General features: G+C 40.0%; 4 protein-coding genes across 6 annotated transcripts in view; 2 read left to right on the forward strand and 2 right to left on the reverse strand.

Moving 5' to 3' along the window:
* Positions 1-1,166: 1,166 nt before the first annotated feature.
* Positions 1,167-19,127, forward strand: slc26a1 (solute carrier family 26 member 1). 3 transcript variants are annotated; one of them, XM_030742802.1, is made up of 8 exons: positions 1,167-1,303; positions 13,457-13,930; positions 14,101-14,307; positions 15,756-16,002; positions 16,101-16,332; positions 16,681-16,864; positions 16,986-17,273; positions 17,355-17,936. In XM_030742802.1, the coding sequence occupies exons 2-8, from the start codon at positions 13,520-13,522 to the stop codon at positions 17,934-17,936; spliced, it is 2,151 nt and encodes a 716-aa protein (XP_030598662.1). In that variant the 5' UTR covers positions 1,167-1,303; positions 13,457-13,519. The 3 variants fall into 3 exon arrangements, with proteins under 3 accessions (XP_030598662.1, XP_030598664.1, XP_030598663.1); XM_030742803.1 differs by lacking the exon at positions 1,167-1,303 and adding an exon at positions 9,667-9,775 and having other exon boundaries at positions 17,355-19,127; XM_030742804.1 differs by lacking the exon at positions 13,457-13,930 and having other exon boundaries at positions 1,193-1,303; positions 17,355-19,127.
* Positions 19,128-21,855: 2,728 nt separating this feature from the next.
* paqr3b (progestin and adipoQ receptor family member IIIb) lies at positions 21,856-30,083 on the reverse strand. Its single transcript, XM_030742614.1, has 7 exons — positions 29,910-30,083; positions 29,323-29,569; positions 28,727-28,889; positions 26,497-26,652; positions 26,122-26,319; positions 25,910-26,000; positions 21,856-23,653 (listed from the first exon to the last, which is right to left on the reverse strand). Exons 1-7 carry the CDS (start codon positions 29,944-29,946, stop codon positions 23,511-23,513), a joined length of 1,035 nt encoding a protein of 344 aa, XP_030598474.1. The 5' UTR covers positions 29,947-30,083; the 3' UTR covers positions 21,856-23,510.
* A 4,192-nt stretch (positions 30,084-34,275) lies between these two features.
* Positions 34,276-47,433, forward strand: LOC115789102 (anthrax toxin receptor 2-like). The gene is made up of 17 exons (XM_030742312.1): positions 34,276-34,571; positions 35,209-35,280; positions 36,725-36,796; positions 36,879-36,960; positions 37,099-37,203; positions 37,787-37,855; positions 38,926-39,006; positions 39,102-39,162; positions 41,467-41,562; positions 42,272-42,341; positions 44,331-44,409; positions 44,637-44,732; positions 44,833-44,883; positions 45,707-45,802; positions 45,891-46,064; positions 46,240-46,320; positions 47,043-47,433. Exons 1-17 carry the CDS (start codon positions 34,447-34,449, stop codon positions 47,079-47,081), a joined length of 1,449 nt encoding a protein of 482 aa, XP_030598172.1. The 5' UTR covers positions 34,276-34,446; the 3' UTR covers positions 47,082-47,433.
* A 171-nt stretch (positions 47,434-47,604) lies between these two features.
* LOC115789101 (ras-GEF domain-containing family member 1B-B-like) overlaps positions 47,605-57,308 on the reverse strand; it is a 12,718-nt gene continuing 3,014 nt past the window's right edge. The window contains exons 2-14 of the mRNA XM_030742311.1: positions 53,839-54,369; positions 53,587-53,709; positions 53,056-53,193; positions 52,714-52,929; positions 52,436-52,510; positions 50,636-50,728; positions 50,343-50,445; positions 50,174-50,253; positions 49,922-50,017; positions 49,736-49,831; positions 49,364-49,487; positions 49,180-49,252; positions 47,605-49,080 (exon numbers count right to left, since the gene is read on the reverse strand). Coding sequence (XP_030598171.1) covers positions 49,047-49,080; positions 49,180-49,252; positions 49,364-49,487; positions 49,736-49,831; positions 49,922-50,017; positions 50,174-50,253; positions 50,343-50,445; positions 50,636-50,728; positions 52,436-52,510; positions 52,714-52,929; positions 53,056-53,193; positions 53,587-53,709; positions 53,839-54,363 — 1,776 coding nt within the window. The 5' untranslated portion in view covers positions 54,364-54,369 and the 3' untranslated portion in view covers positions 47,605-49,046. The remainder of the gene's footprint in view (positions 49,081-49,179; positions 49,253-49,363; positions 49,488-49,735; positions 49,832-49,921; positions 50,018-50,173; positions 50,254-50,342; positions 50,446-50,635; positions 50,729-52,435; positions 52,511-52,713; positions 52,930-53,055; positions 53,194-53,586; positions 53,710-53,838; positions 54,370-57,308) is intronic.

The following is a 57,308-nucleotide window of genomic DNA, read 5'->3' on the forward strand; positions in this document are numbered from 1 at the left end:
CATATTTGACTCTAGAATACTTTGATAAAAAGAGGAGTTCATTGGGCTTGATGACTGCAAGGAACCCATGTCCTGTGGCTGCAAACCACCATGCATGACAGTTGGTATGAGGTGTTTCTGCTGAGATGCTGTGTTTCTCTAAGAACAAACAGTTCTACTTTCATCTCATCTTTCCCAAGAACATCGTTGCAGAAATCTTGTCTTCTGTTCAGATGCAACTTTGCAAACCTAAGCTGTGCTGCCACGTTCTTTTAATAGTGCTTTCATAGAGGTGGTCACACTTGCTGATGACCAGTTAACTGAATTTGATTAGCAGCATCTGGTTGCTGCAAACCCTTTTGATTCCTGTGGAAGCAGTGAGGGAGTACTTAATTTATCCACACAGTGTTTCTGCATTTTGCCTTTTTATTTTGTTAAACAATGACACAGTGTAATATTTCATGTGTTGTTGCTGTTCATCTGAGATTGTTTTTAAATAATTTCAGAACCTGGTGAGGACCATAGGATTTTTAAAAAAAATTGTGTCCTGTTAGAATTGAAAAGGCATGCACTTTCTTTCTCACAGTTGCTGTATATGTGAAATAAGGCCAGTGTAGGTACATGTTGTCCCTGTGAGCCCAGAGCACAAACCACCTGCTGTTCAAACCTACTGTAATTGAGGAACAGCCAATTAGAGAGAAGGGAGCTGGAACAACTTGTTTCACATAGTGAATAAATCAGTGCACTGCACCAAGACCCAGTAAGCAACAAACAGGGATCATTTTTAACTGTGAATCATGCAAAACTATTTTAGCTGAATCCAACATGATTATGAAAGTAAAGGCATATTTTTATCTATTATTTAAGAAGCATCCTTAGTATCATGAAAACCATGAACTGCAATGCACAGTTTCTCTTTGGGAGAGACCTTTGTGCATTAAAAAGATGTGTTTATGATCTGAATATAATTGAATAGTTTGTTACATCGTGATAATCCTAGAATATGAAGAAATTTCATACTGAAAAGACATCATCTGCACACACATCTACACACACACACACACTCCTCCTCTCTTGCTCTCTCCTCTTTTATCTCAATTATGCCCGCCCCCCCTGCCAGGCTGTACTCCACAGACAAGAGGCATAGGGGCTGCTTCTCCCATCATGCTTTGCACTAGGAAGCAGGAAGAAGACAGAGACTTGACAACAAGCACCAGTGGAGAGCGGTACAGAAGAAAACAGGCTGATGGTGAATGAGGAGGCAGCACACAGAGAGTTATGGCCAGTGTTGCCTCCAGGACCCACTCAAGCCCCTTCTCTCTGGGTAAGTCCTCCGTCACTTTGTGTTTAATCACAAAAAAAAAAAAAATCAAGATGAAGCATGCAGACGTTGGAGCAGGGTTGCAGACATGCGGATGCTGCCGGTGGATTTAAAGGGGCAGTGCCGTTATCCTTCCAGATGGAATAAGAAATTTTTTCCTTCTTTTTTTTCTTCTCTTTACTGAAATGAAACAACATATGCTTCAAGAATGGAAGAACCCTCATTCTTCAATGGTTAGTTTTGGAACGGTCGTGGAAAGCAGGAAGTGACACTGCAGTCTTGTCTTTGAGCCCAAAGGAGGCTGAAATGTCAACAGTGCACTAGTGATTGCGTGGAGATAAACAAGTGAATTGCTACATCTCACGCCTACACTGACACACTGCCGTTCAGTCTGTACTGAAGGACACGCCCACATGCTTGTACACACAGAGACTTTACAATGAATTTTTTATTGTCCCTCAGAGAGTCATTTAGAAAACAGATCACAAACAGTGTTTTAAAATGGATACAAGTGGCAACATTTGCATGTGTATCCTTCTGGAGCAGTTAATTTAAACAAAAAAGTCCTATTAGCCACTTTAGATTTTAAAATTTTCCAATTTGGCCATCATTTCCACCACAGAAAACAACTGTTTAACTGTAAAATGTCAACCAGTGGATACATTTCTGAGGTTTTTGTCTTGTTCAAGTAAGTCAAGTTTATAATGATCAAAACTTCTTCAGAGCTCATTTGCTTTGAGTAAAACAAAATAAAATGCTTTGCTTGAGCTCCCTTTTCATTTCTTTATATATTGCATGTTTTACAAGAAGTGTTAAAACACGATGGTACCTCTATACCTCTGTGGTGCCGCTCCTGATGTCCTCTATACATATTGACAAAGATTTGAACCAAAACTTTCAAATCTGTTGCCACTGACTTTCAGGATCAGCTGAAGGACCAAGAAGGAGCATCAGGTCCTGTGTCAGGTCTTTACTGATTCATTGGTCAGTGTTAAGAGGCTTACAAAGAACAAACAACAAAGAAAACATTCCTCTGAAAATGATCAAGGATTGAATGAAAAATAAGTAAAAAGCAGCTAATGTCCGAAGATATTGGCTGTGGTCTATTGGCCGTGCAATTCAATGAATTTCATGTACCCTTGGCTCAGCTCTCATTATTTTATTTAACAGGTTAACACAGAGAGACAGATAACCAGCTCCTGTCACTTTTGCATCACCAGTTAACCTGACAAACATGTCTTTGAACAGGTTCAAACATATAATCTTCATGCTACAAGGTGATGGATGCACGACTATGCTACTTGTCTTTTTTTTAATTGGTTGACTTATGTAACTAATCTATCAAGTTTGTAAAGGCATTTAGTGTTATCTGTATTCTGCCCTGTCCTAGTTTAGTCGATGGTAAAGTGCTTTTACCATGGACTAAACATTATAGTGCTTTTGAGCTTCACACACACTTCCAAACAGGTAAGAACTGGTAAGCCAGTGAGGAGTATATTGTAAGTGGTCCATCCAGGACATGCAGCTGAGATATGATTGAAACAAATAGTATAATTTGCAAATTATTTTTAAAAAAAACAAACTTTTTTGAGTAATTTCAGACTTCTAAAATTCAACTTCTGCATGGTTTAGTGGGTATGAATTGGCACTAAGATTTTTTTTAAGCTGGCAAGTCTAATTTACTTCATCTGAAAAAATCTTTATATATTCTTGCCTTTGTTCACGGCCTCTTGAAAATAACCATGTAATAGTACAGAGAAAACCCCAGCAATGATGACCCCCTATGAGCAACAGTGGGAAGGAAAAACTCCCTTTTAACAGGAAAAAAGAGCCATGCTCAGCAAGGGGCAGAGGTTGGGGGTGATGGGAAGGAAATGGACATACTGTGGAAAAGAGCCAGGGATTAATAATAACTAATGATGAAATGCAGAGTGGTATATAAACACAAAGAGTGAAATGAGGTACTGTACATGAAGAAGAATCACTCATTGCATCGTAGGAAACCCCCCAGCAGCCTAGGCCTATTGCAGCATAACTAAGGGAGGATTCATGGTCACAGCCCTAACTATAAGATTTATCAAAAAGGAAAGTTTTAAGCCTAATTTAAATCTACCTCCCGTTCTACTTTTAAATACCCTAGGAACGTAAACCAGCAGTCTGAGAGCAAAGTGATATATTGGTGTAATATGGTACTATAAAGTCCTTAAGCTAAGAAGGGGCCTGAAAATTCAAGACCTTGTACAGTATGTGAGGAGAAGGATTTTAAATTCAATTCTGGATTTAACAGGAAGTGACTGAAGAGAATCCAGTATGTGAGAAATATTCTCTTTTTCTAGTCCCTGTCAGTACTTTCACTGCAACTGAAGGCTTTTTTAGGGACTTTTCAGGAGAACCTGATAATAGAGAATTACAATAGTCCTACCTAGAAGTAAAAAAAAAAAAAGCTTTAGCTACTGTAGTTTTTCAGCATCACTCTTAGACAGGACTTTTCTAATTTTAGAGATACTACGCAAATACAAGAAAGAAGTCTTTCATATTTGTTTTAAAAATGACCGGGCCAAGGTAATGCCATCCAGAATAAGTATCTGTTTAGACACCATGTTTCTAAAATTTGTAGGGTCAAGTACAATAACTTCAGTTTTATTTGAAAACTTTTAATACTTTTAATATCTATGGCGTGCTCAAATCTCTGAAATAAAATATTATGGTCAGCAGTATTGAAGGCCTATAATTAGCTAAAGCAGCTGGGTCAAGTGATGACTTTTTAAGTAATGATTTAATTGCTGTCATTTAAAGGCTTGTAGTATTGAGGATAGATTGATCATATTTAAGGTTGAAGCATTAATTATTGGTAGGACTTCTTTGAGCAGCCTTTTAGAAATGGGGTCTATGTAATAGACATGTTGATAGCTTGGAGGAAGTACTGATTGAAATTAACTCAGGAGAGAGAATCTAAATAAATAGTGTTGAAAGTAGTGCACATGTGACTTATACCAGAGATTCAAGCACTCCTGATTTGAGGCTTTGTTTTTCAGAGGAACCACAGTATCCAGAGTCTTACGCAATGAGGATGTAAAAGTACTCATGAGATAACTGTCCTCTGTAGGAGTAGAGTTAAGGTAGCTGCTCTGCACTCTGTTGGCATTGACAATAACAGTGGAGGAATTATGTCCTTAAGCTTTGTTACAGCACTTTCAGAAAGACTTCTATTGTAATTACATGTATGACCTACTGCTGTGTAGTCCATTATTCTAATTGTAAATGTTATTAAGAAATGATCAGACAAAACAGGGTTTTCAGAATATCCTGTTAAATGTTCAGTTTCTACGTCATTTGTCAGAACAAGATCTAGAGTGTGATTAAAGTGGTGGGTAGGCTCGTTTACAATTGGAGAGATGCCAATCAAGTCTATTAATAAATTAAATTCAGTGTTGAGTCATTTTTAGCATCTGCATGGCTGTTACTACTACCTACTATATTTATTTTATCTAAAACTTAAAAGACAGGACTTGGAAGAGAGAGACCTCATTTTTAATAATCCATATTTAACAGGTTTACTCTTTGGTGCAGTTGAGGATGCTATAATATTGTTTTCTTTTTGAATTTTAATGCTCAAATATTTTTTTGCTGATTTTTGGTGGTCTGGGATGAGGTTTTGGGGGGATGGCAGGATGAGAGTAGCTGCAGAAAAGCGTGTAATACTGCAACTCTGCTTCCTGGTCTCAACTGTGGGTAGTCACGTTTTTGGGGGTTTCGGAAATGACAATTACACTATTTAAAGTGGGATGGGTGTTGTCTCTCCTAACAAGACAGTTTCCCAACTATCTATGAAGCCCATTTACTTTTTTTGAGCACCACTGAGATAACCAGTAATTTAAGGAAAACATGCACCAAAACATGTCACTCGTGGTCTGATTGGGGAGGGGACCAGAGAAAACTATTGTTTTCCTTGGCAGGTGTAATCATTTTCTTGCAGTATCTTATCTAAATGGTTTTATTAGTAGTATATCATGTTTAGTTTTCTGTTTTGTCTGTCCAATTGTATTGAGGTCTTACAGTCATGTGAAAAAGAGTGTTTTCACAGGAGCTTGTAGAACCACCTTTAGCAGCAATGACTCAAAGTAATCATTTCTGCTGATAAAGTCTGACTTTTAGGAATTTTGGCCCACTCTTCTTTACAACACTGTTTAAGTTCAGTGAGGTTTGTGGGTATTTGTTTAAGTACAGCTCTCTTGATTTCCTGCCACAGCATTTGGCTTAGCCACTGCAACACTTCTGTTGGAGATTTGGAATTGTGCTTATAATCATTGACCTGTTGCATGACCCACTTTCAGCTAACCTTTAGCTTTTGGAGATACAGCCTCATGTTTGACTCTAGAATACTTTGGTATACAGAGGAGGTCATGGTTGACTCAATGACTACAACAGGGATCCTCAAGTCCTGCAGGTTTTAGATGTGTCCCTGATCCAACACACCTGAATCAAATGGCTGAATTACCTCCTCAGTATGCAGTCAAGTTCTCCAGAGTCCTGCTAATGACTTCTATATTTGACTCAGGTGTGTTGAAGCAGAGACACATCTAAAAGTTGCAGGACACCGGCCCTCGAGGCCTGGACTTGAGGATTCCTGGACTACAAGGTGCGCAGGTCCTGTGACTATAAGTCCAAATCATCACCCCTCCACCACTGTGTTTGACAGTTGGTATGAGGTGTTTGTGCTGATATAATGTATTTAATTTTTTTATCTGTCCAAAGGACATTGTTTTAGATGTCTTGTGGTTTGTTATGATGCAGCTTTGCAAACCTAAGCCATGCTGCCATGTTCTTTTTAGAAAGAAAAAGCATTCTCCTGGCAAATTGTCCCAACTTGTCTAGTCTTTAGTCTAGTCTTTTTTTAATTGTACTGTCATGAAATTTAACATGGTAACTGAGGTCTGTAGAGTCTGAGATGTAGTTCTGGGATTTTTTTTGAAGTTTCTTTGAGTGTTGCACGGCCTGACCTTGGGGTGAATTTGTTGGGATGTACACTTCTGGGAAGATTTTGACATCCTGGTTACGCACATCTTAAAAATCTGTGTAGATTCTCAGTAATCTAGGTCATTTCTTAAATGCAAAAATAAAGAAGGAATACATATGATGATGATGATGATGATGATGATACTTTATTGATCCCACAATGGGGAAATTACAGTTAACAGAACACCCATCCAAGAAGACAAACAGAACAAACATGGGGAGATAGGTGAACTGTGGCCATGCTGCCCCCCTATAACCAAAACCAAAAATAAAGCAAAACCATATAACCAAAAATAAAGCATAAAATAAAACACTCTTTACTCTGTCTTCTTGGAAGGCTTTCTTACGTTAGTAGGAAGCATAAAGAGTTCTGACAGTATTGTATCTCCTAGATCAGGTAGATTTGGTGTTTGTTCATGTGTATGTGTTTTTGTGCATGTGTGTATCTGTGTGTTTAAGTGTGCTAGTGAATGAATGAGAATATGTGGTTGTAAGTCTTTAAAAGAGCATGTGGTGGCCACAATGCAGATAAGTGAGCATATCAGTATTCCGAGAACTGAGGTTTGTCCTGTGCTTTGACGCAGCATTTCTGATGGTGTACATATTAAAAGGGAATGTTAATATTAATATTGATAACAATTCAGCACAGGGTCAGTGGCTCAGCATTTTAGTGGCTCCATGAAAAAGAAAAAAAAGGGAGGGGTGGGCTTTTATATTTAAAAAATATTAAGAGAATTTAATTAAGATAATCTATCTATATTTGTTTTAATCTTAAACTGCTAAATAATGTTAATAAAGCCTTGAAATAAATATGGTCTAGTACACCCCATGCCCCCCTTTAGCCTCACACCTCTTCACATCATGTTGATCAGGTGGTTTGACGAAGGACTCCCTCCAGCTTTTTCCCAGTAAAGGTTTTAATGATGTTCACAGGAACTAGTGCTGCCATTTGGGACACTAGAAAAATGTTTTCTTTTCATTCCATCTGAGTTCACCGTTTTGGTAACAGCTCCGCCTCTTTGCTCATCGCCTTCACCACATTAAACTACGACGGCATCGTCACTATTGCTGTTGTGTTGCCAGTCTTTTGTTGAGAATCTGGAGGCTGCTTGGACTTAATGGTGGCATGCTTTTTATTCACATGCATGCTCCTGAATACATTTCTACTGCACGTCTATTTTTAGTTGCAGAAGTGGGCAAAACACTCGCATTTACACAGTGAGCTCTACAGAGTCATGCATTAATTGAAGCATTAAAGCAAACTATTTGAATAAAGGAATTTTTTTGTAATTGAGTTACTCCATCATTTGTTGCAGCCCTAGACAATACCATTATTAATTCCCTACATTCACTTTTTCAATTTCCCAAACTGACAAAAATTGTGCTTTTATAGAGGTGCTCACACTCACTCATAATCAATTAAACATGTGCATTAGGTTAGCAGCACCTGGCTGCTACTTATTCTCTTAATCTTAAAGGAAAAAGCAAGGGTTCTTTTTTTTTTTTTTTTACATGAATATATATAATGCTTTCGTACCCTGACAGCTCAAATCACTTTTCACTACAATCAACTTTCATCCATTCATACAGCACTTCTATGCTTTTAAACACTTTCTGTCACGTTCACATTTCGTATATTGCCCAGAGGCACTTTGAAATGCAGAGTGGAGTAGCCAGTGATCGAACCATTAATTTGATTAGTAGATGACCTTTTCTATCTCCTGAAAACAGCAGCAAGACCAAACAAAACATTGATGACAATGGATATTGTAATTAGCTGATTAAGTCACAAACAGCATGAAAAGGTGGACCAGGGATGGCTTGCAAATGCATGCCACCATTTCGGAGTTGAGTAGCTTAAATGTTGGACCTACTGTAAATGAGATTTACCAGTTGGATGTGTGAAAATCAGGAGAGCCATTAGCTGATGTGGCAAGGCACTGAGATCAGTTACTGTAGTCTAACTGGGTTTGTGATTAAGCTTAATGCTTAATGCCACACTGGCAGACTCTAGACAATCCAAGTTACCACAGTTCCATAAACATCTCACATACAAGAGCTTATTGGAATGAATTGCTAATATAAAACAGTTTAAGCTGAAATATAACAACTGCTGATCCAAACAGCTTTACACTTCACACTGCACTGCCTTGGGTTTGTAGGAGTACATCTACCAAGTATGAAGTAGAACAGCTGCATAGCTGCTCAAAAACACTGGTTCAACCTGTTAAAATACTCTAAGGTCAGTGCAAAAATACCAGGACTGTTTCACTGATCTCTCAGAAAGATTTTAACCAGAATGTAATCTCATTTTAGCCCAGAACAGCTCCTCTAGTCTCCTGTTAGCAGAGATCATCTTTAAAAAGCTACTGATTTAATCAGTAACACTGCTAGTGATTCAGTGTAGGTAGTTCAGTTTGTAAAAGGCTGATGTCTCATAGTTTCTCTGCAATATTCAGTCTTTGTACTAAAAAAGCTTTCAGCATTCATGCATACTGCTGCCAGATGTTATGTTAGCACATTTTGACTGCTGGATTTGTTTTTCTTCCTCCAAGGAGTCTTTGTTTTTGCTTTTACAGCTTTCTTGAAGCGGTTAACGCCTTGCAAAACAATATGTATACCATTATTTTCATCAAGATCTCTGACAAATTTAGGCAATGTTCCCTTCCCTTCTTTAGTGAGGGAGATTCAGAATCACAAGTAGACAGTCCCCATACTAATGAAGCAATTTGAAACCCGCAGCTGCCTGTATGACAACAGAAACAGATATAAAATACTGTACTAATGTGTTTTTATTCAGATGCACTTAATGCAATTACTGAACCTTTTTCCTTAGAAAAAAAGCTGACATAAGATTAGTTGTCATGTCATGTTCATTGCTCAGTTGCAAATTCAATAATGCAGTATTATGCTTTGTTTTTTTTATCCACTCATGTAGAAATAAATCTTTGTGATATACAAGGACTACTTAACTCCCGTCACACAAGTTTATTTCATAGTTTTTCCCAATGACAATTCTCTGCTTATTGCACCTCGGGTACGGCTTATCTTATGTTTGCCTTGTAATCCAGTGTCTACAAGATATATTTAAATACTATGGGCATGTTGACACAGAGTCTGTCTATTTTCACATTGCAAACACACTCACAGGCCGGGCCATCCAGCAGAGCAGATAAACACTGTGATCCAGTAAAAAATTGGCTTGATTTAACCTCCTGCCAGCACACTTTCAGATAAATATAAAGACCCACCCACTCCTAGCAATCTGGCCAGTAGGGAGGGGGAACAAAGGGCTGTTCTTATCTCACTGTATATATTCAGCTCTCACATTGACTGGTCTGACTGCTTGGATGACATCTGAGGCTCGAGCCACAACAGAAAGAGAAACATACACATAGAGTTGACTTAAATATGACAAAGTGAAGATTGCTGTTTGTAGTTTTGCCATCGTCTCTGCAGGTGAGTGTATTATTGAGTTCACTGACTGGAATATTTCTTGGAATTTGGGTATAGACAAAGAGGAAGTTTTGGCTTTCAAAGTTAGTTTGTATTTCACTGGGAAAATTAGAAGAGCATCTGAGAAGAGTTTAAAGATGTTGCTGATACCTGCTGATCATCAAAACCAGGCAGTGAGAGTAGTTCTGATGGTCTGCAGGCAAAAGCTTTCATTTGTATCATACAAACGTTCAGCTCTACCTGTAGCATTTTGTTTCTTTTATTATTTAAGGAGAGAAATTTGTTTTCTTCAGTTCGGCACATTTCAGATTAAAGATGTTTCAGGGGTGTTAATGGTCATTCATAATCTTGTAATTTTCGACGTGGGCCAACTTACACCTACTGAAATACATCAGCATGGAGCAATTGTGTGACACATTTTAGCTTAGTCATTGTGTTTCCATGCTAAATGCTCTCCTTATTATCTTTGACATCATATCATTTTAGAAAAATGCTTGACTGCAGGATGACTTAAACATGCATAATGACTTGCAATTCTACCAGTTCTCTAAGTCAATATTAGCTGCCTGTTGACGGACTGTTGAGTTTCTGACACATCATCAGCTTTACTCCTTGTGTGGAATGCCAAATTTTCTGTTATATTTCTTTTTATTTTAGACCACAATGATACTATTATTTTTCTAAATATGCACATCTCTAATAAACAGAAATTGCTCACTTTGTGATTACACTGTAAATATCATCATAATGGAAGATATTTTGTGACTTTGCTGCTGCAAAGTTCTTTTATCACATGATTAAAGGCAGAGAACATCGATGTGAAATGGCTGGCTGTCACACCTTTAATCAGTTGGTTTCAGTGCTGTTCAGGGCTGACAGTGAAGTAAATGTTATGTGTTTGGGTCCCCTGCATGAGTCCTGTTCGTCAAAGCAGTTAATGTTTACAGATTGTATCTTCTGGCGGGGATGAAATGCCACACAAACGGGAAGACGGCTCTTGTGCTCTTGAATTCTTTTTATGTGTTTTTCCTCAGTGAAAAGGGTCACAATTTATCCCCTGCTACTTCTATCAGTTAGAAACTTCAGGTGAGATTTATAACACCCATATGAGCATTGACTGGGCTCTCTGTTGGGTTTCTTCAAAAGGGTCGTTCCCAAGCAACACCAACACCTTTTGACTGCAGAGCAAATCTACCCAGAGACAGTGAGTTTAAAAAAAAAAAAAAAAAAAGTAAAAACGATCATAAGTAACATATTATCACTTAAAGCTGTAAAACTAATCATAAAACATAAAAGATAAACAAAGAAATAATTCCTCTTGATCCTTTGAGTCCATAAGAGGCAGCGCTGCCGCAGGAAGTCTAAATCACAGCACATACCAGCGTTGTGATGGCAGAGGTAGATTACATTCATTTGGGGTTTTTTTTTTTTTTTTAATAGTTTCTAGGATGTTAGCGTCATTGCTGCTGCTGCTGAAAACAATTAACTTTGTTAAAAAAAACACTCGTCCCCTCTTTACTACTGAGCATCAGGAATGATCAATAACTTAACTAGATGCAACTGTAATTGGTTTTAAAAGCTAGTTGAACATTTGATGTACTTACAAGTGGCAAACCCACTCTGATAATCTCCCTTAGAATACATTATGGCCTTTAAATAAATAAAAAAAGATATTTTTATTTATTCAAAGGCTTAGTTAATTTAACACTTAAGTAAATAGTTTTGAGATTGTATCTCAATAAATGTTAAGACATTTGTAGTCACAACACAGTGACTAAAAATCCTGTGAAACTGTGGAGGCATAATGCTTTCCTCACAGCTCAGAGCTGCAACCCTGCAAGGGGACTGAGGATGGAATTATAGGAGGAAAAAACAGTACATTACACCTGGCTAAAAAAAAATCCTTTCCTCCACCACATACAGCTCTGCAATAGCCTTTAGCATAGTGGTCACCTGCTCAACCTAGCCTAATTTTTTTCTTGGTTTTTATAAAATGTGTTGCTGTAGCCAGGAGCAGTACAAAAGTGTTCTTATCTTGGCTGGTACAAAACACAAGTCTGCATTTATTCATGCAGCACAGTTGTGCAGTGGTTAGCATTATAATCTCACCACAAGAAGGTTCCCAGTGAGAAAAACTGGCTGTGCATATTCTCCGTTAAGGTTTCAGCCACAGTCCAAAGACATGCATATTAGGTTAACTGGTGATTCTAAACTGTGAGGTAGGCAAAGTGCTTGAAGCATATAGAATCTGATTAAAATGTGGCTGTTACATTTAGCCAGAAACTATATATTAGTCAAAATGTTCCAGATTTAACAGGTCATTTTTATTTTTTGAGACATTTTACGCAGCAAATGTCACCAAAATGTGTTAGGATTCATCATCTGGGAACCTCAGATGTTTTGTACATGCTAAGATTTTTCAGTGGAAAAGCTGATAACTCTTAAGATTTAGGGTCTGTCCTCTGAGCAATGTGGATCCCTGAACCAAGTTTCATGGCTGTAGTTTTGAATATATTTAACCAAAAAGCCAAAGGTGCAGCACTAGATCAAAATATGAACTTCACTGCAATCATTAGGCTTCATCTACTGGGTCCAGAAAGGTTTATACAAACTTCATGAAAATCCATCCAATAAACCTACAGATTTCTGATCTGACAAAGTTAACTCAAACACGCACACATTGCCAAAAAAGCCAAACCCCTAAAATGTTGCAGAGTTAGTTTTCTAACCATTTTCTAGCTGTTACTGGGTGAAAGGCATGGCACATACTGGTTACGTTGGTCCATCGCATGTGCATTCCTTTCCATTTATATTTCTTTCTTCCAAAACCAGCAGCAGGGCTCATTTCATAGTGACTGCGGTCATGTTTTGTCCTACTGTCCTTATAAGGACATTGTCAGTGTTTTTCCATCATTTTGGTCTTCAGGGAACTTGTCCCCACTCAACCCCAACATAGCCACAAAAAAACAGTGCAGGGGTATAAATAATAAGTGGAACACTGCTTAACATGACATTTTGACTAAAGGAATGTATTGTCTGAATATTTAAATTTAGATCCTTTTTTTGCCTTTTAAATGTAAATAATCTCAGTTATTTATATTTTATATAAATCAAATTTAACATAATAAGCCACCAAACAGTGAAAATACTTTGTGTGTGTGTGTGTGTGTGTGTGTGTGTGTGTGTGTGTGTGTGTGTGTGTGTGTGTGTGTGTGTGTGTGTGTGTGTGTGTGTGTGTGTGTGAGAGAGAGAGAGATGTGAGGAAGTTTAACTCCACAGTAATGACACATCTTGTCACTGACTAACCGGTTGTTTTTCAAAGGGGCCAATTAACCTTTGCCCAGCTGGCAGTTAATTTGAAGAAAGATGCTGCACAGTTAATTCGCAACCCTGAGAGTTCTGAATCAGCAGTTAAAGGGATGCGGAAGAACACACAAAGAAAAACATTAACAAAATTACACAATGTCATCACAAAAACTGTGGACTCTTACAGAGAGCAGCATTTCATGTCTTGAGATCTGGCGTGAGGAATCCATAAAGGATGGGGAGCATTTGCTGCTTGGTCTGAGCTTAAATTTTAATTGGAAAAGGTTTAAAACATTAACTGGGCCATCTTCTCAAGCTTCAACACATTTCTTGGACCTCGAATTCTAATATAAACTTGTTTTTGTCCCTCTTTCCCAGGAGCACAGCTGACCACTTCGTCTTGTGCTCACACTGTGCTCCTTCGTTTTCCTCTCTGCGACCATGGAGGAAGAAGCCGCCAAAGCAACAGAAACCCCGCAGGCCCTGCCTCCTCTCTTGGAGCGGCGAGTTCGCCAGCGAAAGCCTGCAGTTTCAATCCTCAAATCAAAGCTGATGCAAGGGGTAAAATGCTCCGTGCCCAGAGTCCGATCCACCCTGGCGGGCTTCTTCCCTGTGGTGCGGTGGCTGCCTAAATACAAGCTCAAAGAGTATGTCTGGGGTGATGTGATGTCTGGGATGATTGTGGGTATCATCTTGGTACCACAGGCCATTGCCTACTGCCTGCTGGCAGGAGTGGAGCCCATCTATGGTCTATACACCTCATTTTATGCCAACATCATTTACTTCCTCATGGGGACATCCAAACATGTGTCTGTGGGCATCTTCAGTCTCATGAGCCTCATGGTTGGACAGGTAAAAAAAAAAATGCATAAAATTAAAAATAAAAAATCTGCTGAATCTCCTACATGCATGTTAAGCATGCAGCTGCAATATGAGCTAAAACCTAAATCCAGTGCATCTGTTTTTTGTTCTTTTTCCTAAATGATAAAAGTTTGGAGTTGCTGTTTTCTGCTTTTCTGCAGGTTGTGGATAGGGAGGTGTTCCTGGCAGGTTTTGACCTAAATGAGGACTCAGCAGTGTCTAATCCCGATGCCATTAATGGTACACTAGGCACAAACCTCACACTTGGTAAAGTTCACACTGTGGAGCTCATGGGTATGCAGTGTGGGAAGGAGTGCTACGCCATCAGTGTTGCTGTTACTGTTACATTCTTGGCTGGTATCTACCAGGTAAAACACACAAATGTATTCTGCGTATTCCGTTTTTCATGCAGTTTTGTTAGCAAGATGCACACACAGATATAGTGCTGGGGGTGGGGGGGATATTTGCATGCATATTTGTCACACTTACATGTTTCAGACCATCAAAAAATTTTTAATATTCGACAAAGATAACCTGAGTAAATATAAAATTAAATGCTTTCACTTAAGGTTAAAAAAAAACCTATCCAAACCTACCTACCCTAGCATATCCAGAGATGCTAAAAATGCTCTTATGGTGCAGCTGTAGCCTTTGGACTAGAGCTGATATTTTGACCCATAATCGTAACACCCTCCAGGGGATGGGTTCTCAGTGGTGGGCAAATCACTACTCGCCAACTCCAGGTTTCCAGCCCTTCTCCATTTTATATCAGAGCTAACAAGAGGCTCTTTCTGCTGCTTCCCAATCGTGAGCACAGCTGTCTTCCCTCTACACCCCACTTCTACAAGAAACAGCCATGCTTGCGACCCTGATCGATTGATCTTCCACAAGCACTCATGTGCCTGTTTCTCTGTGCTGGAAATGTTGTTCCTGTCATTACGGGTGTCATCAAACCACTTTCCCAGGCATTTAATGTGGTTATCCTTAATTGAGATCGTTAATTGTCTTCTCCTTGAATTTGGAGCTTGAATGCATCTGTCACCTTCCTTTTCCTTAGCATGATGCTTTGTGACTTCTTGGGCTTAAAAAAAAAACTCAAACTAATATCCCTTGACAACAAGGACTGCAATCAAGCATTTGCATTAACTGGTAATGAATGTTTCACATCATTGTGGAGGAATTTTGCTCCACAGAATTGTTTTAATTCAGTCACACTGAAGGGTGTTTGAGCCTGAGCAGCCTGTTTGTCATACCAAGGCATCTCAATCAGATTTAAGACCGTACATTGACTTGGCCATTTCAGAATCTTCATTTTGTTTTGGGTTTTTTTTTTGCTTTGTTGTGCTGCATAACCCAAGTGAGCTTCAGGACATGAACTGATGGCTGGACATTCTCCTTTAGAATTTACTGATAGAGAGCAGAATTCATGGTTCCATCAATTACGGCAAGTTGTCCAGGTCATGAAGCTGCAAAGCAGCCCCAGATCATCACACTACCACCTCTGTGTTTGACTGCTGGTATGAGTTTCTTTTTTTATGAAACCTTGTGTTAGTTTTATGCCAGATATAATGGGACCTAAATCCTTTTAAACTTAATAAATAAAATCATCATTCAAAAACTACTTTTTTGAATTTAGCTGGTCTATCGTTAATATTTAAATTAGTTTGATGATCTGAAACACGCAAGTGTGACAAATATGCAAAAAACTAAGGAGTCTTTTTTTACAGCACTGCATGTGCCCAAAAGCAGTCTTTCCCTAACCATAACTAGTGTGCAGTGTTTCTGTCTCACCTCTACATCCTGATCTCCTCAACAGGTTTTGATGGCAGTGTTTCGGCTGGGATTTGTTTCGGTTTACCTTTCGGCCCCCATGCTCGATGGCTTTGCCACCGGAGCCTCCTTCACCATCCTGACCGTGCAGGCTAAATACCTGCTGGGTCTAAAGATTCCTCGTCATCAAGGCTATGGCACAGTGGTCGTTACCTGGATCAACATCTTCTCCAACATTCACAAGACCAATCTGTGTGACCTCATCACCAGTGCCATCTGTATCTCAATATTAGGTCTGTCACATTTTGATGTGTCACTGAGTATCATATAACCTGGATCAAATCTTTGTGTTTTCTTCAATATGGAATGACGCAATGTATTTTGACTACAGTGGCAGGGAAAGAGATCCAAGAACGCTATAAAGACCGTCTGAAAATCCCTCTACCCACTGAGCTTGTAGTAGTGGCTGGAGCTACACTGGCCAGTCATTTTGGAGAGCTGAACAGCCGTTACGGCTCTAGTATTTCTGGTCACATCCCCACAGGATTCATCCCTCCCCAGCTGCCCGGCTTTAGTCTGATGTCCCATGTGGTGCTGGATGCCATTCCTTTGGCAGTCATTAGGTAAAGTACAACCAGTTTAACAGCAGGTTTATCTTAGTTATTACAGAAACATGTTAGTAGCCAGATTATTGTCTGGATGGGATGCATGGCTTTGAGTTTTGACTGCACTTTCCTTCCAAAACACACATACCTAGAGATATTTCCACCTTTATTGTTTGCATCTAACCAAAAAAAGGGAAGCAGCACGGCATGCTGCACCACTACGAGTAACTTGGATTCTTCAAACTGCTGAACTTGATTTTGTAAGAAGACCACTCAGTCTGTTAGACCCTAAGGAATTAGAAATGTAGGCTCACCTCAGGTGAGATGAATTTGCAACCTAAACTAAAATATCATTTTGTCTTGCAGTTTTGCCTTCACGGTGTCTCTGTCCGAAATGTTTGCTAAGAAACACGGCTACACCGTCCGTCCCAACCAGGAGATGCTGGCCATTGGCTGCTGTAACATCATCCCCTCCTTCTTCCACTGTTTCACCACCAGTGCAGCACTGGCAAAAACAATGGTGAAGGACTCAACAGGCTGCCAGACACAGGTGAATCCGATGGACTAACCTAACATCACTTTTTTGCAGACCTTGAAGTGGCTGGTGATAGCAAATGAACTCTGTTCATAACCTTAACTGTGAAATCTCTGTCTTTCTCTGTCTCCACCAGGTATCAAGTCTGATCAGCGCCCTGGTAGTCCTCCTTGTGCTCCTCTTTTTCGCACCTTTCTTCCAAGCTCTTCAGAAATGTGTGCTGGCTTGTATCATCATTGTTAGCCTGCGGGGGGCACTGAGAAAGTTCAGGGATGTTCCAGCTAAGTGGCGTGCGAGCCGAAATGACGCCATAGTTTGGATGGTCACCATGTCAGCCACGGCTCTGATCAGTGTGGAGCTGGGCCTCCTTATAGGAGTAATATTTTCCATGATCTGCATCATCTTTAAGACCCAAAACCCAAAGGTAAGTAAAAAAGGTAAGGTTAAATGAAGCTGATGGTCATAATAATTCGATAATGATTCAAATGGTTTTGTTTGATGTCAGGTGTCTCTCCTGGGCCGGGTTGATGATTGTGATTTTTATGAGGACGTGGAAGAATACAAGAACCTTGTGCCCCCACCTCAGGTTCAGGTTTTCCGCTTCCAGGCTCCTTTGTACTACGCCAATAAGGACTCTTTCCTCAAGGCTCTCTACAGAGCTGTCAGAGTCGAACCCTTCTTGGAGCTGACCAAGAGGAGAAAGGCAGAGAAGAAGGCCAAAGAAGCATCCATGAAGGAGGCCAAGGCAAACGGGGAGAAAAACAACAGAGATGTTATAGTAGGGCTGGTCCAAAGAGAACTGGAGTTCCACACAATAGTTTTAGACTGCTCTGCCATGCCTTTCATAGATTCGGCAGGTTTGGCCACTTTTGTAGGGGTGGCCAAGGAATATAAAGAGATTGGAGTGAATGTGCTCCTTGCCTGCTGCAACACCTCAGTCATTGATACCCTGCAGAAGGGAAAATACTTTGGTGAGAATGACAAAGATATGAGCAGCCTTCTGTTTCACACAGTTCACACTGCAGTTCTCCATGCAAACAGTGCAGCTGCAGGAGCAGAGAGCCGGTCAGAGGACTCAGAGGTGTAGGTGAGCCGCAGGAGGGAAAGAAAAGAGAAAATATGCGCTCTGTTCTTCTTTTCTGTGCTTAACATTGTTTAGGCATCAGTTAGGACATTAGTTAGCTCCATGATGCTTTTTTGTAACTTCAAAAACAGTAAGAGTACTGATAGTTTTGAAATTTTGTGCCTGTTAAATTTAATCTGCCCAAAAAGCCTTCTTTAAAGCTAAGCTCTAAAGAGATGGACTCAAGTTGAAATTGAAAAAAGCTAGCCTAAGTAAATGGAAGATTATATCAATTCAGCTAACATATTCACTAATAGTGAGTGAGAAGTAACTTAAAATGTAACATTTTCCATTTTTTTTTAAAGTGGAAAGAACTTGTAAAACCACAAAAATCCAACTGTATTTTTGTATACTTGTAAATCCTTCTAAAAATACTTAATGCTTTTCTTCCAAATTCAGATTAAAAAATTAAAGAAAATAAAGGGATGATTTTTCAAAGCGAGCTGAAATGCAAATGGTCCCCAAAGAGACACTAATTCTGTATTTGGCTTTCTTATTCAGTAGTTGTTACCTGTGTTTTGTTCTGTCCTCCCGGCAGGAAAAGGGAATGAATGGTAAGAGTAGTGAAACAAACGCACCCATAGCTTCTCAGTGCTAATCACTGAGTGTAGCTGTTGTAAATCACTGGTCAGACAAAATGTTTTACATTGTAGAAGATTAAAGCTATCCTGCTAAAGCATTAGTGATAATTATTGATAAGCTGTAATAGCACAGTAAGCACTGATAAACTCTGAATCTGTGTGTGTTTGTGGTGCTTAACTGGACTGATGTCTGCTTGTTTGTGTGTTTTTATTTATTTTTTTAATTTTTTCATTCCCAAGCTAGTTTCCCCTCAGTTTCTGACTAATAAGCTGTGTGAAGTTTTAATGTAACATGCATATTCCACAATATGGAAATATTGTTTACTGCAGTGAAAGGTAGGTCAGCTCTGTTTATATCACTTGAACCACTTGGCTGAAGTCCCGAATGGCTTTTGTCCAGGAGTCTAAATCATTTCCAAAAGGCTGGTTAATCTTTTCCTGACCCAAGGAAGAAAGGTTTTGAATAAGACGTGAGGGAAATGTGCTTTTCCGGAGTGAGCCATGTACTCTTGAACTGCTCCGATGATCCAAAAAAAAAAAAAAGGCATGGAAAAACCCATCATAAGATTAATATGTATATGAGAACTTTGCTCAGGTGAAATCAAGACACAAACTGGTGCTTTGAATCGATGGCAACGAGTGATACCATGAACACGGTCACTGCCTTTGGTTTGTTAAATTCCTACTCTTGTATCTTTGCTAAACAACGGGGTGTTCTGTTTTTAAAAAAATTAAAAAATCACTGAGACTGTCTATATCAATACAAAAATGATGTATGTTGTTTAAGTGTTCAAAAATTTTAACCAAAATAAGATGCAAACATGAGACAATTGCATATTTAGAAAATCTGAAAATTGTTACCTTTGCTAATTTATTTTGTCATCTGTCATTTTCATGATTTAATTTAACTTGCATCATAATCGTGATATTTGTTATTTAGTTTTTTTGTCGTTTTAAAAGGCAGTGTTGATATTCAACATCAAATGGTTTTAATGTTTAATATTTGAATTAAACTGCATCTTTGGACAAACACCTGTTTGTGTGACTTATCGACACTATTACTGTCAATAAAACAGATAAATATCATATAAATGTCACGAGACGTGCAGGTAATGGACCAAATGAGATTTACATTACAAAAGACATGCTGTGGAAAGGAAAGTTTTAAGCCTAATCTTAAAAATAGAGAGAGGGTGTCTGTCTCCTGAATCCAAGCTGGGAGCTGGTTGCACAGAAGAGGGGCCTGAAAGCTGAAGGCTCTGCCTCCCATTCTACTCTTAAGTATCCTAGGAACCACAAGTAAGCCAGCAGTCTGAGAGCGAAGTGCTCTGTTGGGGTGATATGGGACTATGAGGTCTTTAAGATAAGATGAGGCCTGATTATTCAAGACCTTGTATGTGAGGAGAAGGATTTTAAATTCTATTCTAGATTTAACAGGGAGCCAATGAAGAGAAGCCAATATAGGAGAAATCTTCTTTCTCTCTCTAGTCCCTGTCAGTACTCTAGCTGCAGCATTTGGGATCAGCTGAAGGCTTTTTGGGGAGAATACATGCAGGAACTGGTTTTTTAGGATCACTCTTAGACAGGATGTTTCTAATTTTAGGGATATTGTGCAAATCCAAGAAAGCAGTCCTACATATTTGTTTAATGTACACATTAACAGACATATCCTGGTCAAAAATGACTCCAAGATTTCTCACGGTGTTACTGGAGACCCAGGTAATAACACCCAGAATAAGAATCTGGTTAGACACCATGTTTCCAAGATTTGTAGGACTGAGCACAATAACTTCAGTTGTATTTGAATTTAGAAGCAGGAAATTAGAGTTCATCCAGGCCTTTATGTCTTTAAGACGTTCCTGCTGGATTGTATTTAAATTTGAGCTTTTATGCATTTATATGTGCCATTCAGACACTTTTTCCATGTATACATTTTTAAACTGCATCTACACTGTGTCTATCTGCATAGTTAAATACATAATTATTGATAGTGATAATGACTGAGTAGAACTGCTAAAGTAAATATGCAGATTAAGGAGACGTATAGAAATTATACTGACAAATGAAAATAAAAAAAGAAGAAAATTACAAAAAATTTCTGCAAGGAAACAAAAAAAACAGCGTGACAGGGAGAGAAGAAGACCCCACCCTGATGTGTATATGTATGTATTAAAAAAAAAAAAAAAAGCATAGCTCAGGGGGACGCCCGAGAAAGGCAGAACCTGTACGGTCTCAGAGAGCTTTTTTATTTTTAAATATTAAAAGTTTAGCACCACTGTTTTTCTCAAAGGAACTGAATCCACATTTACATGCAGGCTATTTTTGAAATATACTGAATATACAGCATTAAAATCAAAAGTTCTTTAAAAAAAAAAAACGAAGGGTTTCCAAAAATGCTGATCACTGTAGACACTTCTCTACACAAATGCCCATTAGTTCATGAGGTAATGCCCCCAAGGCTGTTATTCGCTTGCTTAATCATCATACTTTCATATACTGACACTGTCTCATAATAACACCGCTGTTGCATCGTCGCACATTCAAGTACAAATGAGAAACCCATCTTTTACTTATTAACTGTAAAGAAAGTAAGAATAAGCAGTTTGTCTGCCAGCACATGTCAATGATTGAACCCTCTTCAACCCCCCCCCCCCAAAAACAAGTCTGCATTGCTACAGCTTCCACATGCCGGGCTTTCAAAATTAAAATGTGGCTGATGTGGTTGAATTGAGGTCAGTTGTTGTTTCAACAATAAAATTATTATTATTATTACTGAGTTTGGTATATTTACCAACAGATGTCTGTGACATATTCTTGGCATCTGAAAAGATCTTCAATGCTGACTTATGGGAGAGAACCAACCAGGCCACCATCACCCAGAGCATTAAGAAACGCAAATGGGGTTGGACTGGCCCCACTCTACGCAAACCAGCAGAAGACATCACAAGGGTTCCTGGAGTGGAACCCACATGGAAAGAGAAAGGTGAGACCTAGAAAGACCTAATAAGGATGTTGTGGAATGGATGTGCAACTGACAAATCAGCTGCATGATGCTGTCATGTCAAAATGAACCAAAATCTCTGAGGAATGTTTCCAGCACCTTGTTGAATCTGTGCCACAAAGAATCAAAGGTGTAGCTAATAAAGTGTGCGGGTGACACATGACCTCTGACCTGCTTGTTCATTATGATGAACAAGAGTCTACTCCACAGAAAACAACTGAAGTATCAGTTCCTTCTTCTGGATGAGACCATGAATAGAGAGAAATGGGTACAAAAACTCATGAAGAATTTATTTCCCAGCAATCTTTATTCATTCAAATAGTTTAAAAATATATTTTCACACACGCACTGAAATAAATATTTCACATTTCATTAGTCAGCGCCACTGCTGTAGCATACAAATGATAATCAAAGAAAACACACACACAAAACAGGAAAAACAAATATCACTCCTAGCAGATTAGGCATTAAATGACAAAATAAAGACACTTTAAAAAGCAGTGCATTTTCCAGTGCTGTCATCATGACTGCAACAATAAGTGCTCCAAAAAAAAAAAAAGAAAAAGAGAGATGTACCGGCCTTGGAGTCTAACAGTTTGATTGTTTTGTTCTATTTAGGCTCAATTCTGGACCCACAGATTGAAGTAGTAAGTGCCATTACAGTACACACAGATAAGGCAAACCTGATCAAATAATACAAAAAAATAATACAAAGCACCAAAAAAAATAGGTAGCTGAAACACATTAAATTGCCCTCTCAAAGCACAAAAAAACCACAAAAACCAAAGAAGAGAATAATACCCTTTTTCTACCCTCACATTTTTATGGCAGGCTTTATGCTAAAAGGACTGACAGCTGATAACAGCTATCTGTTACAGCTGATAGATCCTCCGGATCATCAGTGAATGCCCGTTTAAGTGCTACTGGTCACAGCAAAAAGTGAACTTGCTGTCATGAGTACCTTTTGTTAAAGGACTACAAAAAATATATATACCCATCATCTTAATGAGCAAAGGAGTTGATTGTTCAGCACTGTGATTAGCCTTTACAGAGATGATTTTACATACTGGCTTTGGCAACTTTGAAGGGTAATTTAAGTCATTTTTTCACCAACTTTTGCGTTCCAAAGACAAAAAAATAAAATAAAATAAAATACTGCAAATACTACAGAGAGGTAATTCACAATACCCAAATGGTAATTTCCAGTTTCCACAGATTTTCTGTCATTCTCACTTTTTATCAAGACATTTCATACAGTTGTACTGTACTGAACTTGGAAGGAATTGACAAGAAAACACAGCAGGAAAAAAAAAAAAATTCCCTGTTCACATAAACCAACAAGTAAGACTCAAAAGAATGCCTATTGATATTTTTACCAATACTTCTGTACAAAAACTACAATCGTAAACAATCATGAGAAAGCCCATTTATCACCCAAGTTTAGTCTACAAATACCAAAATAATCCACAGTTTCATGCAGTGATCTAATGGAGCACACTTTTTCTTTCCTTTAGGGGCTGATCTGCTGTGGCCAACAACAGACTCCACATATTCTCCTTTAATGCATGCAATGACTGGCATGATGTGTTCATATATTTTCATTTGGAAAGTTAAACTACAGTGAAAGGTGTCAGACATGTCTTACACAGGCTGTGCAGCTGCTCTAACCCACAACATGGACTTCAAATTGGGGAGATATTCTGCAAGTGGCATGCACAGGTGAGTTGAACAGTGCAGCCCAGGCTGTACACCCAGGTAGGTTTTCTGACTACTATCCAATATCCTGGAAAGACGCAGTGAAAGCCACAAACCACCCATTACAGCCCCTTATTTCTACAGCGAGTACTCAGAAGTAACTTGTCATTAGTGATTGACAAGGTAGTGGTCACAAAAATATGGTTGTTGTTATTAATGTTGTGTTTTTAGTTTACATTACAGTTACTTGATCAGTTTCTCTTAGCTCCTGCTGGTCTGCGTCAGACAGGACTGGCTGTGTCTGTAGTGCATGATGTACACAGCGGTCTGATGCCACCAGTAAAACATAACCACCACAAGTATGTGCCACACCTGGTGGCTGGCACCCAGGTAGTTCAGCTGGCCTAGAAGAAGAGAAAATAAACATTGTAAGTCTAATGTCTGTATTAATTCTTATAATGTAGAAAGCCGTGTGACAAACAGATGAATATTTGTCATTAGAAAGCTAGTCAAACATGTGCAAGAAAACGAAAGTAGCCAGTGAGGAAGACAAACGCAGGACACACAATCACTACTCTGGCTGTCAGATTGTCCATGGTGCATTGTAAACACAATCAAACCAATCCAAAGTACAAAATGAGTGAATGTAAGTGCAGCCAACTTATGGTGTTATGGCTCTGAGGGCCACATGAATAGACCGGGGTCATTGTTAAAGTGACTTTACATTAAAACTAATGACACTGCTCACTGGTGAACAGAAATTCTGCTCAAAAAAACAGAGTGTGTTTTATTATTTCTAGTCCACTAACAATTTCTCCCCCTACTGTACCCTCACCTACCCTCAGCTCGAGATAGTGACCAAAAGAATGAGATCGGAGATACAAGCTGCACAAACGAGCTTCCTCTGAAGGGTGACTGGGCTCAATGTTTTAGACGGGATGAGAAGTTCAGCCATTCGGGCAGGACTCAGAGTACAGTCGCTACTCCTCCACACTGAAAGGACCCAGTTAAGGTGGTTTGGGCATCTGACTCAGATCCCTCCTGGAAACCTCCAAGGTGAGGTATTCTGGGCATGTCCTACTGGGAAGTGGCCCCAGGGCAGAACCAGGACACACTGGAGAGATTCTCAGTTAGCTTGGGAACACCTTAGATGAGCTGGAGGCCGTGGATGGGGAGAGGGGTCCTGCTTCTCCACTTAGACCCCATGACCAGGGGCTAGATAAGTGGTAGAAAAAGGGATGGATGGATGGATAGAAGGAAGGAAACTGTACTTTCTAGTGGCCTTTAATATTTTTCAGAGAGGTTTATGGCTTCAGCTTACTGTAAAATTAAATATCTGAAATCTCATTAATACAGAAAAACATCCTGTATGTCCATTTGGTGGAGTATACAGTAACCTCTTAAGTCAGATCATCCATATTGTTATTTCCACATAAATTCGTCTTTCCCAGAGCAGCTTAATTTAGGATACTGTTTCCTTCTTAAGACATAAACTGCATAAGCTTGTCTGAAAAACACTGAAGTGAAATCTCAGATACACTGACATCTAGTGGTGATTTTTTTTTAATACAGCAGCTGCGTTTTAATCCACAGATGAAGACCAAACCATCGTTCTCAAGGACAGAGCAGTGGAGTTTAAGAGATCACGTGACTGGAATTATGAGCTTCATCTAAAGGGGCGTGCGCACTGTGAGATCTCAGCAATCTTATAACTTTATTGCAAGCCACACAGTGCGACGCGGTTGTAATAAACTTGGGTAGGTCTTCAGGAATTGTTTTTAGACCGTACTTTATCAAGATGAGTCCCACTTGGGTCTGTCGTGATAAAACAAACACGTTTCCACTGAAACAAACCAGATTTTCTTCTTTGCTGGAATCAAAAACTTTTTGTTTTGCATGTACATTTACTTTCCTCGATTCATGTAAGTTTGTGCCAGTGTCCGTTGAGCAGTGTGTCATTTCACGCTGCATTCCTGTTCTTCTGTTTGGTTTGTTGACATAGATCTAGCAGAAGCCACACTGTGAGAGGTCATCTTACATTCCTAATACTGCCAGATTAGTTCCTTATAGGCTTTCTTTGGTCACAAGAGTGTTAATGACAACTTTAACACTCTGTCACTCTGGATTAAAGACCCGCCCTTTTAGAGCTGCTTATTTCACCAGTATCTCATGTACTCTAACCTTCAGGTTCCAGGTGTGGTTGTTTATCATGAAAACATTTCCAATCATGATTTTATCAGTCTGCTTCTCCAACAACAATTCTTCGGTCCATTGGTGTGGCAAGGATAATTGGTCTTATTGTAATTTTGCACTTCTAATCACTGCATTGTAATGTGCATCATGTGAACCGGGGCTAACAGACTTAGAGTAACGAGATTTACTGCGGGAGAAGCCTTGGAGCAAGAACTTCATGTGCAAAATGATGATGAAAACAGCTTAACTGACGGAGAGGACCAGATTAACTCCTTTTTACATGAAAAATGTTGAAAAAATAATTAATAACATTGGAACATTTTAAAATATCTGTCAGAGATGAAGAAAAGATGTAAGTATGGAAGGCTGATATCAAAGTCTTCCATGCTGCATAGTCAAAAACATACAGACACAAATGTTACCATAGAGTCGCTTGAGGAAAGAGAGAAAAAACGAGCAAAACTCACCAGGGAAATATCGCTCAGGGATTTTGGTGATGTAGAACAGAAAGGCAGACCCAGCAATCAGGTACATTATTATAACTCGAGGAAGAAACAGCTGAAACAGAGTCAGGAGAAATTCAAGATCTACAGCGAACAGAAATATAATCACTCAGGAAACAGGTTTTAATAAAGCTCCAAAATAGCATATATAGCAGTAAACATGCTTGTTTCCTGACCTGTACAACATCGGAGGTGAAACCGCCATTGAGCCAGACCCAGTGGCAGGCAGGAACCGTGCCAACTCCTGCCACACAGCAGAAGATTGCCATCCGTATCCACCGCCAGTCATTGCTGAGGTAACGAGGGTGGACCTGAGCGCTGAAGACGGCCAGGATCAGGGACAGCACTGTCAGCAGGTAGACCTGCCGCCAAAACTGCAACCAGGGAGAGCAGCAGATCACATTACACACAGAGTAATCTGAGCACGAGGATCTTCAGTTTAATATCTTGAAAGAAAAGGGCAAATAATCACACACACTATACAACATAAATATGAACAAAAACAGCAATACCAATTAAAAGGCAACAACCCGCTGTTAAGGTTTTCTTACAGCATTACAGTAGAAAGCGTAGAAGATCCCAGGTACATAGCAGCCCAGGATGCCAACAGAAATGCCCGCGTAGTCCAACGCCAGCCAGCGGCGGCAAGTCTTCTCTGATCGGTGGCACGAGAACAGGTGATACCCCACTGAACATAACATGCAAACCTGGACCAAAGAACACAGCATCATTACACACAGGTAGCTGATATCCAAGAATTTTTACGCATGTCACAGTTGTTTCCATTAAGCAAATCACCTTACCTGAGAGGTAAGAGAGCAAAGTACATTACACCTACATAAGAATCACACTGACTAGTTATTTACTATATTAAAGGGATTTAAAATCCATTATGAGGTGCCCTAAAAACTACAACACAAACAATGCACAACTAACAATTAAAGTCCATTATCTGCCAACAGGAACTCTAAATGTCACAGGTACTTCTAATCTACACACCTGGGAAGGTGGAGCTGACCTGAGTGCATCTGTAGCAAGAAATGTAAAACCTATATAAATCAGTTTGTCAACCAATACCATAATGCTTCAGTCAGACTTGTGGAAACAACTTTAAAAGCACATATTTACAAACTACCAATTAACTAGATATTAGTGGAAGATGATAAACTACAGCAGCAGCACTGGAGGAATCCAGCCTGGTGAACTACAGCTACTTAAAAAAAAAAAAAGCAGTTCAAACTACTGAAAGAGATAAAATATTTGGAAACAGAAACATTACGCCAGGAAAAAAAATTATGACAAAAAATGCCCACTTGTTGAGAGGTCAGCCATAAATCACAATAAAAAAAAATAAAATACATAAAATAAAATATTCATGGGAAAATGCAAGAAATGTGAGCTTTGGCTTTGCACTGAGCAATGTCAAGCTGCCTGATGAATGCACTGCCCGGGCATGCCTTCACAGGAATCAAGCTGGATTTATAGTCCCGCATTAAATCCCTGCACAACCTTTGCTTTAGTGGGTGGTGTCATTGTTCGTATTCATACTTGTGAGGCGACGAGTGAAGCTGAGCTGGTTATGTTAGACTTGGAGCAAATAAACAATGAGCAGTCTTCACTTTTACTGAATGCAGGGAAGAAAAAGGCAATCAACTCAGGCTATAGACTGCTCATTAGGGCTATAACAATGACAAATATCTGCAGTCAAAGAATGCTACCTACACAGTAACAACCTATGAGATTTTGTTCAATGAATGTGCTAATCAATATACTCTGAGTTTACTACCAAGTGGACCAATCACCACTGCTGTGAACATGTAGGTACTTTTCTGCTGTGATATAATTGTAGCTTCAAGCTCGATTTATGGATCATGAAAGAAAAAAAATGGGGGGTTGCTTGTTGGTAACAAAGCAATGCTGAGATGCAAAAACAGAATTTCCTTTCACAGCTTGAGACGAGTGTCGAGGTGATTTGTGACAGAAGGATAGCAGCACAAGTGAAAGGGAAGGTTTACAAGACGGTAGTGAGACCTGCTAGGATGTATAGTTTGGAGACAGTGGCACTGACAAAAGTAAAGGAGGCAGAGCTGGAGGTGTCAGAGTTGAAGATGTTAAGACTTTCACCTGAATTTGACCAGAATGGACAAGATATGAGTTTATCAGAGGAACAGCTCAGGTTGACTGCTTTAGAGACAAAGTTAAAGAGGCGAGGCTGAGATGGTTTAAACATGTGCAGAGGAGGGATAGTGGATATAATAGACAAATGCTGCTGAATATAGAGCTTTCAGGTAGGAGGAAAAGAGGAAGACCACAGAGAAAGTTTGTGGATGTAGTGAAGGAGGACATGCAGAGGGTTGGTGGAACAGAGGAGGACGACTGGGACAGGGTGAGATGGAGGTGGATGATAAGCTGTGCTGACCCCTAAAGGGGTCAGCTGAAAAAAAGAGAAACTCAAAAGTGCAGTTTTGGTTGATAGCTATACAAACAATGACCAAAAAAACCCAAAAAAAACGAACTACTTGAATTTCTATGAAAACATGAATGTAGTCAAACTAGTAGCAGACTACTAGTTTAGACAGCACTCATTTTATTGTTTAAACAACAACCAAAGACTCTCCCTGTGTCCACCCAGCCTTTCTTTAGTGTGTATTTTCAGCATGACAAATCTGAGGTGCAGCTCACAGATGTCTTGCAATAATAAAAGAATTATAAAGATAAAAGGTAGTGCAAGAACCAGCTTTTCAGCTCGCACACACACACATACAGCTGAATATACTGTACCTGAAAGCAGAAGAGTCCTATAGCGTAGATGACGTAGTCCTCTCTGTTCGCTCCTGAGGCCGGCAGGACAGACAAGAGGTCGTTGATGCCCAGAGAGAAGAACAGCAGAAAACCCAAAAGGTGGCTCCAGATATTCACCGTCTCATTGGACAGAATAAATATACTGCAAAAGAAACAAGGATGGATACTGTAAGGCATGGGATATTTGCATGTGAATGATTTATGTGAAAATGTATTAATTTATTCACATCATTTTTTTTTTTTAGCCTTCTGGCCTGTAGTGCTATTTATTTATATCCACAACCATTACATTTCAGCCAGGGGTGACACCATTAATGTCTGCTACCTGTCCACTAAATGATACACTCAGACATTGTTTGATAAAAGAGAAAATTGGAACAAAATTTGTGGATTTTTTTTTCTTTTTCTTTAAGCAGCACAGATTGAATACCATCTACTTCTATGCCAACAGAAAGCACTTTTTTTTTTTTTTTTTTTTTACAGCCAGATCCTGTAAAGCTGGGCAACTCAAAGGGTATAAATAGCAGTACAGGCCAGAGGTGAAATAAATAAATTTGATATTGTATTTCCAGCACCTCTTCAGGCAGAGTTTGGAGGGCAGGTGAGCCCTGTAACCATCTGTGATGTAGGGGTTTTCTTTGAGGAACAGGGGGATTTGTTCGTAGGTGTACAGTCGTATCCTCTGGGGTATCAGCACCGGCCAGTGCTGATAACTGCCCAACTCTATGTAGTGGGCAGTCTTCAGCAGCTTCTGGGGCATCTTCAGCAGCATCTTACTCAGGGCTCTTCTAGCGCTGTAAGGCAAGCTGGGGGAGGCTAAGGCTGCATAAGGAGAAAGGAAAAGGCAGAATTTTTAGGGTTGTGTGCTACACGGGAAAAACAAGTCCTTCTCCATCTGAAATCAGTGGTTATTATATCTGCAGGATCAGGGTAACTGCAGTTTCTTACGATATTCGTCTCCTTTACCTCTTTAAATGCTCTCATATCTCAGCGCCACATCCCCATTTCCATCCAAAGGCTTTCTACATCTCTTTCACTTTTTCATAAATCTTTTAAAACACCAAACTATACAGACGTCAAACGGTTTGTTATTGTCGGGCCACACTAGCTAACGTCAGTGCTAGTCCGCTAAAGTGACGTGAAACAAGGTTACAGAACTCACCATTAGTCCCACTCCGACTTTCGACGTCCCCGTTCATACAATTCAGCCATATCTGGATGGCTTTCAAACTGACACGACAATATAAAATATCACATTTTAGTTTATGTACACACACAAGCTAGAAAAACCTGTCTTTCCGCTTTTGGACGTTGATGGTAAACATGAGACGGCCCATTGCTGCCACCAGCTGGTGACTGGGGAGAATTGCACTTAGAAAAACCGCAAAATAAAATATAAAAATGTACAAATTTCCCAAGGTTTTTTTTTTTAACAAAGCAAGGGATTTTTAACAAAAAATTTTAAACATACTAGTTTTCTTTAGAAACAATTTTTTATTTTTATTTTCACACAATAACAGTATTATGTCAGTATTGTAAGCCTCCTGAAAAACTGACCTTTTTATATGCTTTGAGTTTGTAATGCTCAAACCTTGTAAGATCAAGTTAAAAAATTTACACCCAGTATAAAAACTTCAGCAAGGGTATGAGCTATCACTCAAGAAATCATCATGCCAAAAAGAAAAGAAATCAGTTTAGACTTGAAAAAAAAAAAAAAAAGGAATTATTGATGTTTGCAAAGCAGGAGCTGCCTATACAAAGTTATCACAGCATTTCCAAGTGTCAAGAAATTCAAAGAGAGCCACACGGTACAGAACAAGCCTGGCAGAGGTAGAAAATGAAAGATTTCCTACCTGGAAAACCAGGTAAAACTCCACTTCTGCAGAAGAGACACCTTGAAGCCAGACTGACCGCAGCCTCGGTCATAGAGACGCTGCTTATGTTTGGAGAAAGATGGGAGAGGCGAACAACCCAAAAACACCATCCCCACAGTGATAATTTCTACTCTGGTGGTTTTTGGTTTTTGTGAAATTATTTTGTTTCTGTGTGCAAAGTAAAATAAGCTACACAATAAAACTAGAATGTTTGGAAAAGCGGTGTTAAAGATTCTTTGCAGTTTATCAGCATTTCGAAAATACTTAAAAAAATACATTTTCATTTGGGGGCTAATTATTCTGTCCCTTTTTCTTTTTCTGCAAAATTTCTTTTAATTTCTAATGTCAATTAATTTCCCACAAGTCCCTGTTCTCTATGAGGACTGCATGTTCAGCTGTATCTTTTATTTTAGTGGTTTGAACAGTTCCCAACAGAAGTCACACCCAAGCTTTTGGAGACCATTTCATTATAATGCAGCTTGTTTATTTAATAAGTTAGACTTGTGACCACACCCCAAAAAAATGCTTTTGCTTTGACACAGGCGCAGTTGCAGATTGTTTGAGCTGTATTAGTGTGCCATGAGCAAATACTGTTTTATTTTATTTTTAAACTGGGGTGACCGTGTTTTCCCCAGACCCAAAGGTCTCATGGGAGACCTTTGGGTCTGGGGAAAGTTCCCACCTACATCCTTTCCCCTTTAAGTGCTAAAGCTTACTGAAAGTAAGATGCTCTATGATCTTTATACCCAGTAAAATATTAAAGCAAAGAGCTTTTTAATGGCTTGCAGATATGCTGATATCTTGTGCAACAAAGAAGTTTGGTCATATATACACTGCAGTGCAAAAGTCTCAAGCCACCCCTCGTTTTAAAGTGGTCTTGAGCAACCCATAATCCTGAGTTGGATAGGAAGATGGATGGATGGATGGATGGTCTTGAGTAATAGTTCTCCAGGCTTTCTGAAGGGCTTTCAAAGTTTTTCTTTGGCTGATTTTTCACTCATTTTCAGTCCTTGTACCATTTTCAGAGGATTTTTTTGTTGTTGTTGTTGTTTGTTTTAAGCCACTTAGCACTGACCTGTGAATCATTCAAGCATAAACATGCACCTAACTCAATGGATGAACCAGTGTTGTGTTTATACATAACAGAGAACTTACCAAAGTACCTATTTTAAATTTTATCTTTAGGCACTTTATTACTAGCATCCTGTCGCAAAACACATAATGTTCCCATTTCTTTAGCTGAATCTATGAAAAATTCCAATGATAACACAGTTTTACAGGCATAAAATAGTATTTGTACACCGACAAGGTGATTCCCAAAGAGCTATTAGCCAAAAACCTGACATATCGCAGCAGAGTGTATAGTATGTCTTTTAAAAAAAACATGGGGGAAACTGGATAAGAGGAGGACAAAACAAGAAGTAGAAGGCCTAAAAAACTATCTGCAACAGATGAGCAGTATCTGAAAGTCATGTACTTCAGAAACAGGAAAAAAATCCATCCAAGACCTGATACAGGACCTGAGAGATACATCTGGCCTTTCAGTTAGTCCATCTACTGTTCACTGAAGCCACATTGGAAATGGTCAGAGTGGAAGGGTGGCTGTCAATAAGCCATTCTTGAGGTAGGGAGAAAAGTTTGAAGGATGCCAAATTGAAGAATTGGACTGAAAATCAGTGGGAACAGGTCTGATGGAGAGATGGTTCAAATTATCATTGATATTTAAAGAGGAGGTCAAGAGAGACACAACAGTACAACAGTGAGTGTCTACAGCCATCTGTAACACATTATGGAGGCTCTGTCATGATTTGGGGGCTGCATTTCAGCCAGTGGCGTCGGGGATCTTGTCAAAATTGATGGAATTATGAAAGCAGAAAATGAGTGTCAGTTTTTGATCAGTACTATCTGGAATGCAGTACTATCTGGAAAGTGTCTGATTGGCAGTGGCTTCCTTTTTTTGCATGACAAGGACCCCAAACACAATGACAATGCTGTGAAAGCACACCTGCATAGAAAAACACACAAAAAGCCTGGAGAACTATTCCTGAAAGAAATTACAAGAATGCTTCCTAAGAGGCCAGTTCAAGACTTTTGCACAGTACTGTATTTGGAATATTTGGAAACTCTGGGATCTCCACTAGAATCTGAGAAATAAATTAAAACCCAGTTTGAGTTAGTACTGCAACCATTGTCGGAAAGACAACTGGACAGAGAAGCTTAAACAAGTTAGTTATTCTGCACACTGTGTTAAAGCGAGCACCTCCTTTATAAATGGTTTGATGATTACTTCGTGCTCTCAGATGTTAATTGGAATAGAGAACAAACTGAAAAGCAAAATGTAATATGCAAACACTTGCTGTCTTCTCATCCAGCCACACCCACATAAAAAACACAGATCATGATCGTGATCCAAAACAGCGACCCGAAGAGAAGAAATTCCTTTTACTGACACAGTGACTTTGGTATGTTCTTTGAGTTGCATTTTCATGACTTCATCCTCTTTAAAAGTTGAAACTGGGAAGCCACAGGCTGTGAGGACATCCCTACAGAGAGCACAATGACATATAATTACAGCACTGGCTTGCAAAAGAACTCCAGGAATGAACTAACCATCAAGTCTGCATTGATTATATTTTACTTTGTGGAAGGTAAAATTTCACCATCATTTTTTAGGCTTTAAGATAACAGTATTAAGCTCCAGGGCACCTGTCCTGGTGTTGAAGACTATAGAAGTTTATTGCTTTGTTAAAAACCAAAGTTTCTGTATCTCTCTGAGCAAATGGGGAGGGTTAATTTCGGCATTTGGGAGTTGAAAGTTTTATGCAAAAGAGCAAATCAATGCAGCACACCAAGGGCGTTGTGTTTCCCTATTCAACTGTTTCCATCTGGAAAGGATTTTCAAGAACATGATGCACTTGTTTGAGACACAATACATAAAGTACATCAAAAACTATGCAAAAGTGATTCATGAGTCAGTGAGACCTGTATGAGAACAAGCCACGCTATTACTGATTACTCAGAGAGGGGAGGTTTTGTTAAATCTTGAAACCATAAGAAGAAGGCATTCATGTTTGCATGGCAGAGGAGGCTCCCAACACATATTCAGTCAAATGCCAGATTTCAAAATATGTTCTTTAGTATCATATTCAGCAAAGATGCCGGATGTATACCAAACAGGAAAATCAGTGAAGCTACCTTTAAGATAAAAGTCATTAAAAAGTTTATCAGGAAAATGTTTTCCTCAATTAAATTACACAATCTTCCTTATTTTTATTAGTTAGTGCCTGATGATGTAATGTAAAATCACTTCAGTATGCTATTTTCTCTCTTATATTATCCTTTGGAGTCCCTATAAATGCTTAATTATTATTAGTAACTGCTTATAAACAATTTATAAACTAATAATTATGCTGACTATGTTTCATGTTAAAATGGCTCACTCTAAACGAAAAACGGAAACAGAAAACATATGAACTTTTTTTTTTTTTTTAAATAAAGTTGTCACTGGAAACAATGTAGCAGTAATGCTTTAATTTGAAGAATCGTGGAAGTACAGAGGGCGGAAGTTCTCCTCTCTTCCTATTGCCGGTGCATTGACGGTGTCAGCGTGCAGCTGTGCGCCCTGCCCCTTTTATTTCATTATCAGCATGCAGCTTCAAGGAGCAAATACCAAATGTCCTCTCACACCACTGATTCGTCATGTGAGCAGGGCTGAAGCTGTGAAGATGAAGTGCTATCCTTAACCGCACTGCCCGATTTTTTTACATTTTATTTTATTTTCTAATATCCAAACTCATTGTTGACATGTAGCCTGAAGCGCAGGTTATGGATCGCATATGGATATGTTGCAAAATCCTACTTCTTGTAATTGTTTGTGTGAGTTCATCGTCGCAGGACGGAGAGGACGCTTCTTGCGATGGGGCGTTTGATATTTATTTTGTTTTAGACAGGTGAGTTATGAAGGCAGACTGTTTTATGCGTGCATTAATTAATTTATTGAATCCTCGTTACCCCAGCGCAGACCGCTCAGTCCTCTCCATGTATGGCTGTGTTTAGTTCCTGTTCTGCTAGACTGCAGGAGTGACCAGAAAGTTCACTCTTATTACAATGTTATTCCCAACAATGACACGCCGACCTGTTCCCTGCTTACTCTGTGTGTCCTGCATGCACCAGCAGAATAAACGGACCCTTTACCGCTTGTTTATTTTATCCTTCTGCATGTAGTGATATAATCTGAAATTCTGTCATAAATCTCTTTGATTTTAAATTTTATTTGTACATCGGATTGCAGTGTTGTCTTGATTGTTAAACAGACTGCTGTGAGAAAGTCTTGAGCCACCCCTCATTTTGGGCTATAGCTCTCCAGACTTTCTGACGGTCTTTCAAAACTTTCCTTTGGACATTGGTTGCATTTTCATTTATTTTCAGTCCGGTCCTTGTACCTGACCATTTTCAGAGGATTTTAAGCCACTTAAAACTGATCTAAAAAGGCACCTAACTCAAAGGATAAACCAGGATTATGTCTACACATTACTGACATTATTGATGGTTGATATTTTAATTTTAATTTTTAATTTGTTTTCGCAGGTCAAGCAGCATATGGGGACACTGGGATGAGATCTATGGATTTGTGGAGCAGCTCACCAGCAGGTTTGTTAGGTGAGTACCTTTTTGTTCCAGTATTAATAATTAACTGATTAATACCCCCTCATCCTATGTATAAGAAAGCCCCAGAAAATAGTGTAAAACTTTACATAAAGCATTTTTTAAAAAAGTATTAAAGTGCCCTCTAAGAATAGAAATTAAACAAGGGAAACAAAAAGAGTCAGTAGTTCAAACAGTAGTTACTAGGAGAAAGTAGGGCAACTCTATTTCAGGCAGCAGACATCATACAAGGCCACCAGCTGCTCCAAAACCCCTCTGGGCAATAGTACTGAGGGTGTGTGTGTGAGATATCTTTAGGTTTAATAGCAGACTGCTAAATATGAGAACCAAACATGCAGCCAGATGTTGAAGGTGGTGACAACCACAACAGGCAGTCCTGTCCCCTTTCACACTAGAACAAGGCACAGGGATAGTGGTTCACTTCCTTCTCTCAAAACTCTCCCATGTTATTAATGTCTATTAACTGATGTCTTGTAATAACTGGCTGCAGCAGTGTGGCTCATACTGTTTTCCCCGCCTGTAAATGTGGCATAACGTGGTCCTGGAAACGCCCACTGCAGCACACAATGGTTTGTGTGCTTTGGCAGGCGTTTAAATCAGTCTCAGTGTGGACAGATTTTGTCAACACCGTACAAAGTTTTGCAGCTGCAAAACTTGCTGTAGCGTGTGCAATGGTAAATTGTCTTATAGGTTCTACACATTGCTTTATTATGTGTTTGTCATTTGCACATTTACTCACTGCCATGCGAGGCCTGTCATTGGGAGCAACAGTGCATTCATTCATTGTCTTGCCAAAGAACAGTTTTCAAACCACTAACCCTGTCATTAATGAACAACCTGCCCTACCACTTGAGCCACGACAGGCTCAGGTGTGTTGTTGAGCTCAAAATGAACATCCAGTTAAAAGATGGCTAACTCACGAGTACTGTGTAAAAGAATAACGGGACGGGGTGTTAAGAAGTCTTCTTCTCCTCCCTCCACCAGCCATCCAATAAACCCTAACTGCTACCCTGTTTTATGTTGTGTATAATATTTCCAAAGATGGGTGTGGTGAGAGACCTCGTTGGCCTTGTGGCTGGTGTGTAATGGCATCAAAAGGCTTGTCTCATAACTAATGCCGTGGCTTGATATTAATGTGAGACTTGGTGTCTGCTTTGTCACCGACATTGTGGTTTTCTGAGCGAAATAATGCAGTGCAATGCAATTTTAATTGATTGTTACATTTTGTTTGAGAACGTGTGTATCATGTATCACGGTGCGATTACATGTAAGCATACAAAATGTCAGAAAATGTTTGCACTGATGTGAATGTGTTTTTATTTTCAGCAAAACCGGAATGCATAATCAGAGTATGATTATGATGATGCGGCCAAAAATTATACAAATATGTGTTTACGTATGCTCACAAGCTATGTTTGTGTGTGTGTGTGTGTTTCAGCCCCAGGATGAGGGTTTCATATATCATATTTTCATATAAAGCTGTTGTAATTCTTCCACTAACTGGAGACAGGTACACATTTACTTTGTCCTTCTTTTATTACCCATCTTTCTTTCTTTTTTTTTTTTTTTTAAGTGTGTTGTGTGTGTTTTAGGTCTCAGATCGATAAAGGTCTGGAGAAGTTGAGCCAAATCAAACCTGTCGGTGAAACATTCATGCACGAAGGTTTGAAAGCGGTAGGTGTTCCTATCTGGTAGTGCAACTCCCTGCCTGCACTGTATTCCTTACAGATGTTTACTGTGTTTTCTTGATGACCTTTTAAGTGAAACTTTCCCCTAAACAACAGGCTTAATATAATCTGAATTTTTTGCCAGGTATCACAGCAAATGATATCACAAACTTCACCATCGTCCAGTATTATCATAATTCTAACTGATGGCAAGCTGGCCATCTACCCATTTGAACAGAGTGTAGAAGAGGTACTGTAACACACACACATACATACTAAATACTTAGAGAAGGTGATGTCAGTGAGGAGGTGGTTGAAGTTTGAGAAGCGGATTGTGTTAGAAAGTCATGATGAGCATCCTGTTTTCATTTTGCATAAGAATACCAAAAGTTCTGTTGTTTTTTCTGACTCTCCGTGCAGGAAAAAATGTGAAGAGACTTAATATGCTTAGTTTTCTGTAGATATAATGCCAAATTGAGGGTTAAGTGTCCCCTTGGGTGGGGTGGGGGTCAGGAAGGGCATCCGGTGGGTGTTTGAAGAAACACATGAATGGAAATATTTCTCAACACTATTACAAGACTCAACACAATAAAAGTTGAAAGGTTCAGTTTGTTCTTTTTGTATTGTGTTGCATGAACTGAACAAGCAGGTTAGAGAAACAAAACCGTATTTGCCGTGAAATCCTAATCATAATGTAAAATATACAGTATTTGATGTGAATGGGCTGTAACAATAAAAAAACATTACTTTGATCTTTTACAAGTCACATATCTTCATGGATTTACAGTATGTCAGTAGAAACAGGGCTTAACTTTTTCTCTTGTGATTCCCAGGCTGACAAAGCCAGAGGGTTTGGAGCCAGAGTGTACTGTGTTGGGGTCATGGACTTTGACCATAAACAGGTAGGATGGTTTAATATTCTACCTCTTCCATGAAGCCCTGGGAGAGAAAACTTGCTCTCTGTTACTGATACCCTTTCTAGTTGAAACACCTTTTATTTGTCTTTCTGTGTGTCTATGTGCCAGTGTGTGAAAACTTCAATAGGCTGTTATTTCTGGCCCAGATTTATGAACACACCTTGACCCCTTTGGTTATCTGCTTGAGTCAATCCAAAACCCCCAAAGGGCTGAATAGCAAGCAGCTGGCAGGGATTTGTAGTCTGTGGTTCATGCTGCACTTTATCCAAGTAAAAACACTGAATACATTTTCTAAGGCAGCTTATTTGAAGTTATTATTTGTTGGGATAGACTGGGATTTCTTCCTGTGCAAGTATTAGGTGGATGAAAGACAGCATTGTGTTGGAAAAGAAGAAGCAGGACAAACAGCGCAAACTCTTCTGCAGACTGTAGTGACTGTAAGCAATACAAAAGAAAAAAATAAAGCTGTTGTTCTGTTGTGGTTTTTTTCGTGCTATATGATTTTTTTCTATAGCTAACAAGATTTACAAAAACTGTAATTACATATGATGCAAACAATATTTCACTTAAATCTATTGTTGATCGTCTTCTGCCCTGAATCATTGCTACATTGTTTAATATATTTAATATATACAGTCTGAATGACATTATTAATCAGTGTAATATAAACTAATAGGCATATTTAACCTGCTTAACTTTACATAATCTATCATCTGTAATGTCTGAGGGTATGACTGATTTTCTACCCGCTTGCTGACCGACAGTGCTCTGTGGTTTAAAGGAGGAAGCAATTACATCATTCTCTAATTAAATAAGGCCAGACAAACTTCCTGTTCTGTGATCGTTAAAGCAGCAAATGAAGGCCTCAGCCAGCTTCCTGAAGCTTTCATCTCCTAGTAGCAGACTTTGCCTCCCTAAATGCTCAATCACAAGCCAAAAACCTCCCTGAGAGGCAGCAAGACATGAGCACAGAAATTTAAAGTACTTTGTGTATTTAAAAAAAAAAAAAAATGGGGAAGTCCAGTAATCTTTTGTTGTTTCCATTTTGGTCACAGCTTGCTGAAATAGCAGACGGCACAGAGCAAGTCTTTCCAGTTTTGTCCGGCTTTCATGCTCTCAAAGACATGGTGAACTCGGTGAGGTCACGCTGCACACAGCGACATGCAAAAACATTCACGTGCACGCTGTGGCAAGGTGAGATTATGCAGCAAACGGTATCTCTGTGTCACAGGTCCTGAAGCAAACGTGCTCTGAAGTATTCACAATAGAGCCGTCGAGCGTTTGTGTGAATGGTGAGTTTTATCGGAGTCTTTCAAGTCTCTAATATCTAAATAGGCGTCAACAAGGTATCAACAAAAATATGGTGTTACAAATTATGTTAATATGTAAACTTGATGCCTTTGCCATCCTAGCTGCTGATCTCAGTCAATCAGCTGGTCCACCAATTTTGGGTTTGGGGATAGAATTTGGCATTTGCAGTGACATGTGATCCTCTAACTTTTCATAAAGCATATACCCCAAGCAAAATGCAGGCATGCCTTTATCCACACCTCATCAGGTGTAGACAATTTACAGTTAAGCTGTGGCAACACCCAGAGACTCTTGCACTGCTACTCCAAGGTGAGCAGGGGTTGCAGAGGGGCATGACAGGGAGTTACAGGATTATATACTTCTCAGAAAAATTAAATAAAAACTTTTTACTCAGAATACAGCATCAAGTCATTTATACTTTTGGGATATTGATCTGGTCAGTTAAGTAGCAGAGGGGATTGTTAATCAGTTTCAGCTGCTGTGGGGTTAATTAAATTAACAACAGGTACACTAGAGATTCAACAATGAGACTCCCTAAACAGGTGGAGGCCATTTTTTCCCTCCATCTTTTCTGACTGTTTTTTTCATTAGATTTGCATTTGGCTAGGGTCAGTGTCACTAGTGGTAGCATGATACCTGGAATCTACAGAGGATGCACAGGTAGTCCAACTCCTCCAGGATGGCACATCAATTCGTGTCATTGACAGAAGGTTTGCTGTGTCTCCCGGCACAGTCTCAAGAGCATGAAGATGCCAGGAGACAGACAGTTACTCTAGAAGAGCTGGACAGTGCCATAGAAGGTCCTTAACCAATCAGCAGGACCAGTATCTACTCCTTTGTGCAAGGAAGTACAGGATGAGCACTGCCACAGCCCTACAACATGACCTTCAGCAGGCCACTGGTGTGAATGTCTTTGACCAAACAATCAGAAACAGACTTCATGACAGTGGCCTGAGGGCCCGACGTCCTCTAGTGGACCCTGTTCTCACTGCCCAGCACTGTAGAGCCCAAGCATTTGCCATAGAATACCAGAATTGGCAGGTTCACCACTGGTGCCCTGTGCTTTTCACAGATGAGAGCAGGTTCACCCTGAGCACATGTGACAGATGTGAAAGGGTCTGGAGAAGCTGTGGAGAATGTTATGCTGCCTGCAACATCAACAGCATGACCAGTTTAGTGGTGGGTCAATGATGGCCTAGGGAGGCATATCCATTGAGGGACACACAGACCTCTACATGCTAGGCAATGGCATCCTGACTCCCATTAGGTATTGGGATGAAATCCTTGGACCCACTGTCAGACCCTGTGCTAGTGCAGTGGGTTCTGAGTTATTTCTGGTGCACAACAATGCCTGGCCTCATTTGGTGAGAGAGTATGCAGGCAGTTCCTGGAGAAAGAAGAAATTGATACCATTAACTGGCCCCCACACTCGCCTGACCTGAATCCAATAGAACACCTCTGGTCTGTTTCAGTCCATCCGACACCACCAGGTTGCACCTCAGACTGTCCAGGAGCTCAGTAATGTCCTGGTCTAGATCTGGGAGGAGATCCCCCAGGACACCATCCATTATCTCATTAGGAACATGCCCCAATGTTATCAGGCATGCATACAAGCACAAGGGGGCCACACAAACTACTCAGTATCATTTTGAGTTGCTGCAATAAAATTTCGTAGCATACTTTCTTTCCTAACACATTACCCAGTCCATATCAGTGCAGATATCAGCATGTTTTGTTTTTGTTTTTTTTTTACAATTGAGAGCTGATGTGTTTTTAAAGTTTTACTTTAATTTTTTTGGGCAGTGTACACCGATCAGGCATACCATTATGACCACTCACAGGTCAATTGAATAACCTATTATCTCTCCATCATCATGTTAGTGGGTGGGATATATTAGGGAGCAAGTGAACATTTTGTTATCAACGTTGATGTGTTAGAAGCAGGAGAAATGGGCAAGCGTACGGATCTGAGTGAGTTTGACAAGGGCCAAATTGTGATGGCTAGACAACTGGGTCAGTGCATCTCCAAAACTGCAGCTCTTGTGGGTTGTTCCTGGTCTGCAGTGGCTAGTATCTATCAAAAGTGGTCCCCAGAAAGTGGTGAACAGTGGTGAAGGCTGGCCCATGTGGTCCGATCCAATAGATGAGCTAATGTAACTCAAATTACCAAAAAAGTTTGTGCTGGTTCTGATAGACAGGTGTCAGAATACACAATGAATCAAAGTTTGTTGCATATGAAGCTAATTGCGCTGTTACAGTTGAACGATCCACTTGATGTTTCACAGAGTCTTTCAACGTGGTCCTGAGGGGAAGTGGCTTCAGTGGATCCAAGAGGATGGACAACGTGCTCTGTTACCTCACCATCAATCAAGTGACCCACAGTCAGTAAATGATGCGCACTTATGAGCCACATGGCTGATGCAGTTAGCATTTGGATGCCAATGCTTAGGATTCACGTGCCATTCTGCCATGCTAAAGGAAGGAACTCACATCACATGTTCAGTGCACACTGATACTCTAATGTTCTGGGGGATGGTACAGTGTGCAGATGTCTGTGCTGCAGTGGAAAATCAGAGTCATGACGTCCAGAAGCAAACAGTGGCTGCATTTTATTGACTTCAGGCAGAGAACAGAGGAGATATTATGAAACTGAGCAGAAGAGGGACAAGAAGTTCTGTCTCATTAGTCCATTAACAGATCAGTGGTACAGGGTGGATTTAGAGTCACTGAGAGGACATGAGGAGATAACACATAGCTGAATCTGGCTCTCTTGTTTTTATTTCTTTTGCAATCAAATTACAACTTTAAAGCTGACTTTATTCAGGCAGTATGGCACTGAAATCTAAATAATAGCTGAACAGGTTAATACTTCTTCTGTTTGGTACATCTGTCAACTCACTGTTCATACACCAAACAAGTTGCAGAATATCATTAAGAGTAATTTCTTCTTTGCTAGTTTGCAACATGTAAAATTAGATGATGTGTCTCTGCTACGAAAAACCAAAGCAGCAAACTGAAGTAGAATATTATGCACCGTTTTCCCGCCGTTTTAGGGTCTCATAGTTCATCTTTGCCTCCTTTTCCTTTCAGCTGAAAAGCCAACAGTAGTCAAAGATGGCTATCTGCTCTGTCCAGCTCTTCGTCTACAAGAGGTTGGACAGTAAGTCAGCACACATGCAAGCACAGACACAGAATGTGTGTAACAGATTGCAGACTGACTGCAATTCCAAAAAAAAAAAAAAAAAACTCAGCCATGGATAAGTGGCTATTTGCCTGAGAGAACTTTATGAATTACATTACTGTGTTGCCATTCTTATTTGCAGATAGTGTACAAGCTTGCTGAACATACTTGTGGCCTGTGATTGCCTTAAAAAGACAAAAAAAAAAAAAAATCCAGCTCTGGATATTTTTCAGTGTGATGAATAATTTAAAACAACAGTACCTCAAGATTTCTTTGACAGCGACTTGAATTTGGCTTTTCATTCAGAAGAAGTCAAACTGCCATCAAGAGTGCCACATCAGGAAAATAATTTAAGCTGGGGGGTATTTTTTGGTTTCCTTATTTATTGTATTTATTGATATTTCTTATGGTTATATAAGTTTCAAATAATTAAGTCAGTGTATATGCAAGTAATCCCTGTGAGCCAAAAACTTTTTCTGTGCTTATCTCTGCATGTGTCGTACTGGAGAGGCCCAAATACAGGATACAGAGGCACAGAAAATAAACAAAAAGCGAACCTTTCATAGATACACTGAGTCTGAAGGGTAAGAAAAACTAAACAGGAATCCAAAAAGGGGCATGAGAAGCACAAGGAAGGCAAAGTAGGCAGACAGATAATCTGATAACAAGGGGAGAGGCAAGACTGTATACACACACACACACACACGCGCTAAGGGCAAGCACAGCATCTCAGCACAAATACCTCAAGCCAACTGTCAAGCAATCAGAGGTGTAGAGGAGGATTTGGGCACAGGATGTGAGCATCTTGCAGTTATTGAGTCGACCATTAACTCCTCTTTGTGCCAAAGTATTCTAGAGTAATCTATCTGTCCAACAGCTAAAGCTTGGATGAAATTGGGTCATTCAACAGGACCATGATCCCAATCACACTAGCAAATCTACAACATCCATCCATCCATCCATCCATCCATCCATCCATCCATCCATCCGTCCATCCATCCATCCATCCATCCATCCGTCCATCCATCCGTCCATCCATCCATCCGTCCGTCCATCCGTCCGTCCGTCCATCCGTCCGTCCGTCCATCCATCCATCCATCCATCCATCCATCCATCCATCCATCCATCCATCCATCCATCCATCCATCCATCCATCCATCAACCTGACTGAAATGCTGTGGTGGGACCATAAATGAGCTGTGCATAAATGAATGCCTGCAAACCTCATGAACTGAAGCAATGTTATGAATGAGAATGGGCCAAAATCCCTCCCCAACAATGTGACAGACTGATAAAGTCATACAGAAAAGGGTCACTTCAGGTTATTTTTTGCTAAAGAAAGTTATTCAAGCTATTGAATCATGGGGTTTCACAGTATTGCACAGAGTCCTGTGAGAAACTTTCTTTTTCACAGGACGGTGACAGTTAATGAGTATCTGTTCGTAAGCATGTCCTCTGGCTGACAATAAAATGTATTCTCTAAAAATGCAAACAGGCACAATCTTTACAGTAAAACTGTCTCAAGGTGTTGGATGAACGGAACCAGAATATCTGTGTGGCATTTAAAGAGTGAGCCAAGGTTGATTTGACTTCTTCCACTTCAAACAGCCACCACCCTCCACCCCACCCCACCCCCATAGCCCTCAAAGTTGAAATAGTCTCAGTTGGGTTTAACCTGAAGTTTAAAAACCATTCAAGAGCAAAAAATAAGGAAATCTGGTCAAAACTTGGTAAGAGTATGAATGGCAGTCATTTCCTATTGCAATGACTCAGTGTTCTTAATAATAAGCCCTTGGTGAATTTAATTAGTACCTTAAGACTATAATTTAAATAAATGCATTTACTTGCTTCATTTGAGACTACCTCACATGCATGTTTTTTTTTTTTACTGTGGTCCTTTACAGTAAAAGGCTTAGTTAATATCACATGTAGCTCTGAACATGTTTTCTGTGATTCATATAACTACAGATCAGTCGAGGTGCTGGTCAGCTTGAACAATGGAAAGTCCTACATCTCCAGTCCCATCAGCATCTATGCCACAGCATGCGTGAGTATCATTGATTTTGTATAACATAAAATGTTTTAAAGGAGACTGATAGATTTGGGCTGAGTTATGTGCATATATGATGGCAACAAGCAGCTAATATCTACAATACTGTCACACTGTCTTCTGTTATTTAATTAAGATATGACATTTTTGTGTAATTACAGGAAAGCATACTCACGTAGCTGTGATTAAGATATACTAATGTGAATGTTGTGTGCTTCCTGCAGTCAGACGGGACCTGGGTGCTCTGGTTGCTGCTGGTTTTGTTGCTGTTGCTGGGCCTGGTTTTGCTCTGGTGGTTCTGGCCTCTCTGCTGCACTGTGGTGAGGTCACACTCTTAGCGCTCTGTCTTCTGTAAAAGATATAACCTGCTTGAATATGTCAGCATTGTTGCTTAAAATATTTTGGTTCTGGTTTTCACAGGTCATCAGAGACCCACCTCCCTCTCGGCCCCCTCCTCCACCTCCTGTGATTGTGAGTATGCCACAGACTTTTTTATTTTTTAAGCCTTTTTTTTTTTTTTTTCAAGGACTTCATGCCGCTGAAGGGACACTTTGATTTTTACCACCTGCTGCCATTTTGGCAGGAAAAGCACTGAGAAAATCCAAATTTAGGTAAATACAGAGGGAGCGTAGGTGGAGCCGGGGAGAAGGACAGAAGTCGTTTGGTGGCACATTTGATTCGTCGAGCATGAGTCAGAAGGCAAAGTTCTCGCTTTGTTAAATAAATAAATAAATGCAGTGAGCTGTGCTCCTGCATGACAAATGTCCCACCAATGCACCTGAACCTTTGGTGTAAATCTACTGCACCTATGGTATATCGGAATAGACCTGTCAGCAACACAAACACGCCTTCTCTTTAACCAATTCTTTCTTGTTTTAAATTGCATGATAAAAAAAATAAAAAATTGGAATTATGGAAATTGTGAAGAAGTTTGAATTGCCCTTCGTGGGGCTTGGTGAGTTTTATGTAATCAGCATCTAGTGACCATTTATATCTCCGGTAAGCATTTTCTTCAGTTTCCATTCAGGATGACACAAACTTTTTTTTTTTTTATGCATGCAGTCCTGAATTTTGACATAGACATGGCTCAAAGGAGGTGCATTTGAGAATGCAAGTGGATCATGCTCATTGAACTATGGAAGCTTGTTTCCACCACAAGTCGAAATTTTGAGTTGTTATCTCAAAATTTCGAGTTACTGACTTGGATTTATGAAATTTTGAGAGAACTAACTCAAAATTATTGAGTTGAAATTTTTTAGAAAAAGTACAAAAAAAAAACCATTTGTGTTTTAAGGAGCCAGAAGAAGACCCTTTGCCCAAACACAGGTGGCCTACAGTGGATGCTTCATACTATGGAGGCAGAGGTGCTGGAGGAATCAAACGCATGGAGGTGAATAAAAAAAACAAAAAAAACAGGTTTTACTGCTAAGTGTGTATTAAGGTTCGATGGCTCAGTCAGTTGTACCCGTATCCTGCAGGTGCGCTGGGGGGAGAAAGGATCCACAGAGGAGGGATCCAGGCTAGAGAAGGCCAAAAATGCTGTGGTCACTATGCCAGAAGAAGTGGAGGAGCCCATCATTCCTCGTCCCCCACGAAGACCTCCTCCAGTCTTCAGCCCTCCATCGCAGTCCAAATGGTACACCCCCATCAAGGTGAGATAATGACCTCTTTTATCATTACAGTGTGCATTTCACTGCATTTTGCATTAGCAGCTTTGTAAGCAACTTTAAATATTAGTAGAGGGAGTGCTGTCATTTCTGGCTGTATTTAGGTCCTTCATAATTTGCCTGTTTTATTCACTTTTTTTAATGTTGACTTTATCTTCAGGGACGTGTTGATGCGTTGCTGGCGTTACTGAGAAGACAATATGACAGAGTGGCAATCATGAGGCCAACACCTCAGGACAAGGCAAGAAATATCAGCTGCATTTCCTTTATGAAAACCATCTTATGAACACAGCTATCAATTCAGCATATTATTGTGTGGAAAATTCTCATTGCATCCAGCTGGACGGTCACCAGCCTGTGAGTTTTCGCCAAAAATATTCAACCATCAAATTGATTAGATCAGTGATCCACCCTCTTGATCCCCCAGTGATTTGATTAGATAACATATAATAATACAGCGCCAATCTTTCTGGGTTTGTTATGTGCATAACAGCTACATAACAGCTTGCTGTATCAATTCGCTTGTTATAAATAACAGTCTAAATGCCAACGCCTGCAGAGTGTGTCATGAGACACAGCACACATGAGCTACAGTCTCCCTAATGGTTTAGTTTGAGTCTGATTTTGAGACTTATTGAGGATTTATCATTTCATTTTGTTCCTCTTATCAACTGAACTGTTTGGAGAGCTGTAAGCATATTGTTAACGTTTCATCATAATTTGATGAAAAGGTTCAAGCTCAAGTTTTTAAAAACCTCTCATGGGGCTCAGAGCTTTATAACAGATGCATTATAAAAGGTTTATTGTAGAAGATTCCACATTATTTTAAAACATTTTTGGTGCATTAAGGCCTGGTTGGGATAATTAAGTTGTGCTTCTTATAGCATATTCAGTTTAAAGTCACTTTACATTCTGCAATCAACTGTCTGGATCTGACCATGGTGTGTGTCTTGTTCTCCGCAGGGTCGCTGCATCAACTTCACCAGAGTTCAGAATCACTGAAGTTCAAACACGAGGATCAACTTTCCATTTTTTTATTCCAGTTTTGCCAAAGATGATGAAAATGTGCCCTCAAACGCAAAAGATTAATGCGCATTGTAAATAAACGTCTTTACTCACAATGTGGCGTCGATGTACCACAAAACCAGATTAATGGGTTAGCGAGCTATGTCAACCTTAAAATCAGAGGTGGCTCTCGGTAACTTGTGCCGAACACATAACTGGCCGGGAGCAGGTTACGTTAAGAGTTTTGGTTTAAAACTGACTGGAAGTGCCACATTTTCACTAGCCTCATTTTCTAAACACAACCCAGTGAAGCCCCGTTATAAAGCTGCAGCCGCACAAGCTGTGTGCATGCAGTATCAGTAGAATTTGCATGTATTCAGCTACAGAACATGGAAATCAGCTACACTTGTAAACTGTATACGCACACACACATATATATAATATATATATACCCAAAGTAAACATGTGTCCTAGTATTCCCCTCTGTTTGCATATGTGAAAAATCAAGCCAAAGAGCACATTATTTTATTTTATTTAATTGAAAGAAAATAGATAATTCTCTTTACACAACGACCTTCAGTATAAGTACCCTGACTGGTGACACAAAAGATACACACAATAGTAGCATATAAGACAAAATGTTTATAAAATGACATAAAAAGTAGCAGTCATAGCTGGATTTCAAAGAACCACATCACACACATCATCACAGCTGAGATGAAGATAAGGATGGGAATCCTGTTTTTGTACACACACACACACACACACACACATCAGTTTGCACTTCATACAGACCCATAATAGTTTTATATGTAAACTGGTGTTTGATAGCTTAACACAAAACCAGCCAACCAGCAATAAGCTCATGGCAAAACATCAAATAAAGTACATAAAAACACATTTCAGCCTTCTGATACAAAATACGACTTAATACTATAGTATAGAAAGTTACCTATATATATATATATATATATATATATATATATATATATATATATTACACAAGAACACACTGAAGTGCATTTTGATGTAGTTTGCATGAATAATATGATGTTGCTGTCACTTACACAGTTTTGCATCACCACCAGAGTCAAAGTGTGCACATCACAAAATGCTTAGAACCAAATAACATGGCTGATAAATGCACTGCCTCAATGCGTGCTGGAATAATGTCGCTGATGCACTGACTGGTATTATGCGCTTCCATTACACAAAAGTATCAAATGACTGTGCAGAGTGGGAGCTAATGGAGTGGACGTGGTGCAGGTTCTGCTCGACACGTTGGCATTAAAACTGAGGCACTCAACAAGACAACAAGCAGCAACACAACTTCTAAAAAGCAGTTGTTAGCCCGTTATTTATAACACAAATCGATGTAAATCGGTCCGTCCTTTCGGATTTCATCTCTCTGTGTGGTTCTCAGCAAGGAAATCTGCAGGGAAGCAGCGCTAATGTAGCTCTGAAACTCATTTATGCCCATAATGGTTTCGTTCAGAGACAGAACCTCCCCTTCAACATATGAATCGTTCTGCAATATGAGGCTAATGTGGGATCCGCTGGGGATATACACCCAGTCCAGAGACTTCTGGCCAATTCTGGATTCTTCTGATATTCTGTGAGCGCCTTGGACAGAGTTGATGTTGTACAAGCAGCACAGCTAATCCAGGCTCCTCTTGAGACTCATTAGTTTCATAAATTATTTAAATGCATGAAGATTTGTAGGGACAGAGGGTTACAATAATAACATAAAATGGGCGTCTTTGGCACTGGATGAATTTTATGGAGTTATCATTTATGCTCCTTGTGACCTCAAAGCCCACGTAAAAAGAATATAGGTGGGATGTGGACCCAGCTCGTATTAAGTCCAAGATTTAAACTGTGGCCGTGAGAATCTTCTGTGTCTGTATGATAATACAGTCACCTGACTGATTTACAGTCTTTAAAGCAGAGATTGTCTTGGCTTTAGGTCCGATTCTCTCGATGGAGAAGTGAAGATCTAAAAGACAAGAGATAAGCAAACCAGTGTTATTACACTCAGAAATTATTTGTGTGTGTTTATCCAAAGTTCATGATTCAAGAGTGTGTCCACACCCACCGAAGAGACCTGCGACTGTCTTTCTCCAAGTTGTTCTCTGGTCCTTCACTCTCATATGAAGCCAGATGCAGCTCTGCAAAAATAAGAAACAATAAGGGCTTTGTTTGTTTTTCAAAGCTAACAAACTATACCTGACATCTGTATGACTTATATTAGATATATGCAAGGAAGACTGAATACTGACCGTCTTCGGTAAAAATAGGTGTAGTGACAAGGTACTGAAGGATCCGCCGGTCTCTGTCGAACGGACAGATGACCTGACGCCACACCAGGAACTCGCTCACCTGTTTTGCGAGCTCCCACAGTTTCTGTTGAGACACAGTGACAACAGATTATATTAACATCACAGAAAGAAGGGACAGAAGAAAGAAAAGCTCCATGAGGTAAAAATGTATTACTCTTTTTAGCCACAGGGGGGAGTCACTACATTACATGTGAAAGCCTCTTCTCGAAGTCTGAACATGTACTGTGTAGCAGCTACAAATCTTAACTGTATGTATTAATTAAAAAAACAAATAAACAAAAAAAAACATCATCTTCTGAAGTGTGTTCTGACCTCAAAGTTGATGTGTCCATTGGACAGTCTGCTGGCACAGCCTTCATTCAGGAAGTAGATGTCTTTAATGAGGAGACTGAAGAAAGGAATCACAATCTGCAGGAGAAACACAACAGCCCGTTTACACACACACTTTCTCTGTCTGGAGCTTTTTGTTTTCAGAGCAAGTCCTGTGTGCTCTCTCACCTTCTCCTGGCTGCTGTGTGCGGTCTCAGACCTCTGGGTAGCACCACGGAGTGCAGTGCGGTAGTTACTGAAGTTACTGGATGGGTCCATCTGGTGCTGAATGAGATCACACAAAAGAGACCGTCATCAAACGCAAATCCATGTGGGCATGCACACGCTAAGGGTCTGAAATCCTGCACTTGGGCAACTGAAAAATCTTCAGTTCATAATACATGTTTATGGGAATCACTGCTGTATACCACTCATTCTTACCTCCAGGATATCAAACTTGTCTGTGTTGACTTTATTCCAGGTTTTCTTCAGTCTGGCGACAGGACTCATGTTCATCCCAGCTGGAACCCAGAGAAAGTGAGAGTAAATATAGAGCACTTACAGAGACAGATCAAGACAACGAGCTCCATGTTTGCTGTCAAATACTCACTGATGATGGCCATGAGAGAGTTGAAGTTGCCAATGTTGAAACACTCCTGAGCAACATCGATGAAGAACTCTATGATCCGCGCTCTGTGTTTCTTCTTCATCGGCTTTAATGAGAGAACAAAAGAGTGAATCAGCACAAATTCAGTACGTGAACAATATTAACTACATTTGGAGTGAATTGAGAACAGAAGAGTAGTTTGGAAAGTTCAGCTGAGCATTCGAAGGTGTTCCTTGGTCCAAAACAACTCACATCATACCCTAAACACCCTAAAGTGATGAAAAAGAACAACTTACCATACAGATCTCAGTGGCCACTAGATAACTCAGTCTGTTGAACCAGCTGACGTAAGCCTCTAGGTTGCTGGTTTTACGTTTCCGAAAGAAACCCTGAAACACAAATGACGTCATGGTTAAAACAAAGAATCAGAACAACAACAACAACAAAAAAATGAATTGTTAACTTTTGAAGCCTTTTCTGGATCTCTCTGCTATATTAAATGGTCCTACTTTTAGTTGCAACATGTTGAACATTAGCATTTTATCAGTTTCTGTAACTGGAAATTTCAACAGTTTATCCACACCATTAACTAAGCAAAAATCTGAAACACTCATACAAAATTTTAAGAAGACATTTCAACAGTTTATCCACTATGTTTATCTAATTAAATTTATAGATAGTTATTCTTATTCCTATTCCATACATTTTCCAAATAATTTCCACTTTTTTCCATACTTCTAATTTATCCACATCTAGTTAACAACAATTTAATAAAATTTTTAAAAAAAGCTCAAATGTAGATCTACCCAGATCTTTAATTAAATTTGTTTTGTTTTTATTTTTCTCACATTGGTTATTAAGCTAATGTTTCCATGCCCCTTTTGGCTACTGGTCATTCTTATATCAATATTTTTCCATTTGTTCTGTGAGATTCATCATCATCCACATAAGCGCCTTACGGTTAGCCAATAAATTATTTCATAAATCAGAAATAGAACGATACAGACTGCTGCTCCTCTATAATTTCCTTTGCTAATGGATCCTGACAGCCTTCACACCCACACAACCTCTGGACCTGCACACTGAAGTCTGTGACGTGTCTGCTAGTTATTTTCATCTCATTTACATCTACTTTGGGGCCTTTTGTTTTTTTTCTATAAGATGCTCTGTGGTGAACCTGTTTCTCAGAGGCCCTTTTATATAAACAAACATTATAAAAGCTCTGTATAAATAAATTTAACTTGGCTGTGATGATGTAATCCCAGAGATTCATGGCTCTATTAAATGCTTACACAACACTGACAGCCCACTCCACTCCAAACTTCCCCTTCTACACTTCAGGACCCCTTTTGCTGACTCAACTGCTCTTTTATACAAAGTGGGTCTTATATAACTGGCACAGCACTGGTTGGAGCACGGTTACAAACAGTGGGTGAACACTTGTTCTCAGGAGCAGTGATTGAAAACGACCCTTCAGCTCACTTACAGGCCCCTCAGATACACTTAGACATATGCAAAAGGACTTTTTCATACCGTGTCTGAGCTATGTTAAAAATAACACTGCACAAATTGTTATCTATCTGCCAGTAGATTCTCTGATGTGGTTTCCAAAGCATATTTACTTCAACTGAAGCAGACCACAAATTACACCCAAAGCAGGCCCAGAATACACTTCAAATCAAAACAATAAAGATTGACTTAAAATAACTGCAATCGTCTGCAGTCCTTTGATGCTGATAATTATAAACAGGTCATGTTACTGTATTCTTAAACTTGTCTTTACATAGTAAAACTACATGCAGCAGGCCGTAGCCGTTAGATCTAATCTCACTGCAGTCACAATTCTGCTAATTGTGACTGGAATGAGATTTATATGACTTTGTATAATCACCCCATGTCTCCAACAGAGCAGACAGCTTTCATCATTTAGAAGTCCAAAAGGAAAGGAAAGCAAATAAAGAAATGAAAATCTAGTCCAAGTCTGCAAGTTCCTGGCTGACAGGACGTGAAATATTGCGAGCTGCATGCCCAAAATCGATCTGAAAGGCTAGAGCCAAAGCTAAGCGTAGCATTTATTTGCTCAAACTCAACTGTACCTTATGGTTCTCCAGAGGATCCTTCATGGCGAATGTCTGGATAAACTCCTCAGGACCAATAAAACTCAGTCGGTCCTGAGAGCAGAAAACAGAACATGAAAACAATTAGGACAATGACAACAGCAGTTATGACACAGACAATCATAAAATCAGATGTGCACAAAGAGATTTGGAAATTTCCAAAAGACCACCACTGCAAAATGAATCACAAATTCTCACAGCAGATGTTTAGACTGACTAGCCACACATTAACCTTAGGATTAAGGCCAACTTCCTACCAGTTCAATGTGTGTAAGCTGCTGGGCGAGGACGAAGGGATCGTCGCACACGCTCAGTACGTCGCTGCGCTGCGCCGAAGCCTGCTTGCTTTTCAAGGAAGCGGGACGCTCCATTGCCACGGCATTGAGCGCAGCCACTGCCTCCTCGTACTGGCCGAGCGCAGAGAGGCGTTTGATCAGACGCTGGGTCATCTGCTGCATAGCTCGCCAAGAATACTGTAGCGCAACACAAACACCACAAATCATGAAAACTAAGGCAAAGGGGAGTGATCGTTAGCTCGAGATATCTATGGACAGTTATTACACATGAGAAGTTTTAACTACAGGAGGTGTGACGCTAACCTCATCCCCTCTGGCCACATGGTGTGTCATGTCCTTGAGGCAGCGCATCATCCTCTCATCCCTGAAGTCGTATGGAAACGTCTCAGTCCACTCAGTCAGCAGCTGTACCAGCTTAGGGGCCACCTCACGGAAACGGATCTGAAAACCATCACATGGCGCACTAAGTGACACTCAGGCAGACATGATTTCATTTATCTTACGAGAGAATCTCTCTCTGGTCAGTAATCTAAACCTCATGGCCCTCATATCTTTTAAAACACAAAGCAGTAGTGAGTGCTCCCTGTTTTTCTAAGTCAATATGCTGCCATTATTTATTTTTTTACTTTGCAGTTTTGTTTCTGCTCTGTGTGTTCCCATGTCTGGATTTTATTTGCTTAAAAAATAGCTGATAGATACTTTTTCTCAGAAAGAAGCATGTGGGTGAATGAGCTTGTGGATTTTATAGTGGGTGGTAGGTTGTGTGGGAGCAGAGAGTGAGAGAGTGAAAAGAAGCAAATTATAGCTCTGTGTGTGTGTGTGTTGTCAGCCCACCTTATCCAGCAGGGCATCTCCGGACCGCTGCTGCTCCACACACAGGTGACAAACCCTCGTCATGAGCTCGTAGGGGGGCAGGAAGAGGCGTGAACTCAGCAGGAAAGTGAACACATATGACCTCTGATGAGGAGGAAAGAACAAGACGAGAAAGGTCAACACAGGCAGGACAGCCGACCTCTTTTCTCAGACTGAACTCGTCTATTCAGAACCACTCTGTTTCTCATAAAGACTATCTTTACTGTAACTTACATCGGGGTAGTAGTCCACTGTGGGAACCAGGTGCTGAATCAGAGCCTCAAGAGATGCTGACACCAAGCTATTGTCATGGTAACACATCTCCCCATAGCTGGTGGTGACGCCGTGTCCGTAAATTCGAGCTTTCGCCGCCGCTACGCTATTGCTACGACATGACTGCTCACTGCCACTGCTGCCGCTCGTGTGGCGGTGCGCACGGCCTGGACAGGAAGTGCTGTGCTGGCGAGGGCTGTGAGGCTGCGGCGAGGAGTACGGGTTCTCAGAAAGAGCACAGCTGTTGTAATGATGCTCCTTCGCATTCACCGAGGAGACGGAGGCGCTTCGATACGCCACACTGTGAGTCTGAGGTATGTCGTAGGGGTTCTCTCCAACCGAGTAGGCACCATTGTAGATGTTCTCCCTTGCGGGTTTCGGGACAGTGCTGCTGCGGTATGGACTTACAGGCTGTGGGTGGTTGGTGCTGTTGCTGTAAGGAACGCAAGAGCTGAACTTTCCTGCATATGGTGTTGTTGGAGGCATGATGACCTTTACAAAAGATACAAGGAGCAGGTTAGGGTTGAGAAATAAGGATTAAAAACCTATTTATATGCAATTTCATACCATATAATACCCATATAATTTCCCAATCAACTGAGAAATACATTATGGATAACATGCAATCACAAGTGTGTTTGTAGATAATCTAGCAATTTTTCACAATCAGTCATCATTATTTAGAGCATCCCAATAACCCAGAGATGATAAACAGGCGACAGGGAGCTTTTTTTAATATATTTTTTCCTAATTAAAAAAAATTATATGTTATAAATGTTACAGGATATTTTAGATTAGTTCCCTAAAAGCTTATCCTAAGCAAATCTTTCTGCAACTGGGGTTGAAATATCCTGGAGAAGTTAAGCTATGGTTACACAACCTAAACTGGAGAAGGGCAACAACCAGTAGGTTTCCCCAGGTATCTGAAACGGTGGACACCAGAAGATACCAACAAAAATAAAAGCGTCCAGTTAACAAAGTGAGGACAGCGAGTAATTAAAACCAAAATTAAAATGAAAGAGAACCCCCGATTTAGTTGACAGAGAGAGAGAGCTCCAGGGTTGAGAGGGTTTCAAAGTGACACTTAACATTATTTAAACAAAACCCGAGAAGTCATTAGCCTAGACATGTAGGTGTTCTACAACAGAAACAGCAGCATGAGGCTAAATGAAATAGAAAGACTTCTGTGATTGAATTAAATCAGATCTTTTGTTTTCACTTTTTTCCTTCTATAACCCTTTTTGCATTTTTTTTGTCCAAGTAACCATCAAACACTCTAACTCCACACTGCAGAAGCCAAAAACAACACATAATTATGACATAATTTTTTGTTGATCAACTAATCTGTGATTTCCCGAAGGTTTCCCAATAATTATGGCACAATAGCTGTCAACAGACAGATTCTTTAGTCAATCTCCAGTCACAAAATCATGACTACTAATGTCTCCTGACTACAATGTTAACCTGCCTGTATCCATGGGAAGCTTCTGTGGAAGTACTGTGAAAATATGTTTGAGCAACCCCATCACGCAAAGCAAAGACTTAGAGGTGTCTGTGAAAGGAATTATACTTAATCACATAATTTCACCCCTCCTCTGTTTATTCTTTCTGCCTCTAAACACAAAGATTTCTCCTTTTGAAATTTGCAGTTTGCAGAAAGTCATTTGTTGATGTAAATTTCTACAAATCAGCTTATACTCACAACAACAGCCTGCCAGATGACACAACAGAAGTGATTTTTTTTGCCTTAATGGTTAATATAATTGGATCTGAGTTGAGTAAGCTGATCCGAGCTCACCACCGAGGCGTGCTTTAACTCTGGAGCCATCTTTATCCCACTACTGTTGTCTGTCTTGGCACCACATGCCAGCATAAGCGAGCCACACACAGTTACATATGAGCATGCACGTATACTGTGCCAGAAACAAAACCCTGCAGGAATCCAGCAGACTTTTGTTTGTCCATCACAGTGCCGACAGAGGAGTGTCTGCCTGAGCCAACATCTTACGCACACACACATACACACACCCCTGTCCACAATGGCGCCTAGCCCCATGCCGGTATAATCCAAACACACACACACACACACACACACACACACACACACACACACACACACACACACACACACACACACACACACACACACACACACAAAAACAAATGATGGCTTGAGCGACACACATGCACACTTGTATACCACACTGTTTGGCATCCTGCCAGAGCAAGCCAGTCTAGTGCCAGCCCATCTTCTGAACTCCGTGATCTCAGCCTGCTGTTCTTCTTCTAACTCAGTTAGAGATTATAGTGTCTTTACCTTCCTCGAGTTACAAAGCACAATCTGGAAAAGCACGGCTGTGGTGGTCCAAGTTGAGATAAGAGTCCCCTGAGTAATATTTACTCCAGTGTGGATGCTTTTTGTCCTTTCCTCAAGCTTCTGTTTGCATTGGAAGGTGACCTTGTGCTACGGGAAAACTAAAAAGTTCAAAAACAATCCTGTGTTTTTCCACACCGACTTCCTGAAAAGTTGACCCTTTGGATAGTTGCGGCTTCCATGCTGCTGCACTGCAATTGCACTCTTTCTAAATCATAGGTTGGACTCTCCGTGAATGACTTAATGATGGCATTGGGAGTATAATTTCATATTAAAAGCATTGTTTATATTCTCTTGTTTGTAAACTTTGAAGATTGCAGGCTTAGGAAGCAGACTGATGTGGATATAATAATACAGGAAGAGGCAGAAATGTACAGTGATGTAAGAACATTTTACCAACAAAACCACTCTTGTACTAGACTGTTTAAAATCCTAAAGAAAAACTGCACATCTGTGCATTTTCCTACCAGCTGGCATCGGTTCTCTAATGTGACAAGAAACATGACAAATGGTGCAGACTGCAGTGTCTGTTGGCTAAAATGTAATAACCCAGTTTAATCAAACGGTTAAAACAAATTGAACTTTTGATGGCGCTGCAGTAAAATCTCATCCACCGATGCATTTACACCAATGAAATGCGCTCGCACTTCATCAACAAGGTAAGCCAATTTGGCGGATTTAAAAAGTGCTTCTGTACATGAAAGCCAATCATGTCTGGCTTTTAATGAATTTGAAGGCGTCTTCGGACTACTTTTCCTAAACCATTTAATGTGGTTTTAAAGAGTACACCTAGCAATGCTGAGCCCAACAGAAGAGGGGGAGACTGGGGGAGGTCTTCAACAATAGAGGTATTATCTATGCTGTCATGGCATTAACAACCACACAAAGACCCCCAGGAAGAGATCAGAGCAGATCCCAGCAGATCAGACGCACGCAGCAGCTTTCACACACTCAGCTCTCTGCTGTCAGGCCATATGACGCCCAGCCTCTGCATGAGCCGAGGCTGAGCTCATTTTTACGTCACTCAAACCAGTAAAGCAGACTTTACTCATTCTTC

Source organism: Archocentrus centrarchus, chromosome 12 (assembly GCF_007364275.1).
Source record: "Archocentrus centrarchus isolate MPI-CPG fArcCen1 chromosome 12, fArcCen1, whole genome shotgun sequence".
Taxonomy (NCBI): domain Eukaryota; kingdom Metazoa; phylum Chordata; class Actinopteri; order Cichliformes; family Cichlidae; genus Archocentrus; species Archocentrus centrarchus.

What these genes read in the sequence shown, in the direction of transcription:
- slc26a1 (XM_030742802.1), top strand. Translation starts at nt 13,520, where the DNA reads ATGGAGGAAGAAGCCGCCAAAGCAACAGAAACCCCGCAGGCCCTGCCT. An exon ending in ATTCCTTTGGCAGTCATTAG is followed by an intron (nt 16,333 to 16,680) that starts GTAAAGTACAAC and finishes TTTGTCTTGCAG; the next exon opens with TTTTGCCTTCACGGTGTCTC. An exon ending in TTAAGACCCAAAACCCAAAG is followed by an intron (nt 17,274 to 17,354) that starts GTAAGTAAAAAA and finishes GTTTGATGTCAG; the next exon opens with GTGTCTCTCCTGGGCCGGGT.
- paqr3b (XM_030742614.1), bottom strand. Translation starts at nt 29,946, where the DNA reads ATGAACGGGGACGTCGAAAGTCGGAGTGGGACTAATG. An exon ending in TAGGACTCTTCTGCTTTCAG is followed by an intron (nt 26,653 to 28,726) that starts GTACAGTATATT and finishes TCTTTGGTCCAG; the next exon opens with GTTTGCATGTTATGTTCAGT. An exon ending in ACGCTTTCTACTGTAATGCT is followed by an intron (nt 26,320 to 26,496) that starts GTAAGAAAACCT and finishes CCCTGGTTGCAG; the next exon opens with TTTTGGCGGCAGGTCTACCT.
- LOC115789102 (XM_030742312.1), top strand. Translation starts at nt 34,447, where the DNA reads ATGGATCGCATATGGATATGTTGCAAAATCCTACTTCTTGTAATTGTT. An exon ending in TGGACTTTGACCATAAACAG is followed by an intron (nt 37,856 to 38,925) that starts GTAGGATGGTTT and finishes TTTTGGTCACAG; the next exon opens with CTTGCTGAAATAGCAGACGG. An exon ending in GTCGAGCGTTTGTGTGAATG is followed by an intron (nt 39,163 to 41,466) that starts GTGAGTTTTATC and finishes GATGTTTCACAG; the next exon opens with AGTCTTTCAACGTGGTCCTG.